This window comes from Rhinatrema bivittatum, chromosome 8, assembly GCF_901001135.1.
Source record: "Rhinatrema bivittatum chromosome 8, aRhiBiv1.1, whole genome shotgun sequence".
Taxonomy (NCBI): Eukaryota; Metazoa; Chordata; class Amphibia; order Gymnophiona; family Rhinatrematidae; genus Rhinatrema; species Rhinatrema bivittatum.
This window is the reverse complement of record NC_042622.1, coordinates 227,195,918-227,267,703: the sequence shown is the minus strand read 5'-3', so window position 1 is coordinate 227,267,703 and position 71,786 is coordinate 227,195,918. Positions and strand designations below refer to the sequence as shown.

Genomic DNA, 71,786 nt, shown 5'->3' with positions numbered 1-71,786 from the left:
GCCCAGCGCGCATTTGAATGCCTCTTCCGCCCCGGCCCTACTGTACGTGAACCTGTTTCATGCCCAGGACGTTGCCATAGCAAATGTAAATCCTACCCACTGAAAGAAACAAGCCTGATTAGCATATATTCAAATAAGGCAAGCCAGAATGCAAAAACCATACATCATGGCAGCCTTTTGTGAGCCAATCAGGGGCCCCCCCCTCCCCCTCCTTCTGAAGATCTCGGGGTTGGCTTCTTATCTTGCAAAGACGCGTGGTTGACTAGCGTCTGGATTCCTTTGCACTTCTCTAAGGCTCCAGCTCAGACCCAGACGCCTCTCTTGAAAAGCCAGGAATATCCGTCACTGCGGCCACAATAGAAATCTGAAGGGAGAAAGGATCTCTCTCACACCACCACCCCCCCCCCCCCCCAATCATTTTTTTTTCTGCTGGTGGCCTCCCTGCCTGAAGGGGGCTGGTGAGGGTTGGGGGCGGGGAGGAAGAGAGAGAGTTGAACATGGGATTTACAGGGTTTGTAAATCTAATGAGCCATAGGTAAATGTTTCTGGAAGGAGGTTCTTCTCTATGCAAACGAAGAATGAGAGTAATTGTCTAAAGAGCACAAGCTACAATTAAAAGAGAGGAATTGGGCACATGCAAAGTGAAAGGACACAATATTAAAACCATCTATTGCCCCCAGAAGCAGGGATGGCCCCTGGGCAGATCATTCAGTGCTGATCAGTGCTGGGGGCTGGAGGACAGTGGCCTTAGCTCGTTCTCTGCTCTCCCAGAGATTCTCCGCTGGGTTCCTTCACAGCTTCTGGGTGAAATAGGGGATGGGTTGGGGAATCGAGCCCTGAAAGTGCCAGGGATTCTGCAATTTCTGCTGGAGCTCTGGTAGGGTGTGAAACCAGAAACGTGAGGGCCAGGATCTCAGGCCCTCGGTGCTAGGTCTCAGTGAAGCTCCACTGGACATGTTTTCCTGGCTCTGGCGTGGTCCCTTTAATAGTTGTTTAATAAAAGCCCAGGAGGGTAGAGCTATGATCACTTTATGCCCAGAGAGCCAGGCACATAATTCAAACTACCTACACAGATCATTTTATAATCCTATAGAGAGTATAATCAAGAGTCTCTGAAGAGCTCTGGCTTGTTCGAACAAACACCACAGTAGACTGGAGAATATAGTTTGGCCAGGACCTGCTCCAGGCTGCTCTGTACAAAAAACTGAAATTGGTGCCCTTGGCAGCTCTGGCACGGCCCTCCCTCCTTTGATAGGGGCAGAGGCTCCAGTACAGTATACCTATCTCTCTCCCTCCACACTTCCCTCACCCTCTGCCCAACACTCATAGCCCCTCTGCTCTGCTCATTTATCCCTGCTCACAATGCCCATCCTCTTCTCTCTCTCTCTCTCCTTTCATGCTCAGCAGCATTCTCCTCTTTTTGTCATCTCTCCTCCTCCTCCCTGCAGGCTGATCCTTCACTCACTACCATAGACAGAAACCTCCTTCCTCCTGCAAGGTGCTGGAGTCCCCTGCTTACAGCTATCATATGGAAGGGTGTAGTGCAGTAATAATGGGAGACTTCAATTACCCCAATATTGACTGGGTAAATGTATCATCGGGACACGCTAGAGAGATAACGTTCCTGGATGGAATAAATGATAGCTTTATGGAGCAATTGGTTCAGGAACCACCGAGGGAGCAATTTTAGATCTAATTCTCAGTGGAGCACAGGACTTGGTGAGAGAGGTAACGGTGGTGGGGCCGCTTGGCAATAGTGATCATAATATGATCAAATTTGATTTAATGACTGGAAGGCTCCCATGCTAAACTTTCAAAAGGGAAACTTTGATAAAATGAGAAAAATTGTTAGAAAAAAACTGAAAGGAGCAGCTACAAAAGTAAAAAATGTCCAAGAGGCATGGTCATTGTTAAAAAATACCATTCTAGAAGCACAGACTAGATGTATTCCACACATTAAGAAAGGTGGAAAGAAGGCAAAACGATTACCAGCATGGTTAAAAGGGGAGGTGAAAGAAGCTATTTTAGCCAAAAGATCTTCATTAAAAAACTGGAAGAAGGATCTAACAGAAGAAAATAGGATAAAGCATAAACGTTGGCAAGTTAAATGTAAGACATTGCTAAGACAGGCCAAGAGAGAATTTGAAAAGAAGTTGGCTGTAGAGTCAAAAACTCACAGTAAAAACTTTTTTAAATATATCCGAAGCAGAAAGCCTGTGAGGGAGTCAGTTGGACCGTTAGATGATCGAGGGGTTAAAGGGGCACATAGGGAAGATAAGGCCATCACAGAAAGATTAAATGATTTCTTTGCTTCGGTGTTTACTGAAGAGGATGTTGGGGAGGTACCCGTAATGGAGGTTTTCATGGGTAATGATTCAGATGGACTGAATCAAATCATGGTGAACCTAGAAGATGTGGTAGGCCTGATTGACAAACTGAAGTGTAGTAAATCACCTGGACCGGATGGCATACACCCCAGAGTTCTGAAAGAACTAAAAAAATGAAATTTCAAACTTATTAGTAAAAATTTGTAACCTATCATTAAAATCATCCATTGTACCTGAAGACTGGAGGATAGCTAATGTAACCCCAATATTTAAAAAGGGCTCCAGGGGCGATCCGGGAAACTACAGACCGGTTAGCCTGACTTCAGTGCCAGGAAAAATAGTGGAAAGTGTTCTAAACATCAAAATCACAGAACATATAGAAAGACATGGTTTAATGGAACAAAGTCAGCACAGCTTTACCCAGGGCAAGTCTTGCCTCACAAATCTGCTTCACTTTTTTGAAGGAGTTAATAAACATATGGATAAAGGTGAACCGGTAGATGTAGTATTTTCAGAAGGCATTTGACAAAGTTCCTCATGAGAGGCTTCTAGGAAAAATAAGAAGTCATAGGATAGGTGGCGATGTCCTTTCATGGATTGCAAACTGGCTAAAAGACAGGAAACAGAGAGTAGGATTAAATGGACAATTTTCTCAGTGGAAGGGAGTGGACAGTGGAGTGCCTCAGGGATCTGTATTGGGGCCCTTACTTTTCAATATATTTATAAATGATATGGAAAGAAATACGACGAGTGAGATAATCAAATTTGTAGATGACACAAAATTGTTCAGAGTAGTTAAATCACAAGCAGATTATAATAAATTGAAGGAAGACCTTGTGAGACTAGAAAATTGGGCATCCAAATGGCAGATGAAATTTAATGTGGATAAGTGCAAGGTGATGCATATAGAGAAAAATATCCCATGCTATAATTACACAATGTTGGGTTCCATATTAGGTGCTACAACCCAAGAAAGAGATCTAGGCGTCATGGTGGATAATACATTGAAATCATCAGTTCAGTGTGCTGCAGCAGTCAAAAAAGCAAACAGAATGTTAGGAATTATTAGAAAGGGAATGGTGAATAAAACGGAAAATGTCATAATGCCCCTGTATCGCTCCATGGTGAGACCACACCTTGAATACTGTGTACAATTCTGGTCGTCACATCTCAAAAAAGATATAATTGCGATGGAGAAGGTACAGAGAAGGGCTACCAAAATGATAAGGGGAATGGAACAGCTCCCCTATGAGGAAAGACTAAAGAGGTTAGGACTTTTCAGCTTGGAGAAGAGATGACTGAGGGGGGATATGATAGAGGTGTTTAAAATCATGAGAGGTCTAGAACGGGTAGATGTGAATCGGTTATTTACTCTTTCGGATAGTAGAAAGACTAGGGGGCACTCCACGAAGTTAGCATGGGGCACATTTAAAACTAATCGGAGAAAGTTATTTTTTACTCAATGCACAATTAAACTCTGGAATTTGTTGCCAGAGGATGTGGTTAGGGCAGTTAGTATAGCTGTGTTTAAAAAAGGATTCCATAAGTTCTTGGAGGAGAAGTCCATTACCTGCTATTAAGTTCACTTAGAGAATAGCCACTGCCATTAGCAACAGTAACATGGAATAGACTTAGTTTTTGGGTACTTGCCAGGTTCTTATGGCCTGGATTGGCCACTGTTGGAAACAGGATGCTGGGCTTGATGGACCCTTGGTCTGACCCAGTATGGCATTTTCTTTTGTTCTTATGTTCTTAGTGCTTCCATTAGGCAAACTAGGGGGTTGCCTAGAGTGCTAATGTTTTGGGGGCAGCAAAATCCTGCCAGCACAAGGTCCAGAGGGGTGCTGTGCCAGCGCTAATGCTGCACATGAAGGGAGTATTGTTTTGGGGTCATTTCCACTGCTAGGAGGGAGCGCTGTGCTAGAGGGAAGTTGGAGGAAGGGGTGCATGTCCAAAGGTTCCCCTAGGATGCCAAATACTCTTGCACTGGGCCTGGGGGCAGGGACGCCCCCCTTCAGCATGGCGCCCTGTGTGGCTGCAAAGGTTGCACACCCCAAAAATCGGTCCTGAATTCCGTTTTTCCACAAACACTTCTATCTACTCGTATACACACACACACACACACGCGCGCACGAACATGAGAAATCCTCAAATATCATAAAGCTTTAACAGAAATTAACCAGCTTACTTTTATGATAGAAATTTTCATACAATTTAAATTGCAGATTGAACTTTATTCAGCGAGAGAGTCTGGCAGTCCATCCAAAAGTTTCAGATGTTAATCTTTCTTTTTACCATGCAGATCAAGATCCCGTCTCTGGTAGAATTAGACGATCTATCTATCTATCTATCTATCTATCTATCTATCTATCTATCTATCTATCTTTCTTACTTACTTACTTACTTATTTGGGGTTTTTATATACCAACATTCATCTGGGATATCATATCGGTTTACAGTAAACTTAAAACTGCACATGAAATGTGCTTGACAGATAACAAGAGAACAGATACATATAAAACAAGTTAACATGGTACATGCCTAAGGGTCTGAATGATAGATGCGGGAGACAGGGAGGTAGAACGTAATGTTAACTTAAATACAGGGTATTAGGGTTATTTACAATGAAAATACAATGCTATTTGGGATGTGGAATGACTTTATAAAGGGGAAGTCGAGGATGCATGCTGTGAGTGTATGGGATGTAGGATTAAGTGTATGCTTGTGTGAATAACCATGTTTTTATTTTTTATTTTTTTGAATGTTTTTAGGCAGTCCTCTTGGCGCAGGTCTACAGGCATTTTGTTCCATAGGGCAGGGCCAGCTAAGGAGAGAGCGAGCACGTGCGCTGGTAGAAGCCAGGTTGTTGTTTCTTGGGGAGGGGGTGCGAATGGAAGCAAGATATTGGCTCCTAGAGGGTTTAGTGGGTTGGTGGAATACTAGAGAGTCATGGAACCAGTTCATTTCAGGGTTGTGGAGTGCCTTGTGTATGATGGAAAGAGTTTTGTACTGGATTCGAGATGTTAATGGGAGCCAGTGCAGTTCCTTAAGCAAGGGTGAAATGTGTTCATTTCTGCGTGTGTTTGTAAGTATTCGGGCAACTGTGTTTTGCAGAATCTGCAGAGGGTGTGTGGCATTTTTGGGTAGGCCTAGGAGAAGTGAGTTACAATAATCAATTTTCGAAAATATAGTAGTTTGCAGTACTGTGCGAAAATCTGGTTGGTGGAGTAAAGGTTTCAATTTCTTTAGGGTGTGTAATTTAAAGAAGCATTCTTTCAGGGTGGTGTTGATGAATTTCTTGAAGTTGATTTGGCTGTCTAGCATGACCCCTAAATCTCGCACCTGTTGGGAGAACTGGACTGGTAGAGATTGTGGGTGATGTAAGAGGAGGTTAGTGGGCTGTTTTTGTGGGGAGATAAGCATTATCTCGGTTTTTGCCGTGTTAAGGGCAAGGTGAATGATGTAGAGGAGTTGGTTAATAGCTAGAAGGGTTGACTCCCAGATGTTCATAGCTTTAGTCAGGGTGCCTGATACTGGGATAAGAATCTGAACATCATCTGCATAGATATAGTGGGGGAGTTTGAGGTTGGATAGGAGATGATAGAGTGGTAGGAGATAAATGTTGAATAGGGTGGAGGATAGTGAGGAGCCTTGTGCGGCTCCTTGGACGAGGGGTATAGGTTTGGACTCATGGTTTCCAATTTTGACTTTGTAGTTTCGATTACTAAGGTATGATTTAAACCAATTATGAGCAGCTCCTGTGATACCAATTTCATGAAATCGTTGCAGGAGGATATCGTGGCTGATAGTGTCGAATGCAGATGATATGTCTAAGAAGGCTAGGATATATGTATGTCCTTTATCTAGGTCTTTAATGAGTCGGTCTGATAAGGATAGGAGGAGGGTTTCGGTACTATGGAATTTCCGGAATCCGTACTGAAATGGGGAGAGTAGGTGTGAGTCATCTAGATATTCTGTGAGTTGCTTGTTGATTGTTTTTTCAAGAATTTTTGAAATGAAGAGGAGGTTTGAGATGGGGCGATAGTTGGAGGGGTCGTTTGGGTTTCTTTAGTATTGGCTTGACTATTGCTTGTTTGAGGGGGTCAGGTACCAGGCCAGTGGAGATGGAGGCATTTATAATGCTGGCTATGGGCTGGGCTATTATGTTGGGTATGGAGAGTAGATGTTTAGTGGGGATTGTGTCGGACGGGTGAGAGGATGGTCTGGATTTCTTAAGGAATGATTCAATTTCCAGAGCAGTTGTGTATTCTAAGGTAGTCAAGCCTTTGGGGGGGAGGGCGTTGGGCTGGGCTGAGGGGGTTTCTTGTGATTTTTGCTTGGTGGTAGAGGAGGGGGGAAAACGTGTAAGCAGTTTGTTGACTTTGTCTTGGAAGAAAAGTGCAAGTTCCTCGCATTTGGTTTTGGCTATATCCTCGGGAATAGCTGCCATTGTAGATTTAGTTAATGAGGTAATGTAATCATAGAGGGCTCACGGGTTGTATTGGAATTGGTGCATTCTGGAGGAGTAGAAATCCCTTTTGGTTTTATTTAACTTATCCCTGTAGCAGTGTAGGGCGGATTTGAATCGGGCAAGGAGGGTGGGGGAGGGATCTTTGCGCCAGGACTTTTCAGTTTTTTTTGAGGTTACGTTTCATGTCTTTTAGTTCTTGTGTGTACCAGGGTTTCTTGTTATTTTGTGGGTTTATATGTCTAGATTGCAGTGGGCAGACCTTGTTGGCCACAGTGTTTGTAATATTGTGCCATGAAGCTAGCGCAGTGTCTGAATCTGACAGGTCGAGGTTGTTTAGCGTGTCCGAGAGGGCAAGGATGAGGTCGTTTTTGTTGCATGTTTAGTGTATAGTGTTGTTTGAGGTAAGGTGATTAGTATTCGGAGGGTTTTTTATAGAGCAAGATGTTTTTATGAGGTAATGGTCGGACCAGGGGACTAGCATGCATGTGGGAGGGTCTGTTTGTAACTGAGAGTTGGTGAAGATAAGGTCTAGGGAGTGACCTGCTTTGTGGGTAGGTGAGTTGATGTTCTGTTTGAGGCCTAGTGCGTTTAATGAATTGAGAATAATGCTGCATGAGGGGGTTTGGGGTGTACTGTCTACATGGAGGTTCATGTCACCGAGAATTATAGCTGGGGTGTCAATGGATATGTTTGTTGCGATATATTCAATAAAGGAGGATGGGTCCTTGTCAAGGGTTCCTGGGGGGGCATAGACTAGACAGATTTGTAGTGTAGGAGATTTAAAGAGGCCAATTTCAAGTTGTTTGGAGGCGTGATAGGTTGGTGTATCATGTTGAGCTCCTTTTTTTTGCAGATAGGAGGATACCTCCTCCTTTCTTTTTGGGCCTTGGGATTGAGAAAATATCATAAGAGTCGGTGGGGAGTTGGTTAAGTAGCACAGTGTCAGTATCCTTAAGCCAGGTTTCGGTAATGGCACATATGTCGGGGTTTTCATCAATGAAGAGGTCATTAAGAATGGGAGTTTTTTTACTTAGTGATTGTGCACTAAATAGGATGAGTGATAGGGCGGCCATGCCGAAGATTTGGGGGATTGGGGGGGAGATCATGGTAGGTAGGATGGGTTTAAGGAATGATCGGTGGCGAAAGTGGGGGGTTGGGGGTGGCCTGTGTTTGCTGCGTTTGATGGTTGTCAGGCTCCTAGACTTCAAGATCCTAATTCAGAAAGGCATGGGATAAATTCAAAGGATCTCTAGGATGGTAATAAAGAACTGGGGTAACCTGCCCAGTATGACATTTACAATCCTAAGAAAAAAACCTTGCTGGGTAGATTGGATAGGCTATTTGTGTCTTTTTATGCTGATATTTACTATATTGCTATGTTAAAATTAGATGAAGTATTCAAACCCATTAGTCACAAACGATGATGAGAAAGCAGGGAGGGGGTATGTAGAGAGGAAAAAAAAACCCATTTAGACATACATGAGACAAGAGTTTTTGTGGGGGAGGGGTCTGGGTAATGGTTTGAATGGAATCGGTGAGGCTGACAGTGACATCTAGTGGTTTGCTGTGGAAATTGCATCAGTTGGAACCGGGCTGATTTGCTGTAACCAGTCAGTGCCAAAGCTCAGGCTTTAAAATATAGCAGGCACACACATTAAACAGCGAGATCAGCTGAGTGCGCAGTTTAACCCGCGGTTGGATGCGGGTTTTGGACATGCGTCCACAACCCCTTGTACTATAAGAGGATTAGCGTGTTCAAAACACGCATCCACCCCCCCCCCCCCCCCCGCAAATCTAATAGCGATCATCACATGCAAATGCATGGTGATGGGGCTATTAGCTATTCTCTCCAGATCAAAAAAAAAAAAAGTTGCCACGGTCTGGTTAGGGAAACGAATGCTTAATTAGTGTCCATTTTCCTAACTCGAGGCTGTGCACAGGTTAGGAAAACGGACGCTCGTAAAATTGAGCGTCCGTTTTCCTAATCCGCTGACATCTACCTCTCCTGGGTGCCCGCTGCTGAGGAGGCGCTAGGGGTGCACATTTGTCCCTAGCACCTCCTTGGCAGCGCGACCCCCTCATTTAAATATTCTATCACGTGCCCAGGAAGAGGTGGCTGGGTGCGCGTTAGGAAAGTGGACGCTCAACACTGAGCACCCATTTTCCACACGGCTTTATTGTATCGTCCTACTTGTAGGAGAAATCTCCGTACCTGGGAACTGTCAGGAGTTCACCCTGAGACTCAGGTAATTTGCCTCAATTGCAGGGTATCAGGGGAGCACTGAAAATCTCAGGGCCTCTCTGTGTACGGCTCAGCCACTCCCCTTCCTCAGTAAGCCTGCCGAGAACAGGAGAAGAGGGGTGAGTCTGGAGCAGACACTGCAAGCAGCATGTGGGGAGAAACTGGAGAGAGGCTGCAGCACACACAAAACTCAGTCTGCAGCTCCCTCAGTTAAAGGTAGAGGGAGGGAGCTGTGACAATTAGGGGGTGGGAGCAAAGTGAGTGCTGGGGTCAGGGGGAGAAAGGGGAAGTTTGCTGGGGTCATCTCTGGAGGGGGGACAGGTGAGGGTAGTGGGCTGGAGAAAGAGAGAAAATGTGTGTGTGTGTAGGGGGGGGGGCATATTATTCCATTTCTCCCCCGCCGTCCCGCTCTCTGCTAATCAACAGCAATCTCAGGACGGCTGTAACTCAAAAGTTCCCAGGTAGGGAAATCTCACAAACGTCACACTTTACTGTGGATCAGAGGACTTGGGGCTTCTTTAACAAGAAGGAAAGACGACTTAAGCCATAGTCGGTTTTCTGTGAGTGGTTAGGTATTAGCTCTCTATGGAAAGCGAGAGGAAAGGCTTGGCGTATTTAATTAGTTCAGTAGTGGCCCGGCACCTTGCTAAGCACCTAACAGATCCGGGCACAGGCTCACAAGCTCTCTCCTCTTTCCCTGAGATTTTGATAATTAGCTCATCATGCTCAACAGCTTCCCCCCTTCCCCAGAACAATCCTGTAAAAACACATAATTGGACATCCCGCTTTGAAATATTCAGTTTTAAATGATCTCTGTTCTAGGTTCCCATGCAGCTACAATCGGGGAATCGTCCTGTGTGACCTGTGACAGGGAAACCACTTTGCTAGTTCAATCCTGGCAGGGGTCCTGTGGCTCTCTCCACACGCGCCTCTTACCTCTGTCCGTATGGAGACAGACAGACATCCTTGTCCATAAAGCAGGAGGCACCGCTGCAAACATTTTGCATTATTGCCACAAAGTGCTGGGCATGAATGTCAGTGGCATCTCTAGACAGAAGGGCCTTGCACGCAACAAAGAAACCCCTGGCCGGTTTCAACTGTCCAGTAACACGGCCGCTAAAATTATCCAAGAGCATCTCTTATGAGAGTGAAGTCTGGGTTCTACGCAGGATAGGACGGAATCCCAATCTAAACCCTGCACCTCCAGTTCTACAATACCCTGCATTCACAGAAGATGCAGGGCAGAACTAGATCACCACAGAAAAATACTATTCAGACTCTGGGGTCACCTCAGTCTAACAGTAATGGATTAGCACATGTCAGTAACATTGTGGAATAATTCAAAACCTGCCATACCCTAATACACTAACTGCCAGACTCAAACAGTAACCACCCTACCCATGAAAAGGCAACACTGCAAATATTACACCAATCCCTAAAACACCAATACACCTCCTGTTAGGAAACCAGGCTGCTATAGATCTCTACATAGAAACTACATGCTAGCAAAATCGTGGAAACTGTTATAAAGAATAAAATCACAAAACATTTAGATAGACAAGGTTTGATGGAACACAGTCAGCATGGATTTACCCAAGGGAAGTCTTGCCTCACAAGTCTGCTACATTTTTTTGAAGGGGTAAATAAACGTGGATAAAGGTGAACCGGTAGATGTGGTATATTTGCATTTCCAGAAGGCGTTCGACAAAGTCCCACATGAGAGGCTTCTAAGAAAACTAAAAAGTCATGGGATATGAGGCAATGTCCTTTTGTGGATTGCAAGCTGTTTAAAAGACAGGAAACAGAGAGTAGGATTAAATGGTCAATTTTTCACAGTGGAAAAAGGTAAACAGTGGAGTGCCTCAGGGATCTGTACTTGGACCGGTGCTTTTTAATATATATATAAATGATCTGGAAAGGGGGACGACAAGTGAGGGGGATCAAATTTGCGGATGACACAAAATTATGCAGAGTAGTTCAATCTCAAGCGGATTGTGATGAATTGTAGGAGGACCTTGCGAGACTTGAAGATTGGGCGTCCAAATGGCAGATGAAACTTAATGAGGACAAGTGCAAAGTGTTGCATATAGGGAAAAATAACCCTTGCTGTAGTTACACAATGTTACGTTCTGTCTTAGGAGCTACCACCCAGGAAAGAGATCTAGGAGTCATAGTGGATAATACATCAAAATCGTCGGCTCAGTGTGCTGTGGCGATCAAAAAAGCAAACAGAATGTTAGGAATTATTAGAAAAGGAATGGAAAATAAAATGGAGGATGTCATAATGCCTCTGTATCACTCCATGGTGATACAATTCTGGTCACCGCATCTCAAAAAGGATATAGCTGGCTGCACCGGAGAAAGTGCAGAGAAGGACGACCAAAATGATAAGGGGCATGGAACGGCTGCCCAAGAGGAAAGGCTAAAGAGGTTAGGGCTGTTCAGTTTGGAGAAGAGACGACTGAGGGGGGATATGAGAGAAGTCTACAAAATCATGAAAGGACTTGAACAAGTTAATATAAATCGGTTATTTACTCTCTCAGATAATAGAAGGACCAGGGAGCACTCCATGAAGTTAGCAAGTAGCTCATTTAAAACAAATTGAAGAAAATTCTTTTTCACTCAGTGCATAGGTAAACTCTGGAATTTATTGCCAGGGGATGGGTTTCAGCAGTTAGTGTTACTGGGTTTAAAAAAGGTTGGGTAAGTTCCTAGAGGTTAAATCCATAAACTGCTATTACAATAATTAATAAGCATAAGCAATAGTAGCTTGTGATCTATCTAATGTTTGGGTACTTGCCAGATACTTGTGACTTGGATTGGCCACTATTGGAAACAGGATACTGGGCTTGATGGACCCTTGCTTTGATCCAGTATGGCATTTTTTATGTTCTTAAAATAACTCACCTCTGTCACATGCAGAACATAGACAGACCCTTGTCAAATACAGAATAAAGACACCTTAAAATATAAATAGAAACGTGCAGAAAAAACTGAACTGGAATCTGCAACAAGCCAGACTCTGTATGCAATGCAACAATGGAAAAAAAGAAACATTACCATTCCTCAATAAACATCAAATACAATCAGAAATATAAAATGTCAACTATACCAATGTAAAGAATATGTCAAATCAGATGATGAACAGATCATCCAATAATTAAAAACACATACAAAAATGTTTACAAAATTACCAAACATCAATATAATATTTCAAAACAGCAGACATCACATCCAATAATTAAAACTAATAAGGATAAAAAATACTTGGGAACCTTAGATTTCTAGTCATCATGAGATTGTTATAGATTGGAGGGGATGCACAGACTTAGCCTCTCTCTCATATACATATTCTCTCACTCTCACAGGCTTTCTTTCTTTCTGACTCTCACACACAAGCAGTCTCTCATACATATAGTACACTCACCCAGACACGCTCCCTCATACACACAGGCACTTTCTCTCACTCTCTCATCACACATCAAATTCTTTCTCTCACTCACACACAGGCACTCTCTTTTACTCTCACAGACACAGAGGCACTTTCTCACATACATACACACAGAGGCATTCTCACTCTTTCGCATACACTCAGAGACTCACTCATACAGACACATCTCTCACTCATACACAGGCACAAACTCTCACTCTCACACACACAGAGGCACTTTCTCATACACATACACTCTCATATACAGACATAGAAGCATTCTCTCACACACAGAGGGATTTTCATTCTCTCTCTCTCACACACACACATACATACAGGCACACTCTCACATATGCAGAAGCACTTTCTGGACTTTTCCCTTGGCCATTGGTTGCAGTAAATGCTGGCAGCCCCGTAGAGACTCTTCTTTGGCCACTGGCTCCAGGAAACACCTGCATCCCACAGGGCCCTCAACCACTGGCTCCAGCATATGCTGGTGGCCCTATAGGGCCTTTTCTTCGGTCACCAACTGCAGGAAACGCCATCGGTTCTGCAGGGCCTCTTCCTCAGCTGCAGGAACTGCCAGTGGTCCCGCAGGTCCTCATATTTGGCTGCCAGCTCCAGGAAATGCCAACAGCCCCACAGAGCCCCTTCTGCTCTGCCTGTGGCTGGAGACTTGGGGCACCGAGGAAGAGACTTAGGGCACAGGCTCCATCTGCCCAGTGAAAACGCCACCCCTGGTGCAAAGACAGTTTTAGATATATTTGTGGGCTGGGGGCCATATATCGAAAAGTAAGCGGAACATGAGACTGATTTGGTATTTTAAAGAAAGTGGCTGAAAAGATAATAGAAAAAAGTGTTAACATTTATAAACTGTGAGAGATCGCAGAAACAGGAAAACAGGCGACAATATTTGGAAAAGCTAAGAGAAGCTGGGAGAGTAGTCAAGACAGCAAAGGCACAAATGGAAGAAAAAATAGCTCCTACAGTAAAAGAGGGGGAGAAGACTTTTTATAGACATGTTAATGACAGGTGGAAGTGCAAAGCTCAGGGAAGCAATTCTGACCAGGAGAAAACGGACTAGCTTAATAAATATTTCCGTTCAGTGTTCATGGAGGAAAGGATTAGAGTAGGATCACAGACGAGAGAGGGGTGTGGAGGTGATCTAAATGGGGGTAGCCTATATACTCATCTGCCTGAGCTGATAAGATGGAAATGAAGCAGACAATAAAAGCGGTCTTGGAAAAGGCGTGATATCCTGCAGAGGGTCATGTACTGTGGCTGGCATCTGGGAGGTGTCCTTAGCAGGCTGGACAGGAATAACAGGGCAGATTACATGGCCAATTGGTCTTTTTCTGCCCTCATCTACTATGTCACATGAAAAAGACCAATCCGCGCCTGCTTATATAACTAACTCTTTATTGGAGACTCACTGCAGGCAGAGTATCAGATAATAAATAGAAAACGAAAGTCCCTTGTGGTTATTTGACACCGCGATTTCCACAATAAGAACAAAAAACAAACATATAATGCATGGAAAAAAATAAAGGTGGATTCTTTCACCATATTTGCCACAGAGCTCATTCAGCAAATCTGTCGGTCCCTTATCCTGGCAAGCGACAACCCTCAGTGTTCATCTGTGTTATAAAAAGTTGAAGGTGAAGGTGTGGTGTCTGCAAAGCATAAAGTTAGCTGTGATACAAAAGCAGCTATTGTGGTACAGGAAGTTACATCAGCAGAGAAATCAAAACGAAACAGGAAATGACATCAGGGAAGGACATACTGCTCTTATTGGCTGTTTACAAGACATTCTAAGGCTTCTTGCCATAATTAGTTCACTTTTCAGACAAATATTACAGCAGGCCATAATACAGCTAGTACCAAGAAGAGTCCGAGCTGACACTTGTGCATCACCCACACAGACAAGTAGCAAACGTCCTACCAGCTCACAGGTCTATCCAGTGAGGAGCGGTAGGAAGAGCTGCGTTAGTGCCCGGCGCACCCGCGGTTGCCGCACGCACAGTGCAGCTCACCTACCGCTCCTGTATGTAAATAGCTTGCAAATGCAAGCTACGTCTAAGAAGCGACCATGAAGCGTTAGGCCCGCGCAACCCATTTTACTGTATAGAGCGCCTATACAGTATCCTGGGTGCGCGGGCCTAACGCTTCATGGCCACGCTGGTATCTGTCATTTCAAATGTCATTTGAATTGACAGATACCAGGAAGTTGGGATTGCCAGCTCCCCTCCGGACATCGTGGCTTCCCCCGTGCCAGTCTCCTCTCCCCTCCTCCCGAAGCAGGGCGCGAAAAGCAGCCTTGCTCCGGGAGGAGGGAAGAAGGGACTGGCAGTACGAAGCGGCGAAGCGACTTACTTTTTGCAGCCCCCTCCGGACATCGGATGACCTCTCCTGCCTCCAGCTGCTCGCGAAGATGGACGCCTGCACGGTCGCTGAAGACGTGGCGTCACATGCCGTGATGCCACGTCTTCAGCGGCCGTGCAGGCGTCCATCTTCGCGAGCAGCTGGAGGCAGGAGAGGTCGCTTTACACTGCCAGTCCCTTCTTCCCTCCTCCCGAAGCAGGGTGTGAAAAGCAGCCTTGCTCCGGGAGGAGGGAAGAAGGGACTGGCAGTGTAAAGCGGCGAAGCGACTTACTTTTTGCAGCCCCTCCGGACATCGGACGACCTCTCCTGACTCCAGCTGCTCGCGAAGATGGACGCCTGCACGGCCGCTGAAGACGTGACATCACATGCCGTGACGCCAAACTTAAAATATTTGGGTAACAGGCAAAACGGCAGGGTAAAATAGCGATAGTCAGGGTGCGGGTTACTGGATGCTAGGGAATAGCTAATTCGCTCGTTTGCATGCAATATACATGCCGCGTGCGGAAGGGGTTGCCCGGGGATTTTAGGACGCGGTAAGGGTAGGTTAAAGGGGGTTGTGGATCGCAGGAAGGGCTAACGCGGCCGGAAAGTGAGTAGAACGCGGGTTAGGAGCGGGGTAAACGCGGCCGCACTTTACTGGATAGACCTGTCAGTAACTACAAACAAATTAATCGTGGGTGACAAGAAGCTGTTAGCCCCTCCTGTCCCCTTCCTGCGGCATGGTCTAGCACTCATGCACGCCCTGCCACATGGCATTATGGGCCACATCAAACAGTCACCCTGGTATTTGTCTCTTGCTCGCCACCAATAAGAACAGTACGGTCCATCTGGTCTGTTCAGTTTCACTTCTGGTGTAATGCCATAGAAGCCACTCTGTATTTGGCTTTCTCCTCATTTCTTGACTACCAGGACATCTGTGCTTCTCTCAGCTTTTCCTGAATTCTGTCTGTGCCTCCACCCTCTTTCCCTGGGATGCATTCACCACCGGGGCCAAGTGTCAAACTTCACCAAAATGATTAGTGGGTTTTGGTACCCTTTGATGATGGGGTGAATAAGAAGCTCAAAATCTTGATTTTCCTCCTCAGAGACTGTTACTGGGTACGGCCACAATTTCTTCCAGCTCTGGATTTAGACTGAGCCAGCTGGAGGAGAAAAGGTGATGGGGTTCAGAGTGCACTTGAATGAGTGGCTTAGTCCATCTGGATCTAGCGGAACCTTCCACCCCCACAGGGTATGAGGGCATTTTGGATCCAGTCCTACTGCAGTAATGCATCCACAGGAATCCTCTCTCCCATCATCTCTGGCCACCCCCTCCTGTACCATGAGCTCACGCTATCTCTGCCAGCTGTCCGAGAGCTGCAGGCGCCGAGTTGGCAGGCTGGCCCTGTCATCTGCCAGGGGCCGTGACAGGAGCAAGGAGTAGGGGTAGCCTTTGGCATACTCTTCTCGTTGGATGAGGTCCATGGCGGCTCGGGGTGTGGGCCTGGTCATGGGATGCTGGGGCATGGTGGAGGCACAGCCGGTGACGGGGGAGGCGCGCTCCGACTTGATGCTGATGCCCTGCTGTTGGTGGGGAGGGGTGGCAGAAGCGGACGGAGGTTCTTCACCGGATGGGATTCTACCTGGCGTGCTGAGAGAGAGAGAGAGAGAGTCAGCAATGCTTTAGCTGAATGTATACACAAACACAGAATCTAATGTAACCAGATAATCAGCAGAAATTTAGAGAGCTGAAGATGATGGTCGTTGTGTTGCAGAGACAATCCTTATTCCTGTCTGAGTTTTTATGGAAATATTTTATCTCACTAATAGGTCACATTAATATTATTCTTTATTTCATAAATAGCAATCTTAAGGCACGCTTGGGGGATGAGAAAAAGAAACAAAATTCTCTTCTCTGGCACAGGATTTACCTAAAATACCCTCTAGCCGGGGCTAGTGCTTCCGGCTGCAGGAATTAATAATAGGATTTGTGACATCTCTGCCAAAGCTTGTCCCTGAGAGAATCCACTCCAGACAGAAGGAACAAGAAATACTGGGCTCCAGGGAGCTCCTTGGCTGATCAGTGCCACACCTATCAAAATATTTGTCCTGGCTGAAATCTGGACTCTGTGGTTTCAGTGTTTGGAAAAGCCTCACTAACTGGGAGCTCTCTACTTTTGCAGTATTTTGTCTTCACTGGCACGTTCCCTCTGAAAGAGGCCTGAAGTTTTAGGACCATAATAAAGCTTCTGCTCAATCAGGCCAATTCAATAAAACGTGCGGGAGAGCCGACGCTTCGAGCTGAGCGCCTGCTGTCCTGACGCACACCCAGGCACCTCTCCTGGGTGTGCAATCTCTATTCAAATGAGGCTGGGCGCTAATAAGGAGGCGCTAGGGACAATAGCACGTCGCGGCTATCAGCGGGTCTGACAACTGACACTTAATTTTACCGGCGTCAGTTTTCGAACCCGCTGACAGCCACAGGTTCAGAAAACGGACGCTGGCAAAATTGAGCGTCCGTTTTCGAACCTGCTGATCGGTGGGCAGATTTTTAAATAAACTTTTTGGTGCCTCCGACTTAATATCGCTATGATATTAAGTCGGAAGGTGTACAGAAAAGCAGTTTTTTCTACTTTTCTGTACACTTTACCCGGGGCTTTCTAAGTTAACGCCTGCCTTTGGGCAGGCGTTAATTTCTGAGAGTAAAATGTGTGGCTGGGTCGCACATTTTATTTTCAGTATTCCGGGCGAATAACTAATAGGCTCATGCATCTGCATGTGATGAACACTATTAGTTTCGAGGGGGTTGGCTACAGGTTTTCCTAAATGCGCATCCAAACGGGTGGGGGGGCTTTCATACAAAAATCCAAGGCGGCTTGTTGTCCAGCACAGTGAACACATCTGTCTGTCTGACTGTACAACATATTTTAGATCCAAGCAGGCCCTGTGCAAGCTTCCCTTGAAGGGGGCTGGCTGCTGGGAGAAGCCATATTGTATTTGTAGCAGTGGAGTGGCCAGTGATCTCATTTATTTATTTGGATATTTTATTTACTGTCATTCCATGTAATGATCACAATGGCTGACGTACGTAACACTCATAATTATTAATCATCAGCATTTCCCACCAACCCTGGAATTCTCACAAAGGAGGAAAATAGCTGTTGTTCCGTCAATTAAATGAGGGAAGCTTGCTGGGCAGACTGGATGGGCCATTTGGTCTTCTTCTGCCGTCATTTCTATGTTTCTATAATTGAATCGAAAGCTCAGCCTTCCAACTTTTCCAATAGGGAATCTACTGCAAATGTGTCTTGGAGCTCCAATAATGCCTCATATAGGCGAGAGATACTCATTCTCCTCCACACCCATATCTGAAAGAATTCCTCGATTTTTACCTTAAAATCTTCCATAAGATTATCCCTTGACAGTGATCACCAGTAGTGTCATAGTTGATTTATAAGCAAAGCGCTGACCTATAGTCATCCCAAACTGAATTTCCGTTTCCTGAGGCTTGATCATTTGCCTGTCTAAGTTCACCATTTGCGCCACATGACACAACCCCTTACGAGCCCAATCAATAAAAGACTTAGACTGTGACCCAAGTAAAAAAAAAAAGAAAATCCCCATTGCCTTGCAAAGGGAAAAAGATGGACTCCCGAAAGCTATGATGGAGGGGGCAGGACAGGTAGGCATCAGTGCTCCACTGCTACACAAAATGGATGCTCCCAGTGAGGAGCGTACGTTCATACGCTTTCGCTGACGGGCACCGGTCAATTTGGGTGCTCAAGCCAGCAAAAGCGTATGAACATATGTCGTGAAGTCACGCACGCCCGTTCATGCGCCTTTGCTGACAAGCGCCCGTGCACTACGGGCGTGCGTTCATCCATCTTCGCCGGCGGGGGCCGCTGGAAGCCACTTTCGCCGCCGGCTGCCCCCAGGAGGCAGGGGAGCCGCGGTGCGCGCCTCCGGAGGGCAGAGAGGGCTGAAAGAAAAAGTAAGTTAACTTTGGTTACACTTTATTCACAATACTTTACATGTCGAGTCGCTATTGGCCCCGAGCCTTGCTTCGGGAGGAGGGGATTTTAGGTTTTTAGGTTCTCTTTTGGTTAAAGTTGCTTCGGGAGGAGGGGAGAGAGGACTGGGGCTGCCCCGGAGACCGGCATCCATGGACGCGGCCAGGGCAGGTGAGCGGGGGTGGGGGAAAGTTTGCCGCCTACCCTTACCCCTGCCTCTAATGCAGGGGTAAGGGTAGGCGGTAATTTAGCAGGTTAAAGACGCGGCTAAACTGCAGGTTAAAAAGGCGATAGTCAGGGCACACGTTACTGAATGGGAGGGAATAGCTAATCCGATCGTTTACATCTCATATACATGCCGCGGGCGGAAAGGGTTACCCGTTGATTTAAGGAAGCGGTAAGGATGGGTTAAAAGGGATAGTGAATCGCAGGTTGGACTAATGCTGCCAAATTGTGAGTAGAAAGCGGGTTAGAAGCAGGGTAACCGCGGCTGCGCTTTACTGTATTGGCCTGAAAGGAAGCAACCCCCAAGACCATTCGCCTATCTGGTCTTTAAAACATCTTGAGAATCCAGCACAAGAACATATTTTTCATGATTAGGAAGGCGTATTTTTTTTTTAATTTATTTTTTAAATGTAAACATATTTTGAGGGAGGTGTCAGCTTTCCTGTTGAAGTGTCCTAGATGAGAGAATATAGGAAAATGGCTAAATCCTGGCTCAGACCGAAAAGTGCGCATCTCAAAGAGGAACAGGGAGCAAACGTAGCATGAATGCGTTCTCTCTTTTCGCTTCCTAGCAACGCCGTGTTGATGCAAAGCTAGAATTTTGCTAAAGCTGGCTCTGTAGGCCTTCATCATCTGTTTTGTTTCCAGAAATGTTTTAGAAAATTGTTTTTGAGGGTCGGGCCGGGAAAGGGGGGGGGGGGGGGGGGAGGTGGATTAGAACACTGGAAACACTGTTATAAGGAATACAGTGCTCCACCACAAGATGGCAGCAGAGCATCTCACAACCAAAACATTTCTTCTAAATAAGGCCTGATGGCGTTTCCCTCCCCCTCATGGATTCTCTTTTTAGTTGCATTTAACCAGAGTCTGGCCATGTGCACGCATAGATCAGCGGCCCTGATAGGCCGGAAATGTCAGAGAGGTGAAGATACTGCCAGCATTACAGGACACCTTAGGCAAGGGTTCATGATAGCTGTCCAGGAAATCTCTGAAAGGCTCCCTCCTTTGTGTTGTGCTAGAAGTGCACATTTCTCCCATTTACTCAATTGAAAATATACTCCTAAGTTCCTAGCAGCTCCCTTCTCGACCCGTGTCTGCTTTTGATAGTTCCCGGGGGCTGGCTCTGCTGACAGCTCTGGAAGAAGCAGCAGCACCAGCAGCAATCGGAGCCTGGGGATACCAACTTCCTTGATTTTTCAGAATCAAGTCCCTCAGCAGCTGTCTGACCAGCCAGCAAAGGAAAGGGAATGGCAATAAGGCAGGACAGGGTCTGGGTAGTTTTGGGTAAATCCCCGTTCCCTCTGAGAGGGAGTGATATGCAGAATAAGGCAGGAGCAGGAGGCCCTTCACTTACTGCCACTCAAAGCTAGATTCCATTTCCTGCTCTTAACCCACACAACCTGAGCCCTCTTTTCTATAACATTAGTAGATATTTCCTCACTGATATTTCGCGTTGCGCACTCACCTCTAGGGACATCTGTGCTGGCCCCGGCTCTCTCTTTTGCATGGGCTGTATCCACAAAGGGGTAAGTCTATTCTCTACAAACACTGCTGATGTCTGGTGTATTCCCAGAGAAACCTTTGACAGTCTTCTTTAGGGGCCAGAAATATCAAGAGACTTTGAGGTTTCCTCTGCCTGGGACATCTAGGACAGCCGGAGCATGTGGGTAATTTGGGGACAATTTTGAGTAGCCCATTTTATTGCATAGCACCCATTGACCTTGTAGGTAAGTTTTCAATGAGAAACAGTGTGGGTACGTTTCCCTTTCAAAACTGGCTACAAGGACCGTGGGTACAAGAATGCCTGCACACTTTCTGCGTCTGTTGAGTCTGTTGGGGGGGGGGGGGGGGGGGGCGGAAAAGAGAAAAACCACAGGGTGTACCTATGAAAATCCAAATGCGCATGCGTTGTTTACTGCCCTCACCTAAACACCGTGCCGACTCCCAGCAGCGACGCTCGCCCACTGTAAAAGCTCACATTCGGGTTTAGTGACGGTGAGGGTGAGGGTGAATATCCTCAAGCCAAGGCCAATCGAACTGGGCTTCCCAACTCCAGCTCTCAAAATGTCTTTCTTTCAGGGTGCAGCATGCTCCGAGTCATGAAACTCCTAGGTCTGATTTAAAAGCTTCCTTTTAAACGGTGCTGACCTTAGGAGGGCGAGGGGCCTAGGGCAAATCAACCAGAGCAGGACCTTGGAAAACTGAAACTAGAGGGCCGTTTGGAGGGTCCCCCCTGTTTGCTGCCCTTATCCCCCCCACTTTCCTCAGGACGGCCTCTCAGCGTATAGACAGCATACGATTGTCTGTCCCTGTCGGAAGATTTCTGTGGGCCAAGCAGATAGAGCCTCACGTATCAGGATGGTGGATCATCAGGAGCTGCCGTAAAAAAATCCAAAACAAAAAAAAAACCACCCAGAAGAACTGAAGTTCCTTTCTTTTAACCGTGGTGTAGGACACACACTTACTTCTGAACAGCTCAGGTTCGATTTGGTTGATCTGAGGTGGAGAGGTGGGAATCGCATAGTAAGTCTTGCGAGTCTGGTGGTTTTTTGTTTTGTTTTTTTTGTTTAAAGGTTTTTATTGACGGATAAGGCATCCACAATGCAATAGTACATAAACTGAAACAATACACCGAAAGCAGATATACTGAAAAAAGTGGATAACATGAGGAAAGGATGACCGTCCAGTCAAATATTTACAATAAACCCCAATTTCCCCCCCCCCCCCACCCCGGCAACGAGGATAAGAAACAATATAAAACAAGAAAAACAATTAAATTTAGTAAGAGAGCAAGCTGAAACAGCATATTATGCTGAAACGGATAACATCTATCCCAAAAGTAAGGGAACGCAGACAATAACTATTAACCATGTTGTTCTTTCGGGCAACCACGTTGAGATCAGGTGTTGCGGGGAGGCTCATACCCAAAATTGGCATCACTGAAGTGTCTCAAGCCACCGGCTATAAGGACCCCGTGTATTATGGAAAGCACCCAGACGATTATGGTGCACAGCAGTGAGTCTGCCCAATTGATAATAGTTATGTAGAGTCTGGTGGTTTTTCACATTAAATTGGGCTGAACCTGTTGGGACTGAGTGTAGAAATGTAGGGGAGAATATTTAAAGGGATTCTCTCTGCAGGTAAATAAAGCAGTTTACCTGCGGAGAAGACCCCTTTTTAAAATTGCCGCCCTTTCCCGTGCATGCTGCATGGGAAAGCACCGGGCCCAGCACCAGGCCCAGCCGGGCAAAGTGCGCATGGGGAGTTTTGTGTGCACTTCCTGGCAGGGAGTGGGCACCTGCAAACCCCGAGGGGACTTCTGTACCCATAGTCACCGCTGGGGAAGGGATCTTCAAAAGGGAAACTCTGCCGGCAGTTTCATTTTGCAAAATGCATTTGCAGAATTGCTGGAACTTGGGCGTGCAACCTCCCTGTGAGCTCTGAAAGCTTTTGTAAGCAAGGGAGTGATGGTTTATGGGTGCTGTTTTATGCCAAGATGTTTTGCACTCATTTTTGTAGAAAAAAAAAGTCTTCAAAAGTTTTTTTTCTAGCAGATATTTTAGCTTGGTGACAGTCATAAGTACTTATCTGAAAAACATTATTCCTTTTAGATTGCTTTGACAATGAGCTTCATCTACAGCTAAGATAAGCAGTTGTTTCATTTTCTGGACTGATCTTTTCCTCCGGCTGCTATCTAACTGCTCAGACCAGCTGTGTGCCAGGAGGGAGAGAAGGAGAGCATGGGACACCTCCAGGCAGCGAAGCCTCCACTTACCTCAGTGTAGTGTGCGGTGGGGGTGCATCCTCCTGCCCAGGTGGCCACGAGGTCAGGGCGCTGGGGAGAGAAAGTCCGGGGTGATGGTAGGAATCCGCCGGAGGATACTCTGCAGATCAGAAGAAGGATTACTGTAAAACTCAGGGGTTGGAGGGATGCGAGGACAGGCCAGGCCAGCAGCTGCCGAAGTGAGCAGGAGAGGCGGGCAGGAAATCCTTCTGTCTTGCTATGGCATAGTAACTGGCTTCTCAGCTGGGGCCTGACCATGTGCACCAGGCACTCTATGGCTAATCTACCCTCATCCAGCGCAGCACTGATATAGTGTCTCAGAAGAACGAACAATCATTCAGCTGGTAGGTGAAACAAACAAACTCACTTCTTTTTTTCTTCTGCTTTTTATTTCATTCTTGAGCAGGTATTAGTGTTTAAAGGTTTTTGAAAGCTCCTTTTTACTCAGTCGCTCTTGCTGTTATGAATCTAAATAAATCAGGGCGCTGCTGTACTGATTGTCATCAGGAATCCCCCTCCTCCCAGATATCATCAGCTGAAGCACATCCCCAGGGAAGGCAGGAACATGTGGCCATTATCATTTCCTGCCGCTGGTTTATTTTATTTTATTTTTTTTTCTTCAACACGTTTCCTTCTTTGGCAGGTTCCGAGTACGGGCCTGGGATCAGGCCGTGGGATCTGCAGGCAGCAGTCGGAGAGCCTGAAACCCTCCCAAAGCCCTGCACAATTTAACAAATGGTCTGTTGGTGCTGACAAGGGAGCTGCACTTACCAGCGTGGGCAGAAGAGAGATATGGGAAACCTGTCAGCCCGTGAGTGGGCACGCTGGCATTTCCTGTAGTCACAGCTGGGCTTCCTGTCTGCGGGCCAGAATAGACAGTCCTCTGCTATGGGAAAGCAAAGATTTTCTGGTCATTCTTCAGTCTCTCTCCACCCCCTCCCGCTGATTACGGAGGGGCAGTATGGTTGCCTCCGCCCTCCCCCCCCACCTCCCTCCTCTTCTCTTTCTGTAGCTCAGATGCCCGCGTAATCCTTGGACCGAGAAGAACAGACTAAGCCTCCTCTAACACCTGCTCCCCAAGCAACCTGGTCTGCTACAAAAACTGTTTCACAGGGAAGATGAAAAGAGAAAATGGAGGGGTTGCCAGGTTTAAAAAAAAAAACAAAAAACAACAGACCTGGCAGAGCTAAAAAGATCATTTGGAAAGGCACAGCCCAGAAGTGGGGGAGGCTGGGAGAAGGGGGGGGGGGGGGATAGCTGGAGCTCCTTGGTCCACGCGCTGGAAGAAAAACCCCAGCAGTCAGGACGGGCTGGCAACAGTCTCGGGTTTGCCTGTGGCAGGTTCCCGAGTGGTGGCGGAGCAGTGATTCTTTTATCTCTTGCACCTCTAGGTGGTCACAAAGCAGCAAACAGGAGACAGGAGGATTATTAGCTGGGTAGTCATGGGAAAGTCATTGCTGTCCCTGGGAGTGAGCAACAAGAAACAGATCACTTTTTTTTTTGGGGGGGGGGGGGGGGGATCTGCCGGGGTACTTGGGACCTGGACTGGCCACGAGCAGAGAAAGGATGCTGGGCTCGATGGACCTTGGGCTGAGGCAGCAGGGCACTTCTTACGCTTCACTAAGATGCCCAGCCCTACCTCTAAATAAAACCTAATCTACCTTGGCCCTCCAACCCTACGCATCCCACCCTGCCCTTACCTCCAAAATCTTAAGTCTACCTCGACCCACCCTTAACTTTACCCAAACTACCCTTAATCTTTACCCAATTTACCCCTAGCACCTCAAACTCAATTCAGATGTTGGTAGCTCCGAGGCAGGGTCAGCAGGGTATAAAGTTGAGGAGTTTAGGTAAGACTCACCATTAAGGTCAGTAGGAATTAACATTATGGATGCTGGGTCAGACTCACCGCTGAGGTCAACAGGGGTTAACGTCAGGATTCTGGACAAGACTCAAACCACCGCTGAGGTCAGCCGGGGTTAAAACCAGGGATCCGGGGTACTATTCACCACTGAACGCCTGGGACTGTCGGGAATACTCACGGTTGAGCTCAGGCCGCCCCTGGTGTTTGACAGGCTGCTGTGTAAGTCTGACCGGCGACTCTCTGCTCCAAGGTAAAGCGGGGGAGGGGTCTTGGTGGCCATGCTGAGGTTGAGATTGCCGTGAGAGAGCAGCGGGTAACTAACTCCTGAGCAAACAAACAGGGGCGGAGGAAAGATGGAGCCGGAAAGGGAAAAGTCAGGAGGTGAACTGTCGTGAGAAGAAAAAAACAAAACACATAGCAACTCTCTGCCCAACTCCCTGTACCGACTCCTCCAAGACCCCTGGAGGCTCAGACCCTTACATGTGGAATAAACAGAGATGGCCCCCTAGTAGCAGGAGGATGGAAAGCAAGAACAGGGGGAAGCTGTTATTTTTTTTTTTGCATGGGGGGTAGCCCGCATGGAGCGGCAGTCACAACCCTACGTGCCTTGCTACGCAGACCAGGCCAGCCATTCCGGTTCCTCTTTGCAACCACTTACTGGGCTACTTAGTTAATGTGATGAATACAGGATGGAAGAGTTTGGCTGAATGTTGTTGGAGGCCTTTTCATGGTAAGGCCTACTGTGTCCTAATATTACCTCACCACTGGCAGCAGGGGCGGTGCTATCATGAGGCAGGGGGAGGCGGCGGCCTCAGGTGGCAGAATTTTGGAGCAGCATCCCCTGCTGCACTGTGCTCGCAGCAGCAACAGGAGATGCCGCCGGGGAAAACGTGACTCCTGCTGCCCGGGGTTGCCGCTCAGTAGCCGCCCCCCCCTCCCCTCCCTTGTGCTGCAAACCACGGCGAACGTTTCCAAGAAGGTGATCTGGAGGGATGAGGAGGAGGAGCCTCGGAAGCGGCAGCAGGAGCCCAGGGAAAGCAACCCCGTGACGGAATGGGAGCACTTTGCGGCCCGAGGGCCGGTACGGCCGCCAGACGAGAGGGAGGCGAGGAAGCTGAGGAGTGAGGTGATCCCGCTGGAGAGACATAACGAGTTTAATTTAGTCCTCCGCCGTTCCTTTGGTAAAATAGGTTTCCTTTAAATTTGGGACAGATATAGCTTAATGCTTTCTGGAGGCAGCCCCGCCCTTGTATTGTGTCATTTTAGCAGCATTTCAGCACTGCTGACAAAATGCTATCCGTGTGGAAATGTAGAGTGGTGTAAAAATATGTTTCTCTGCATTCGGGACTTATTTGAGATGTAGCAGTGCTGGCTGCGTGCCACCAGGGGTAACTAACTTTGTATAGAAATTACATTTCAAAAGACGCAGACTGGAGCCAACGGATGGAGCTGGGGCACTTTTTCTGGCCGCTCAGAATTATTCTGGCACCTGCTGCTGCTGCTTTTGCAGTTGAAGTAGCACAGCTTAGTGTGCACGTGACTAGGCCGGGGACCGCCAAATTCAGCAGCCGGCTGCGCCTACCACATTTCTAATAGCAGGCAAGGAAAAAAAACAACCCAAAAACCAGCTTTTAAAAGAAGGGCGTTCAAGGAGGGCTTTTTGTGAGACTGCAGAAAAGCTTTCTCCCGCCCCCACAGATTTTCTTCCATCGCAGAATAGCCTGTCAGAGGCGGGGCTTTTGTTAATGCTCAGGGCTCCTTTGGAGTTGAATTCTTCAGCCCTGTTGACTGTTTTGATTATCATCAGGTGTCTTGGCTATCCAATGTGCTAGAAAGTGGCAACCCTGGGCAGCAGAAGTCGTGGTTTTCCCCGACGTCATCTCCTGCTGCCCAGAGATTGGCGACCTAACAGGCCGATACAGTACAGTGCGCTGTTAGCCTGCTCTTGGACGTGCGGTTTCCCTTACCCCTTATTCAGTAAGGGGAGGAAAACACGCGTCCAACCCGCGGCACCTAATAGCGCCCGCAACGTGCAAATGTATGTTGATGGCCCTATTAGGTATTCGCGCGGGATACAGAAAGTAAAATGTGCAGCCAAGCTGCACATTTTACTTTCGGAAATTAGCGCCGACCCAAAGGTCGGCGCTAATTTCTTCTGGTGCCAGGAAAGTGCACAGAAAAGCAGTAAAAACTGCTTTTCTGTGCACCCTCCGACTTAATATCATAGCGATATTAAGTCGGAGGTCCCGAAAAGTAAAAAAAGTAAAAAAAAAAAAAAAAATTTTGAATTCGGCCCGCGGCTGTTGGGCCGAAAACCGGACGTTCAATTTTGCCGGCGTCAGGTTTCCGAGCCCGTGGCTGTCAGCGGGGTCAAGAACAGACGCCGGTAAAATTGAGCATCTGCTGTCAAACCCGCTGACAGCCGCCGCTCCTGTCAAAAAGGAGGGGCTAGGGACACTAGCACGTCCCTAGCGCCTCCTTTTACCCGGATCTACCGCGTCACCTAATTTAAATAGAGAATCGCGTGCGCCGGGAGAGCGGGCGTTCATCCGCTCTCCCGCGGACTTTACTGTATCGGCCCGTAAGAGAGGAGGAGGATGCGGTGGCTGAAACAAAGGCCTAGGCCCTATTGGTGTATGTGGGCGACTGCCTGTCTGGGTAATTGGGTGACTGCTTATGTGTGTGTTGGAGGGGGGCGAGAGCCTGTGTGTGTAGGTGAGAGGCTATGTGAGTGTGGGAGACCTTGTGTGTATGTCGGTGGGAGGGTGAGAGACTGTGTGTGGGTGTGTATGAGGTAACTGCTTAGTTGTGGGTGGGTGAATGAATGGGTGCCTTCCTGGGTCTGTCTGAGTGAGAATGGGTGCCTGCAAAGGTGTGTGTATGTATGTGTGAGAATTAATGTGTGCATGCCTGGGGGGGGAGCAGCGTGAGAATAAATGGGAGCTTGCCTGGGGGTGTATGTGTGTGTATGTGAGGCAGCCAGTGAGAGTGAAGCGTGAGTGTATAAGAGAGAATCCGGGGGAGTTAAGAGCTTGGGTGTGGGGGGAGAGAGAGGGTCTGTGAGAGAGAGAGGCTGTGGGTGTGAATAAGAGTATGTATGTGTGTGTATGTGACAGTATATGTGTGAGAGAGAATGGATATGCAAGTATGTGTGTGAGAGAGAGAGGATAAATGTTGTGCACCCCCCCAATCCACAACAATTTTAGGGTGACTGGAAATCAAAAGATTTCAGGTATGAAGAGTAGGGAAGTTTTGTATTCTTACTAGATTTAACTGATGAATGTTATTTGATGTGTCTTGTTTTGAAATTTTATTGTTTTTTTTTTTGAGAACATTAAAAAAAAATGTTGATGCCCTGTTCATCAGCCATTTTGAAATATTTATTTGTTCTTTTAGTATAATTTTACTAAAATGGTTAATGTTATATTTCTTGATTTTATTATTGTTTTATGAGGAATGATGGTGTTTCTATTTTTCCATTGTTGCACTATATACAGGGCTGGCTTCATGCAATTTCCAGTTCAGTTTTTGTCTGCACATTTCTGTTTATATTCGGTATCGATCTGTCTCTGTTCTACACGTGTGACCTAAGGGAGGTATTCTGCTGGCATGTAGTTTCTGTGTAGGGATACAGCAGCCTGGCTTCTTTTGTTTTCCTAATAGGAGGTGTATTGGGGTTTTAGAACCTGGTGTCATATTTGTAGCATTGTCTTTTCATAGGCAGAGTTGTTACTGCTTGAGTGCTGGCATTTACTGCTCTTTTGGTATGGGAGGTTTATTTATTTATTTACAATATTTCTAGGCTGCTTATAGCAAACATATTGTACTAAGCAGATTACACTGTAAACATAAAATTCATCACGATAGGTTTACTATATTATCATTGTTATTCAGTTCACTCGTGGCTTTCTGAGGGCCAAGCCCACATCAAATGTACTTTACAATAGGCCTAATAAGAAATGTCTTTTTTGCAGAGTTTTCTGGTTTGGCACCAATGCAGTGCATGTAATAATAATAATATACAGGTCGCAGTGATATTTTTACCTTGGAACACTATGAATATCTTTTTTTCATGTACAATCTGTTATTATAAATGCAGAGTTTTTAATTGTGTGTGGTGAGGGCTAGTGTGTAAAGTTCACCTAGTGCGTCTGATATCCTTGCACCGACCTGGAGAGAGTGTGCAAACACACTGACCCCGCACTATTCACCCAATTTCCCACTTCTCCAGGGGGCAAATGCTGCGGAAATGTGGGAGGCAGGTTGTAGTGTTCCTGGGAGTGTGGCAGGGCTGCCGGCTGTCTCTACCCTTCCTTTCCCCCTGCTGTATCATTTCCAAACACCGGAAGGGCCAGACTCCAAGGGGACTCTCTGCCGCCCCCCTCCCCCCCCCATGACCCTCTCGATGATTTGACCTGTGCTGAGCCTTTTGGGGGGGGGGGCAGTGCCATCTCATCCCTTGCCTCAGGCAGCAGGTTGCCTTGAGCCGCCCCTGACTGGCAGAGCTCAGCCTGCGGGCAGTCACCGTTCCCCAGAGTAATCTGAGACCTCCCCTCCTGCTCGTCACACCGTCCCCCTGCATTGGCTGCAGAGTTCACGGAGAGGCCCCCCCCGACCGCTGTGGGGGCAGGGCGGGCTCTACGTGGAATCAGAGTGAAACTACAGCCCCTGCAAAGGCAGCAGAGTTACGTTCTAGGGGGGGTGGCAATTTTCCGTTCCTGGGTGGGAACCCCTCTGACTATAAGGCCTGCCATGGAGGGAGGGGGGAGGGATTTGTACAGGAAGTGGGTTTTGCAGCCTCAGATCAAGCGGTGCAGAGGAGGGGGGCATGCCAGAGTCTCTGGTCAGACTGCTCTGCATGCACGTAGGTGTCAGACAGACACGGGGACAGTCAGGGCTTCCCCCTCCCCCCCTCCGTGGAACCGTAGTGCCCCGTTCCTGAGGGCAGAGTCTCAGTGGCGTTTGCTCTTAAGCCCGTACTTGTTTTATTTTAGGAAGTGCCCGCACACATTCCAGGAAGAAGGTAGGGGTACAAGTGGCAGGTGCCAGGTCCGTGTGGGTTCTTTCTAGTCATATTCCGCCTCTTTTCCAGACCCAGTTTTCAAAGGCTTCTTTCTCCCTTTCCAAACCTCTGCTGGTAAAAAAAAAAAAGCACCTGCAAACTCGCCACACCTGGCCCACTTTGAAAATTGCTCTCATATAGAGTGGGGGATGCACTTTTGTTTCATTCATTTTGATTAGTGGGCACTCAATGAAGCCAAAAGCACGAGAGCACGTTGTGCCTGCAGACTCCTAAGGCAGGTGCACACAAAGATAGACCCAGAAACCCTGTAGGGCCAATTAGCAAAGGGTTTAGGCCCCTAACATTTGAAGTTAGGCTCCTAAATTGGCCCTTTGGAAAATGTACTAGCGCTGAGTGCCAAACTTGTGGATCCTAGTTTCATGAGGCTCCCGAATTTAGGTTCCTAACAGTGGGTGGCTGGGTGAGTTAGGGCGGAGAAACAAAGTTTGGAGATTAGCACTGATTTGCAGAACTAGGGATCTTAAATCTAGGCCCCTAAGTTTGAGGATGCTAAATCTACGTGAATTTTCAGCTGAAAACTGGCACCTAACTTATAGGGTCATTTTCCAACTGCCTTATGGCGTTTTCGCATGCGTTAAGGCATTTTCGCATGTGAAGAACGCCTTAATGCACGTGAAAAGCACCATAACGCATGGTGAGATGCTAATTTTTAAAAGGGGAGGGATTGGGGCGGAGTCGAGGGTGGGAATTTTGTAAAAGTGGCCTGGCTTTGCAAAGTGCGACTAACTGCCGAAAATAATAGACTGGGGAAGGGCCTGAGATGTGTGAGGGTGGGAGAGAGAGAGAAAGAGAGACTCTAGGGGTGGCACCATAGTAAGCAGCTATTTATGCTACTATAGGAGGCCCACCTAGTAACTCGAGGTGAGGTTTAGGTAGTAGTGTAGGGGTTAGGGGCCACTTTGACATGCAGAGTGAGACGTACGAACAGAACAGTACTCTCTTGTGAAGATTTGATGACCTTCGGAGTGAGGAAACTCACCCAAAGATGAGATTTGTGCAATGTTCTCTCAACCTAGCTGATGTTATCCAGGTAGAGAGTCCATCAAGCTAGGTTGAGAGAATATTGTACAAATCTCATCTTTGGGTGAGTTTCCTCACTCCGAAGGTCATCAAATCTTCACAAGAGAGCACTGTTCTGTTCGTACGTCTCACTCTGCATGTCAAAGTGGCCCCTAACCCCCTACACTATTACCTACACCTCACGTCGAGTTAATGGGTGGGCCTCCTATAGTAGCATAAATAGCTAACTATTAGACGGTTTTATCAATAGTCTTTCTCTCTCTCTCAAAATGGAATTATGCAGGTATTACTGCAAAGTGCAAAAAAGATAACAGTAAATAAAAACCATCCTGATCCATCCAGCCTGCCCATCTGATGCAGTCACAGGGCTCACTCAGAACCAAGGCTGAGAGCTTGTGATCTGAGCCTTCATTCACCACTACCTGGAGATGTTTTTCCCTTGCATTATACCCCTTCCAGCTCTCTTAGTCCAGCGGCGGCCATGTCCCGGGGCACCTTCCGGAACCCTGCAGTCATGGACCCTAAATCCATCCATTAGGTGTTGCCATTGCATGCTAAGTGACTGCGAAGGCTGCCTCCCCTGCATCTCCAGTCCCAGCTGAGATGGGAATGTAACCCCTACCCCCCCATGGCTGCACACAGCACTGCCACTGGGCCAGGCCCTTATGCTTGAATTCTGGCACTGTTTTGGCTCCCGCCACCTGTACTGGCAGCCCATTCCAGGTGTTCACCACTTTCTTTTCAGGCTTCCTTCCCTTCAGCTGCATAGGATGACCCCTTTTACCTTGAGGGTCATTCTATGGAAAATGCCCATTTGACTTACTTTGGGGTCTGTCAGAATATTCATGGAAGCGCAGTGAGAGAGAGAGAGAGTGAAGGGTCTGTACCTGGTGGTAAGGGGCCAGGCGGGCGGCCGGATGGAGGCCCATGTTTAGACACGGCGGCTTTGAAGGGCAGAGGCCGGCTCTGATTCTGGAGCGATCCATTGGACCCACTGACCACCGCATCAGAGGGCAGAGCGGTGGCGAATGTAACTTCGTGACCAGGCAGCGAGGTGGACTGCAGGGTAAGGGTTATGAAGTGAAGATTAACATGCACGGGACTGCCACAGACAGATATTTCATGCTCAGGCACCAGACGGGCATGACCTAAGGCACTCACGTAGAATCGCTGGCGGGCCACGCTCAGGTCAACGCCCTCGTTCAGCCTTCGGTATTTCTCAACGTGCTCCATTGCATCGTCAATCTCCAAGCCCGGGCCGTCCAGCCCTAGGCCTTTCTTCTTCAGGGTCTGCTGACGGGGGGGGGGGGGGAAACAGCAGCTGGCATCAGGTCATGCAAGCAACATCTGGACACAGCCCCCAGGAAAGAAACTGGTCTATGCCTCACCCATCCCCTGCTGCCTCGCCCTCCCCTCAACACTGTTTATAAGAGCGCATCAAAAACATGTTTCTCACTTCGCAGCTAATTTTGCAGCCAATGGCTGTGCTTGATTTTCCACAAAATCTTTTGCCAGAGGATTTAATGACAAAAACCTTTCATGCAGACGAACAAAATCGGGTCAGCTGTGATATCTGGGGAGAATGACGAAGCAGTGGCAGCCCATCCCCCCCAAAAAATATTTTAAGCATCCCCGAATTAGGCGTCCCCGAATATTTTTTTTGCCTGCGACAGCTTAGCCTGGTCTTTCGCTGGTGCCTGAGCGGTTTAACCGAGTTAAGGGCAGCGGGCACCAGTGGACTTACCTCCAAGATGTCGGAGTTGGTGCGGCTCTCGTGGGGCTCGCTGTACTCCGTGTACTTGAGCAGAACCTTGTCCATGTCGGTGCTGGCGTACTGGAATAGGCGGTTGGTGCTGTTAAAGATGATGAGGGCGATCTCACAGTCACAGAGGACGCTCAGCTCATAAGCTTTCTTCATCAGGCCAAACTTCCTCTTGGTAAAGGTGACCTAACAGGAAAAGTGGTTGAATCAGCACAAGCAGCTTCACCGCCAAAATGACCTTGAAAGTAAACATGCGTCCTCTGGGACTTTTGGCATGTGAAATGCACTTTTACTAGTGAGCAAGTTATTAGTCATTTGCTAATATCGTCCGCTCAGCCACAGTGATCTGACCAGCATCTCCTCCCCGTTTCTGCAGGATCAGTGGGGCATAAGAGTGAATATTTGGAGCCATGGCTCCAGCGCAGCAGATTTTAAACAACTGCGTTACGGTAGTGCAATTTATTGAGACTCCACTTTCTTGAAATCGGTTTTCAAGATGTTATTATTGTTGCCATTTTTACTGTATTTGGGGTCCCCCAGCCATTTTTAGAACCCCCTTCTCTCTTTAGCCCAATCACTTCATGGAAGGTCCGGGGTCAGAGGTCATGGTCATGGAAACTCTACAAACTCACTTCCACGAGAGCCCGTGCGATATCGATCGCCGGGCCAACCCTCTGGAACACAATGCCAGTAGAACTACGGCAAGAAGAATGCCCAAAAACCTTCAAGCGCAAGCTTAAGACCTGGCTTTTCACTAAAGCATACACATAAATTAGCCTCGCCCACACCTATGTTCCTATTTATTTCCCCCTCAAGATCCCGGATTTTCTCTAAAGCATGCTCCTAATCTCCCCTCTCTCTCTAACGTGTTACCTACCCCTCTGCCTATTCCATTTCCCCCCTCCCCTCTCTTCCCCGTCACCCGTTTTCGGCACAATTGCTATATCTTATGTTATTCCATTTATTGTACATATTGTATATTCTTACACTTCTTATTACTATAATAACAATAATTTAACTTATTTCTCATCTCTTACCTCCCCCTCCTTTTCATTTTATCGCATGTTAATATGTTATTTTATTCCATGTTTAACTTTATATCTCCCCCCTCTTTCAATTTCCCCTCTTGTTAACATGTTATATTTGTATTATGTTAAACTTGTTCTTTATAAACTTGTTCTATGTAAAGCGCCACTCCAGGCACTAGTTTATGTTACGCTGTGAACCGATGTGATATCATTGATGAATGTCGGTATATAAAATCTTTAAATAAATAAATAAATAAAATAAAATGGTTCCCTCTGGAACCCTGAGCCTGGCCAGTGGGTGCCACTATAATGCAATGTCTGGGACTTCCTCTCTTCCAGGGGTTGTGATCACTCAGGTTCCCAAACATGGGCGCCCATCCAGAAGGAGAAGGCTTAATTTTTTTCATTTTACCCACGGAACCTAAGCAGCTGGATGGATTTTTATTTTCTCTGCCTTCTTCCAAACTGGATGCCAGAAATGTGCTGTTTAGCCATTCACCCCAGAGGTAGCTGTGTGCAAGCCATGCTTCTGAAGTGTCCTAAAACATGTGGGGATCCCAATGGAATGACTCTGTTGAAATCCAAATATTAATTAGAATTAATTGGAAGACTGAAACTCATGAGCTTATCTGCTCTCCACCAAACCATGTGCCACTACTTTTGAAAAGGATTGTTTCATTCGAGAAAACTCAGCACAGGGTTCAGATGTAGAGCGTTTGTCTGAGTCTGATGGACACACACTTTGATATTTTTATAACATTTCTACAGTGTTTATTGCTACCATGGATGGTTGCCCAGTGGTTAGACAAAAAGGACCCTCACTGTCACCTTGGGGTGGTCACTCTCCCCCGTTGCGTTAGGTACCTCCTTAGATAGTAAGTGTGACAAGTCATTAGATTTGGAACTAAATGCATGGCACCAATGCATTATGGTATAAACCTTTGTGTGAGCTACACTCCAGACGGGAAGCACTATTGGAGATTCTATTAAGGAAAGAAGATCTAGGCTTAGATCTAGATCTTTTTTGATCGTGACTCCAGCCTTGTGGACCAAAACTCCCTACCAAGGTCCAGTTAGAGATGACTTGCATGACATTTTGTAAGAGGGTCAAGTCTCAGCTTTTCCCTTGATTTTTGTGGTATGGATCAAGCTAGAGCTGACTTTTTCTTGTTACTTGGATCTTAAGTGGCTTTGAGGCATATTGACTTTCAGATTAGTCTAATGTTCTATTATGTTCTTTTGGTTTTAATTTTCCTTCATGTTTGTTTTGTGTAATGGTTTTGATTTTAGTTTATTGTTAGGACTACATTTTTATGATTGTATTTCATATATATATTGTTGTCCACAGCTTTGGGCAATCCCTTGCAGAAAATTTCACCTGACGGTTGCGCTGGTCCAAAATTCGGGATATCTGTATCTTCTTTCGACCCATTTCCGCAGTTTACTGATTTCTATGAGGAAGGAAGAGAAAAAGAAAAAGCCTCGATATGAAACGAAAGATAACCAAAAATATTACAAAAAAGATCCATCTATCTAAGGGGCCAAATGTGTTTTGTAATTTTTTTGTTAAGTACTATTTTGGTACTGGATACTTTGGAGAGGATAAACATGGGCTATTTTTGGGCTGCATGGTCTTAGTTTATTGCTTTCCCGTGGCTTTCAGTGCACTTCCTTTCCCTTCAGGTTTTATGGCTCTCCCAGCTCTTTCTGTCCAATTCAAAGATGACCACCGAGTGCATCAGAGGAGTCACATGATTAGCATGCCAGCGGCCTTTTCTATCTCAAACACCAGCACGGCATCTGAGAGGTCATCAGGCTGCTTTAACATGGTGACCTCAAAGACTTAGATATACCCAGGAGAGCATGGGATAAAAACATATTCTCTCCTAGCCCCTTCGTGATTCAACTAACTATTTTACTGGTAAGTCATTTCTTTTGAAATTCCTCAAGCTGTCACTCTCTCCCTTACCTTTTCAATTCATCCTGAGCATCACCTTTCCCCTGAGAACCGTGATGTCACAGATAAGCTTACCCAGAATGGGGTCTATTGGTTCCTACTAGATGCACAATATCATTTATGATGTCACGGCCGATATGGGCCAATTGCATCTATTGAATGTGCTTAAGTTGTGACTGGCTTGGTAACATGGGCAGATTTGGGAGATTTAGGGAAAATTGTGTGAAAACTACTTAAAGAATTAAAGAAAAAAAAAAAGGATTCTGGATTGGGTTGAGTAATACTTCTTGCTATGTGCTCAGTGTGCAGATGGTACAACTTGTGGATCCATTAAGCCCATCGTGTTGCCGCCGACAGTGGCGGTAGCAGTACCCAGCACATCATGATGGGAAGGAAGTGGTGCCTACCTGGACAATAACAGTTAACGGCCCCCTCCTCCAAACCCCTTTTAAATCCAGCTATACTACTGGACCTGACCACTTCCTCCGGCAACAAATTCCACAGCTTAATTGTGCATCAACCGAAAAAATATTTTCTTAAATTTAGTTTTAAATCTGCTACCAGTGTCCTCTAGTCCTAGTAATATTTGTATGGGTAAATTACTATTCTGCACGCCACTCATAATCTTACAGACCTCTATCATATCCTCCCCCCCCCCCCCCCCCCAGCCGTCTCTTCTCCAAGCTGAACAGCCCTAACCTCTTCAGCCTTTCCTCACAGGGGAGCCGTTCCATGCCCCTTTATCGTGTGGTTAGTCCTTCTCTGTACCTTTTCTAGTTCCGCTATATTGTTTTTAGAGATGGGGTGACCAGAACTGCACACAATACTCAAGGTGCAGTTACACCACGGATTTATACAGAGACCTTATGATATTCTTCGTTCCTTTCTGAATACATCTTTGCTTTTTTTTTTTTTTTTAACCGATGCTACACTGTGCGCTAAGGACTTCAATGTATTGTCCATGATGACTCCACGTTCCTTCTCCTGGGTGGTGATTCCTAATACCAACCCCCCCCCACCTGATGTGCATCACTCTGCACTCGGGCCACATTACATTTCATTCACCCTGTAGATGCTCCTGTCCCCAGGCTATTACAGAGGGCTAGTATTAAACAGGTTCTCTATACTCAATAAGTGACAACACTACTAGAGAGCACAACACATCATATCACCTCACACTGATATTCAATAACACACAAATGCTTATTTAAACATGAGCACCTATCTAGACAAAATAAATACTAACTGACCCATCCACACTATCAGGGCTGGCAGAGTCCTTCTGCTGTTCCGCACGTTCTGCCTTTGTTTTATTTACTTGGAATAATTTTGTGTCATCGGCAGAGCCGCTCGCCTCCTTCATTGCTCCCCTCTTCCAGATCATTGCTCCCCTCTTCCAGATCATTTGATCTGGAAGAGGGGAGCAATGAAGGAGGAGACGTGGAGAGCGCTCCTTGGCGCTCTCCACGTCTCTGCAGTCTTTTTCAGGTTGCTGTATCGGTCACTGGAGTAGCACGAGGATTACACAGGCAGGATGCTTCAGTGGTGCTTTCCAGACCATGCACGTCCGTTCTTTAGATGGGTCAAGACACTTTGCAGTGAGACAGGTTTCTAGCAGCTATTTTTAGCCAGGCTGCTTGACCTCAGCGTTACAGAACGAAGGAACTGACCGTTGTTTTGCTCGTTGTGGTGGAGAAATACTTTCAGCTTTAATTTTGCCAATTATTTTTGTTGCTGTATTTCTTTTTTTGTTTTTATAATGTTTTATTCCAGAGACAACAACCTCAGAACGTGTCCAGTTCAGGAAATGTCTTTAAAAAAAAGCTAAATAAAAACATTCTGTCCTTTATGTGGCCAGAGGTTATAATGCAAGCACTATTTGGTTGGCAATCAAGTCTGATCTTTCAGTGGCCTGGTCTAAAAGGCTCCCAATTAGAATCTTGCCAGGTTTTGAAAGAAAGGCTGATCCATTAGGTACTCTTCAATGCAGTATCCAGAATACCCTTTCTCTATTAAAAATGTAAACCTTGACAGCGTTACTCAGGATGTTTTGAATTGTTGTCGCTGTGACAACAAATCCCTTTGACGTTTGACCCAATCAGATATGGCAAGTTGCTGGTGAGTTACAACTCTTGATTAGCAATACGGCAGCTCCAGCAAGAAGACTGTCAGGGGGGAAATTGTGAGACTGTCTGCTTTTGGGGAAAAAAAGTCCACATTTCCACCAATTTCGAAGAGAGAGTGCATGCATACTTTTGCTTTGGAATTTGCCACGGATAAAAAAAAAAAGACGTACACAGACACGAAAATATCATCTAAGCATATTATTTTCTGACACCCCCCCCCCCCAAAACATGACCCTGGGACCACCTCCTCCTAAAGTGACTACAAAAACGCCTGTTTGTTTTTTGCAGCACGTGCACGTTTACCTGTATAGAAGGAGGCCAATTTTCAGAGTCAATTTACACACACAATAGGATGACTTCCCGGGAAAACATTTTTTTTTTAATGCAATTTGAGCGCTCCTCTTTACAATGTACTTTCCAAACCCTGCACATGCAGAGTGCGGCCTTTCCTTTCAAACTCCGCTGCAGCCAGGGTCCCGTCATCCTGGCGTTCAGTCTCTAGCCAGGCTCCTTTAAGTCTGCAAATGAAGGTTTTGACCTTACCCGTTGAACCTCTAGACTAAAACACTATATCTAAAAATGCACAACAAGTTTTATTGTACATGCACGGTGGCTCTATGGCATCCTTTCATTATTTGCATAAATCTGTACCATTTACTGGTCTCTGCTATATTTAGCTGATCCTCCTAATTTTAATACAGGGACGGAAATTAATCTGTCATTCCCATGACCTCGGCTGCCTCTGTATTTCACCGGCCCACGCACGACACCAAGGTACCACTGCACTCTGGCAGGGAGGGCAGTGCAAGAGCGGGCCAGAAGACCATGGATGCCTCTCTCCGATGGGAACAGAGCGTGCAGGACTCGTATGCATTCCCAGGGGAACACACCAGCTGAAACTGCGGCAAACTCAGGCCTGGCTTTCTCGACTTACAAACCCGGCCCCGGCCCCGGCTGCCGTGGGTCCCGTTTTTGGCAACTGCACCATCTATTTACTGCCCCTGACAGAAATCTAAATTCTGCTGTTGGGTCCCGGCTCTGTCTCTGTACTGGGCTTTGCAGGTGGTGAATAGCCAAGTAGTCCCAGTTTGGGAACTGCTAGCTCTCTCCTCGCTGCCCGCCTCCAGTTCTGTTGCTAAAGCATCAATCATCAGCGGGTATCTACCAGCAGCACGGGAGAGAATCCCTCTGCAGGCCTCAGACAGACAGACTGCAGGTCGGGATATGTGACTGATAACTTTCCTCGGCTTTAGCAGCTCTTGCGCCATCCACCTGACGATTGCCCCAATTCCCCCCATTCCACACAGTCCTGGTCCACCGTCGGCACTACCGCTCCAGGGCAACCGTACCCGTTGACAAACGTCAGCGTAACTCCAGATAAATCATGGGTATTGACCTCTCGACGAGGTAAAGGGCCCCAGGGCATCAGACTGCGCTGACGGAGGACGGATGCAGCGGTCGCCAGCTGTGCAAGGATCTGGTCACTGCTTGCTGCCGCGCGGGCAAAATCAGGCCATGCTCTGCCTCCAACCAGAGCCTGCACTGCAGCGATGCGGTGTCACCTCCTCTGACACGGAGAAGAAAGATTAGGAAGGACGCAGAGGCCTCGTCGGAAGTGTCCATCCTGGGTCAAATATTTTTTACTGTGCTCCCACTGTCCTCCCTGCCCGGGCATTTTTATGGGAGGGTAAAAATCCTCTTTCCTGTTCCCGGGAGAAGCCTGGTCTGCACTAACAGATGCTTGCAGCGGTGGGAACATTGGGATCCGTTCAGTCGGGTAACTAAAATCAGACAAGAAATCCAGTGGCACCAAGTCAGGGAAAAAACAAGGTACTCCAGACCATATGATGGGACTTGAAGTAGAAACATGTACTTCCAAATGTTTTAACGTCCCGTATAACTTGCATTAGACTCCCCAGAGGAGTGAATCAAGGGCAGAGCTGGGATTAGATCTGAGATACAGGGAGGTAAAGTGACACAGTCAGGGGCAGAGCTGGGATTAGATCTGAGATACAGGGAGGTAAAGTGACACAGAGTCAGAGACAGAGCTGGGATTAGATCCGAGATACAGGGAGGTAAAGTGACACAGAGGCAGAGCTGGGATTAGATCTGAGATACAGGGAGGTAAAGTGACTCAGAGGCAGAGCTGGGATTAGATCTGAGATACAGGGAGGTAAAGTGACTCAGAGGCAGAGCTGGGATTAGATCTGAGATACAGGGAGGTAAAGTGACACAGAGTCAGAGGCAGAGCTGGGATTAGATCTGAGATACAGGGAGGTAAAGTGACTCAGAGGCAGAGCTGGGATTAGATCTGAGATACAGGGAGGTAAAGTGACTCAGAGTCAGGGGCAGAGCTGGGATTAGATCTGAGATACTGGGAGGTAAAGTGACACAGAGTCAGGGGCAGAGCTGGGATTAGATATGAGATACAGGGAGGTAAAGTGACACAGAGTCAGGGGCAGAGCTGGGATTAGATCGGAGATACAGGGAGATAAAGTGACACAGAGTCAGGGGCAGAGCTGGGATTAGATCTGAGATACAGGGAGATAAAGTGACAGAGTCAGAGGCAGAAGTGAGGTTAAAACCTTGATACAGAGAAATAAAATGACTTACTTCAGGTTCACGCTGAAAGTCAGTGGCAGAGTTGTGAGTGAAAGCAACTCTAAGAATTAACCATTTCATGCCCTTCCTTTCGCTGTGCAATTAGGGAGCTCACAAGTATCTTTTCACTGTGATTAGCCATATCCTCATTTTACAAATTTTTATGCTAAAAGCCCCGAGGAATTTCTAGCATGAAAACAAGGAAAAAACATTGTCCCAGGCAGCTGCTTGTACCACGCCTCTCTAGGGCAGCACCCTGGGGGCAGGAGCGGGGGTGGGGGGTATCTCTCACTCCTCACAGTCTCTGTGTCACAGACTATGACAGTGGCACCCACAGGTACAGCCGCACGCCCCCCTCCTCTCCACCTCCAGCCTACGCAACCTGTGCGTGGCTTGCATCATCCTTCAGACACAGGGCTCCCAGGACAGCTCATTAGAGGACATGGAGAAGAAGGGAAGGTGAAGAAGGTGCAGAAGGGTCCCAGGCTCGGAACCCCCCCCCCGGGAGCCGTACGTAGCCGTCACCGTGAGAAAACCTGCGCTGCTTTCCTGCACGTTTCCGGGACCCTCACCGGCAAACAATGAACAGCAGAATTCAGCAGGGCAAGACTCAATTAACCCCCTCCCCCCACCCCACACACTGCTGCCTCTCTCAAGATTAGAATCGAGTCATCTGATTTTTGGAAAGAATTTTTCTCAAAACTTGATACAAAAATACAGTAGGCATATTCAGGCTTTTTTGGGTTATGTTTTTGTAGAAATGTTTTGTATGGAGAAATTGTTGGGATGAATTCTGTGTTGGGGACTCAGTATATGTAAATGTGTCTCGTGCATATTCGTCGTGGATATCCCGAAGCCCTGACTGGCTGAGGAGTCACCAGGACAAGTCTGGGAAGCCCTAGCTGACAGGTTGACATCGCACCGAGGGGCAGATGCAATACAGTGCGTTTAGCAGTTGGTCGCGGGTTGTATAGGCGCTAATTAATCCCCTTATGCAATAAGGGGATTAGCGCCTCTACCAATGCACATCCAACACTCAGGCTGATACAGTAAAACCGGCGGGAGAGGCGGCGCTCCGAGGCGAGCGCCCGCTCTCCTGACGTGCGCACAGGCCACTCTCCTGTGCGCGCCATTTAGTATGCAAATGAGGGCCCACGGTAAAAAAAGGTGATAGGGACACTAGTGCGTACCTAGCACCTCTTTTTTTGACAGGAGCGGCGGCTGTCAGCGGGTTTGACAGCCGACGCTCAATTTTGCCGGCGTCGGTTCTCGGACCCGCTGACAGCTACGGGCTCGGAAAACGGACGCTGGCATAATTGAGCGTCTGTCTTCTGACCCGCGGGCTGCGGGCTGATTTTAAATTTTTTTTAAATTTTGGGACCTCCGACTTAATATCGCCACGATATTAAGTCGGAAGGTGCACAGAAAAGCAGTTTTTTCTGCTTTTCTGTGCACTTCCCCGGCACCGGCAGAAATGAACGCCTACCTTTGGGCAGGCGTTCATTTTTTAAAGTAAAATGTGCGGCTTGGCTGCACATTTTGCTTTCTGGATCACACGGGAATAACTAATAGGACCATTAACATGCATTTGCATGCTGCGGGTGCTATTAGTTTTGGGGGGGGGTTGGCCACGCATTTTCGACACGCTAGCGTGTCGAAAACGTGCGGCCAAACCCGGGCTAGCAGTGCGCTCCACCAGAGTGCACTGTACTGTATCGGCCCGACTGAGTGAATCTAATAGCCTCAATCACATGCAAATGCATGTGATTGAAGCTATTAGGTAGGCATTCACTCATGATGCAAAAAAAAAAAAGTGTGTCTAGGATGTACGTTTAGGGGTAGATTTTATAAATCTATGTGCGCACGTACTTTTGTTCGCGCACCAGGCGCAAACAAAAATCCAGGGTCGGCATGCGCAAGGGGGTACACATTTTGTGCAACTTGCGCGCGCCAAGCCCTGCGCGCGTTGCCCGTTCCTTCCACCTCCCCCCACCTTCCCCTCCCTTCCCCTACCTAACCCACCCTCCCCCGGCCCTATCTAAACCCCCCCTACCTCTGTCGCAAAAGTTATGCCTGCTCAAGGCAGGCATAACTTTGCGCGCGCCAGGCCGGCTGCCGCGCGCCATGTTCCGGTCCGGGGGCTGGTCCGGAGGCTGCGACCACGCCCCCGGAATGCCCCCGGGCCGAAACCACACCCGCGGTGCCGCCCCCCGATGACGCGCCGGCCATGTCACGCACCCCGACACGCCCTCGATGACGCGCGTATTTCTCCGCCAAAATCTTGCATTGGCCCCTGAGATGGGCATTAGAAAACCAGGAGTGGATTCCTATTCCATGAGGACACGCAGCTGGGGTGTCAACACTCCTGGTGACCCAGAGCATTGCCCCTCCCCCCAGAAAGCAATATGCACAATATGCATGTAACACTTTTTTTTATAATGGGCATTAGGTGCTCTAAAGGGATCCTGATAAGGTGCCTGACCGTGCCCTGCGCTACTGGGTCTTAGACGGTGCTGTGGCAAAAGAGTCATTCTTGCTCCTGTGTTTTATGAGAGGCACAATCAGATCTGAAGCAGCTCTACAGTGGGAGAACAGGGAGGTGGTAAGGAAGACCCGGCGAATGTGCATCAGATCTGCAGACACAACTCATAGCACTCGGCTACTGTCTGAGCCCGGGTGCCCATCTGTTCATGCCCAACCCCATTACCTCATTTCCATAGGGCTACCCAGCAGGTTTTGCTTTAAAAATGCTTTTTGGCAGTTCTAACATCCTGACCTAATTACACAATCCGCTTTTTTCTTTTACAAGATTTCATCTGTTTGTATTTCCCTGCATTTTCATTTTCTACCTACACTCTCTGGGGCCCCAGCTATGGTGGACTTTCTGGGATGTGTGTGAAGGGCTAAGAGACACACGCTTAACATGCATTGCCTCGGATTGCCCTCTGTTTCATTTTTTGTGTGTGTGTGTGTTGTGAGAGCAGAAAAATAAACGTGAAATTTTGACATGGGTCCTTCCAGGGAAGAGGGGTGCCTGCTGTGCCTCTGGCCTTAGGTTCCCAGCACTTCTCCAGCTGGCTGTAGGTCTCCTAGCCTGGCTGAGCTAGCCCTGCTTTTCTTCCCATTTATCTACAGTCTTGTAGCTCTGTTTTCTTACAGAAACGGGCATGTTAGAAAGATGTACAATGGGAGTACAAACCAGGACACACTCAGCCTGTGCAGATAGCAATAAGCACATTAGAAGCACAGAGCCTAAGTAAAGGCGTCATGATGGGCACCGTGCTGTGCAGGAAGTGACAACGTGCTCGTGATAAGTGGAAAGCCGGCTGCTGCGGTAAAGTGGGGAAAATAAGGGTCAGTGGAAGGATATTGCCAGCTATCTGCTGATTTTGCAAATTTCTAAATTCTTTATATTATCCGAAGAGAGAGAAATGTTAATATCCATTTGATTGCGTGAAAATGCGGTACTGTGCTATTGGCTCATTACTTTACTGCACTTTGCCATGGATTATGAATGTTATGCTGATACAAGCTGTCATCAGTTATTTCGATTTTTTTTTTTTTTTTTAAATCGTGCACTCACATTTTTGTTTTTTTTTACTGTGTGAATGTGTCGCCTGATGAAGCCGGCATTGTCCACAAAACTGTGGCCTATAGTTGGGCATATTTATATTTATATATATTATATATAAATATATTTTACTGGTGATGTTGGTGATTGTTGGTAGGTGCACGTACTAAGACATTTTAGTGAAGATGTCGTAAAAATTGATAATAAAATATTTTGTGGAATTTACTTAGGCACCATATCGATGATATTTGTAATATTTCTAATGGTGCCTGGTTCTATGTAAACCTTCCAATTTTGCTATCCCTTGGTGGTTTCCTAGCAGTTGGCAATAGAGCCAGCTGGTGACCCTCGGTACCTGTGACGCAGAGGTGAGAAACTCTCAGAAAGCAGCTTAAGGACCGCTGGGTAAACTGCGAAGGGAGGAAGGATTCGTCCTGGCTTCCTTTTACCATCACCGAGTCTGATCCTTATTTACTCAAGGTATAATTGCTACAGTTCGCTTTTCGCTTGATAAAGGAGGAAGAGGCATCAATGTTACATGCAATTACCTAAGCCTTGAAATAGCCGAGCCGTGTCCCTGCCTCACAGCCATGCTGGACGGATTGCTATCCTTAATTACCATTATGGCTGTTACTACTGAGCAGGGTACAGCCAGGTTCCAGCAACCATATCGCTCTTTCTCCCACTTTTTATGGCTTTTCCGTGCTCCCGTTTACCATTGAATTAACTGGGTTAAATCTTTATTCCAGCTTTCCCGCTTTATGAAATCAGCCCCCAGGAAGCAGTTAAGTGGTGGAGCAAGCGCCGGACAAAGCGGCACCCCAGCACCCTCATTCCCTTTTAGGCTCTCCTGCTCCCAGCCTGACGCAAAGGAGTGACGTGCCCCCGCCCCCGCCCCAGCCTTCTCAGGCTCAGCACCTAGGATGATCGCCCCTGGCCTACAGCCGGAGGGGCCTTGGGGCAGGCTTCATGCCTACCAGCAGGCTGACCCCACTTCCCTTTTCACTCCTTAGGCTAGCCCATGGTGACCCTACACCTCCATGGGGCAGGCTGAGTGAGTGCTGGTTTTACCCCGCTGAATGTAGGGAACTGTAGTTTCTGTTTTATTTACAGAGTGGGAAGGGGTAGGAGAAGCTCAACACCCTGGCCCCTGCCACATATGTCTCCAAAGTGTGAGCATGTCTGACCCTCCCTTCACTATAAAGGCATGGAGCGAATTTTGCCCACTTAGTTAAATTACTTCACGCTGATACCTGGTTTGGGGACCGAAACAAACACCTTCCTCATTATGAATCTAGGAATGATATCTCCCAGAGGAGGGCATTTCTACCAGTGTCATTTAGCACCATAACTCAAAATGTAGCGGGGGGGGGGAGGGGAAGGGGGCACTTCTAAGGCAGCACAGAATTAAAAACACAAATCTTGGAAATATTGTACCCACAACAGCACTCTTTCCCCACTAGATTTAGCAGGCAACCTCATTTGGAATTAATGTGTATGCATGGGTGGGCAATTTATTAATATGTATGTATGGGTGGGTGTGTATTTTATTCTTTTATGCATCGGTGGGTATTTTATCTTTATGATCTTCTTAGTGTTTGGGTATTTGCCAGGTTCTTGTGGCCTGGTTTGGTCTCTGCTGGAAACAGGATGCTGGGCTTGATGGACTCTTGGTCTGACCCAGCATGGCAATTTCTTATGTTCTTATGTGCATGGGTGGGTGTGTATTTTATTCTGTTAGGCATGGGTGGGTATTTTATTAATGTGCATGGGTGGGTGTGTATTTTATTCTGTTATGCATGGGTGTGTATTTTATTAATGTGTATGGTGGGTGGGTGGGTGTGTATTTTATTCTTTTATGCATGGGTGGATATTCTATTAATGTGCATGCATGGGTAGGTGTATATTTTATTCTTTCAGCTGCCCTGGGCTGTGGAAGTTCCAAAACTTCAGCATGAACAAGGTGAAAACAGTTCAACAAAGAAGCATCAAGGAAATCTTTCTTCCTAGGAGACAAAAAGAGTAACAGACTTCATGAAAGCCTGGGATAAGCACAGAGGATCCCTAGTTCCAAAGAAATGAAGGGAAAGCCAGCTTTCAGCTGGGGGTCTGTGGTATTGCATCAGGAAGTACAATGGGCAAATGAGAAAGAAAAATGTAAATGTCCAAACAGCACTCATTTTTCCAACATTCACAATCAAGGAGTTTGTCTTCATTTAGCTTTCCTAGGACAGCAAGATAGAAAAAAAAAAAAGTCAGATCAGTCTGTGACGATTCCTTGTCACTGAAACAGTGGGGTTGTATGAGTGTGAAACTTTGCCTTATAGCATGGAAAGCAAAAAAAACCCAAACAAATCCTATACAAAATCTCTCAGCTACTTAGGGGCACTGATCTTCCATATACATGAAACCAACACCACCATCGATGTGGGCACACTACAGAAACCCTTAACCTCATTCTCACCACCTCCTGCTTAGACTACTGCAAGCGAACCCTCTCCCTCCCCTACAAACTATCCAAAATTCAGGGGCTCACCTTCTCCCCCTTCTCAAGTCACTCCATTGGCTTCCCTTCCTGTTTCCGCATACAGTTCAAGCTCCTCTTACTCACCGACAAGAGCCTTCATCCTGCGGCTCCTCGCTACCTCCCTCCCCGTGAAGTCACTCTAATCCTCGCCAGCTCCGGATTCCATGCTTTCCACCTGCACTGCCATACGCCTGGAACTGAATTACCGAGCCATGCGCATCATTGCCCCTCCTCTGGCATTATTCAAATACAACCTAAAACTCCACCTTTTGGAGGCTGCTTTTAAACCTTAACCCCTTGGCTCTCCTGATCATATCCTTGTTGGTGTTAACCATTTTTCATAATAAAGGAAAGTCCCTTCTTCTCTTATTTGTGCTGTTTATCTGTCTTGAATAGGCTGTGAGTTCTGTGGAGAAAGGACTGCCTCTTTTTGAGACTGTAGGCCCTCTGGAGATAGGGAAATACCTACAGTAGCTGAATGTATTCCACTCTGAAGGGTCAAAAAGTGGAATATAAATAGGGCCGGTAACTTTTAAACTGGCGCACGGATGCACATTTGCACGCGGGCATCGGCCTGCGCCAAAGGATGCTGCCATTTTATAACATACGAACTCGTACACGATCATGTAATAAAGTAATCTGCCTGCGTGCACCAAACTTTAAGTGGGAGCGCGCTTCTGCGTGCAAATCCCGCTTCTGCCACATAAGGGGGGGGGGATTTTAAAGGGGGCGCGCTGACGCCATTGCCGGTTAAACCAGTTCATCCCCAGTTCAGGGGTAGGTCCTCCAAACTGCCCTAGTTTAATAGCCTTCACTCCCCCAGTTAGCCCCGACCCTTAAAAGCCCGCAGGTCTGCCTATTTTTTCTTTATTTTCTCACGTACGCCTCCTCCACAGCAGAAATGAACCTATGCAGCAGGGGATCTGGGCACGCGCACATCTCTGGTTCCCGTTCTGAAATGTCCAAGTCCCACCCAGCCCCGCCCCCTTTCGAAGAGGGGCGCGCTGCAGTTTATGTGTGCACATCCCAGGTGGCTTTTTAAATCCGCTCGTCATTCGCAAGCCCGACTTATTCGCGCAGCCCCTAATTAATGTGCGCTCCGGACTTTTCAAATTCACCTTGATGCACATTTAATAGCGCTCTAGAAATGATAAGCAGTAAGATCAAGAGTGCTTTATAACTTCACCTTTCCTTTTCACACTGTTGACAATAAAAGGACTTATTAAATCTCTCCTCTCCCTGCCTAACCCTACACAGCAGCCAGCTTCATGCGCCCCTTCTGAAAACAAACTATGTCAAGCACTGGCACAGGCATTGGAACATGATAGCCACAGGGGCCATGGCCCCACCAACTTTAGGCAAATGGGATGGGCAAATTAACAACACTTATCCTTCCATACATGGGGGCCCGATGCAATACACTGTGCTCAGCAGAGCGCACTGTTTAACCTGCTGTCGGACGCAGGTTAAATAGGTGCTAATCCACCCCCTAAGGCGATAGGAGGCTTAGCGCCTATTTAACGCGCATCCGACGCGGAGTGAATGAGTTAGCGCTCATCACATGCAAATGCACATGAAGGAGGCTATTACTCATTCACTCCGCATTCAAAAAAATAAATGCTTATCGGTACTTCAATTAAAAAAAATACCTTGGCAGACCGCCGAGTTATGAAGACCGACGCCGGTAAATTCGGTATCTGTTTTCATAACTGGCAGCTGCCGCAGGGTTGCTAGCGCGTCCCCCCCTAATTTGCATATTGCATGGCATTCCCCATGTGGACACCATGCGTGCACTAAGAAAGCGGGCGCTGAAAAGTCAGCGCCCGCTTTCCACAAAATGTATTGCATCGGCCCCATGGTGACTTCTCTCTGCTCCTCTATCCCCATGCAGCTACCTGATGAAGAAAGCTGCAGTCCTCCCCTTTCTGTGCAGCTTATTCATGGTGGAAATTATAAGTAACTTCTGCCATTAGCAAGCTGCACAAAAAAAAGGAACATTAACATATGCAGGGCCTCTTTGCTGCAAATCTCTTCAGCACCAGACCTGGACTCTCTCTCTCTCTTGTCCTGCCATGACCTGCTTTGCCTCGGACATCGCTGGACCTGGACTCTCTCTTGCCCTAAAAAACAACAGGGTAGGCGATCCAGTGAAACCGTAGGTAAGCAACAAACGAAAGGATGCCACAAGAGCGTCTTTTTCAAATTTTAATCAAGGAGACGTAAAGAATCAGATAGTACCTGTTTTCTGATTATTCAGGTACTATCTGCTGATGTTGTGTTTTATTTCATTTTATATTTCATTTATTGTTGATTTTATTGTCTCAGTTTATTTATTTCATTGGTCCCATTGTCATTATAAATTTATCTATTTATGTATTTATTTAAGTATTGGTTTTTATGTTTTCTGATGATTTGATTTAGATGTGTTTTTAATTATTTATGTTTTTACTATTTATGTTATTAAACATTTTATATGTTTGTTTGTAGCCCCTGAGGCAGCCACCATATGTGGCGAAACTCGGCCAGAGTCGGGCAATTTCACTTGATTCTTTACGTCTCCTTGATTAAAATTTGAAAAAGACGCTCTTGTGGCATCCTTTCGTTTGTTGCTTACCTACACTCTCTCTTGCCCTGCCATGACCTGCTTTGCCTTGGACTTCGCTGGACCTGGACTCTCTCTCTCTTGCCCTGCCATGACCTGCTTTGCCGTGGACTTCGCTGGACCTGGACTTTCACTCTTGTTGGTGCTGGAGTGTTTTTTCCACTGCTACCTCTGCCATACCTGTCTTGTTTCTAGGAGGCCGGGAGAGGAGCAGTTATCACTATCCACCAGCAGTTGGAGAGACAGAAAGTGACTAAATTGGCCTTATAATCTCTTTCTGCCACCATGGGCAGACTAGATAGGTCAGACAGTCTTTTTTGCCATCATCTTTCTGGGGGGGGGGGGGCAGGAGGTGGGGTGGGAGAGAGAAAGAGCAAGACGGGGAGGAGTGGCAGCAGAGGGGAGAGAAAGCAAGAGGAGGGGGTGGGAGCAGGGAAAAGGAGAAGGGGCTGAGGGTGAGGGTGAGTTTAGGATAGAGGGAGGGGGCTGGGGCAGGAGTGAGAGGCAGAGGGGATGGTGTATAGGGAGGAAAGAGGCTGAATGGAGAAGAGGAAGGGAAGAGAGATGGGGTGCTAAAAGGGGAGACGAGAGACCTGGGAACAGGAGGAAGGAGCTGGTGGTAGGGGAGAGAGGAGGGGGACTGGGGGCAGGAAGAAAGAGAATGGGGCTGAGGAAAGAGGAGAACCTTTGAGTTCTTTTGGTTGGGATTATTGGCTGCCGAATTTTGTGGGTGTATGTATGTGTTTGTGTGTGTGTGTGAGTTATGTGTGGGTGTGTATGTATAGGTGTATGTGTGTGTGGATGTACGTGTGTGTAGGTGTATGTGTTAGGGGGTGTGTGTAGGTTTGTGTGTGTGTGGATGTGTGTGTGTGGATGTACGTGTGTGTAGGTTTGTGTGTGTGTGTCCATATCTTAAAATCCCTCTTTTCCCCATTCCTGAATGATGGTACAGTGCCACACTGTGATGGCACATTATTGTGATTACAGACATTCTCATTAAAATAAACCCAAGCACCCAGGATGCATTCTTATGATTCCTGCCTTACCTCATTGTCGAGTTAAAAAAAATAAAACCCTTCAAAACCCCACATTTTTCTTTGATTAATGCTTTTATGTATTTAAGGATTGCAGCTTTTCTTTTTTTAATGGCCCTCCCTTTATGCAAGCGTGATCTGCTTGGCCAGTGCATGGAACAGGGTTGGGGTCTCTCTCTTGCGCGTCGGTGCGGCGCTGCGTACACTTGGCAGCACTACAGAAATGACCCTAGTTGGGGCTCTGCATACCACGCTGTCGGCTGCCCCTGCGTAGGGACCTGTGGCAGGAGGCCCGTGAGCACGCGCTGTCTCGTTCACCCTCGTGCACATGCACAGCGACCGTCACACACTCTCGGTTGGAGTGAAAAAGTGACGGTGTCTATTCAGCGCTGCGTTTACTGGGTAATTTTATCAGAAAATATTTATTAGTGTATATTTATGGGTCATTTACATCACAGCAAAAGCGTCTAAACTTCCTATTTGCGGCTCTAATTACACGGTGCCCTGGGAGGCCGTGAAATCCCGCCGAGGCATGTAATGTTTCCATGCTTGGATTTTTTTTTCTCTCTCTCTCTGGCTGGTACCCTGCAGCGAGCGGCGGTGCTGCTGAACGATTAAATCTTTTGGAAATAAAAACACCCTCTCCTTAAAGTGGCAGCAGGGAGCGAGTCCTTCGGCAGAAGAGGTGGCCTGGCCCGCCGAGTCCTGTAGAGAGGAGGGGGGCCAGGGCAGGACGGCAGATTTCATCGCCCACAGGCAGAGAGTGTGCCGGGGCAGTGCCCCCCTTTTGAAGCTGTGCCAGCACATGGGCCCTTGGAGAAAGCCGAGGCCGGCCTCCTCTTTAGTCTGCAGATTTGGTGCCCCTAGGCCTAAACCTGGGCTTCAGCGAGACACAGGCAGGTGTAAAAGGCAGCAGAAAATAACAGCCCCGAGGTACGGCCGGGCCATGAGTTGGAGCCGAGCTTCTGTTACATTCACTAGCATTAATTCTGCAGATATATCAGTGTGACGTTAGCAGAAACATCTGGGAGGGAGGCAAACGGTGTTGGGCAGGAAGGGGGGGGGGGGGGGGGATGATTTCCCGAAGTAACTTTTTAGTGATCTCGCGGGGCCAAACTGACACCTGTCCCTATGGCAGGAAGTATTTCTGTAGCATACCCTACTGAAATCCCGCACAGTACACCAATAAAATCCAGCAAGCATCGCACACCCTAAGCCAGGGCTTCCCATACGTTAGCCAATGGGACCCCAATTTAGCACCAGAAAAGTCACATGGCCCAGAAGATGACTAAAATAAATTAGCAAGGGATGCAGTCCCGTCCAACAATCACTCCACTCTCACTCTCTCTCTCTTAACCTCCTCCCAGTGAGCCCCCTCTCTCCTCCGCCCCTCAGCTGATTCCCTCTTAAATCTCCCAGCTCCTCTCACCTCCCCAACCCAACTCCTCTGCCCTTTTCACATCCCCCAGCCTTTCCTAAAACCCCAGCTGATCCTCTGTCATCCCCTCCCTCCCTCCCCTATTTCCTCCTCACTCTCATCCTCCATCCCCTATCATCTTCCAGCCTCACCTCCTCATTTCCAACCCTTCTCTCATATCTCCTCAGCTGATGCCCTCTTAATACCCCCAGCTCTTCTCTTACATCCTCCAATCTTCTTTCAGTCATCGTCTCACCCTCCACGGCCAATACCTGTCAGCCGATCCAACCCTCAAACCCCTCCTGCATCTGATCCCTCCCTTCAAACCGCCCCTCCTCTAAACAACCCCCTGGGGCCTGGGCCAGCGGCAATATTTTCCTCAGGGCCTCAGGGCAAAGGTGAACGACAGCTGGTGGGAAGAGAAGGCAGGCTGATGTCAGGGGCAACATTTTTCTCTTGGGTATATTATTCAGTGGTGGGTGAGGAGAGCAGAGAGTTGGCAATCTCCACAGGCCTATGTACACTCAGCCCTCCCTCCCCCTCCCCTCCTGGCTGATCCCAAACTCAATGGTGATCAACAGGCAGCAGCAGCAGCAGCATTAGTAATGGAAGACAGTATAGTGCACTCAAAGGCCCCTGCATGGCCCAGCCCTCACATCTGTTTCTGTGTTAACAGGAAGCCCAGCACGAGGAGGAACTGGAGCCACTGCAGGGCCTTTGAGTGCATGTTGGTGGCTCACTGGCCCCTCTTCCAACACTAATGCTATGGGCTTCTGGAGCCCAAAGAGCACTGCCATCTGTGGCACTTGTGACCCCCAACTGAACCCATCTCATAGTTTGGGAAGCTCTGCCGTAAGGTACTCGTACAAACATTTCACTTAGGGTGACTGTGGCAGTACATTCCTATTAGTGCGACCAATCCAGGCTTCTCCCAGGGCCACGTCAAAGGTTTGTGGCAGGTGCAAAGAATTTTTCCTGAGAGTATAATGTGGAACTTTGGAAAATGGAGTCCTGCAATGTTCCTCACGTGGCACTGTGCCATGGTACAGTCTGGAGAGGAATGTAGATTTAAGGGGGCACTAGAAGGAATGCCCAACCCCCCCCCCCCCGACTGATTCCAGCTGGGGGGGGGGGGGGTGCTCTGTTGAGAATTTGTGGCTTCACTAAATCAGCAAAGGTTTCTTCAGCACAGCAGCTTCTAAGAACCAGCCCAGCTTAAACATCTGCAGAGATGACTGAAGATCTTGGGGCTTTGTGAGGCGAGCAATCCAGGATCTGCCACGACTACTATTACTACTACACATTTCTATAGCACTATACGACCTGTGCAGCGCTGTGCAAACACACCAAGAAGGACAGTTCCTGTTCAATGCAGCTTACAATCTGCTCTGGGCAAATCCACTGGCGGTGGGTTGGGTTCCCTTCAGCCCCAGGGTCCTCACCCATGTCACACTGACACCCACCTTTCCAATTCTGCACATAACCTAATATTCATATCCTGCCTCCCCCCACAAAGGACCCCAAGTCCACCTCTAATTCTCAACAGCCACTCCAGCTCTCATCAGAGAGCCATCATGCATAGCTTCTCTCCTACCCCCCTTTATAGACTTCGAAGATTGGCATGCTCCTTTTTTTTTTTTTTTAAGAACTTCAAAAAACAAGAAGGTAGAAAAGAGCAAATGATTTTCAGAAGCAGTTTCTTTTTTATTTTGAGGGAGGGCTGAAGTCCACATGTAGAACATACCTGCAGATTTCGGCCTGAATTTTCACAGTGGATTTATATGTGTGTGTATGTCCACTTTGAAAATTATGTGCACATACTTTCAAAAATCAAAAAAGAATGCACGTAAATGGTCTCCCCACCCCCGTATACCAATATTCGTAAAAGTACATACAACTCCACCCCTGCATACTAGTACTCGTAAAGGTACATACAACTCCATCCCTGCATACTAGTACTCGTAAACGTACATACAACTCCATCCCTGCATACTAGTATTCGTAAAAGTACATACAACTCCACCCCTGCATACTAGTACTCGTAAAAGTACATACAACTCCACCCCTGCATACTAGTACTCGTAAAAGTACATACAACTCCACCCCTGCATACTAGTACTCGTAAAAGTACATACAACTCCATCCCTGCATACTAGTACTCGTAAAGGTACATACAGCTCCACCCCATTTACTAGTACTCGTAAAAGTACATACAACTCCATCCCTGCTTACTAGTACTCGTAAAAGTATATACAACTCCACCCCACTTACTAGTATTCATAAGACTACATACAACTCCACCCCTGCATACTAGTACTCATAAAAGTACATTCAACTCCACCCCTGATTATTAGTACTCGTAAAAGCACATACAAAGCCACCCCATGTACTAGTACTCATAAAAACACATTCAACTGCACCTCGCATACTAGTACTCGCAAAAGTATATAAAACACTATACCTGATGCTGTATGTAATTATGTTCATAAGGGATGATTTAATCAGCTCATATGTTGCTGTTATTCTTTTTCTTTGTTATTCTCTTTGCTTTATGGTTGAACTTTGGAATGAGTCTGTTAGAGGGTGGGCTTTGAAGGATGTGTGGGGCGGGGAGGGGATGGGGGGGGGGGTACATAATGTAAATGAAAGCTGTCATTGATGTTTATGATTGACCTGGTGTACATTAGAACTCCATGTCCATCAGTGTGTCCTAGTTTCTTTATTCTTGCTTGCAATAAAATGTTTCAAAATAAAAGTGCATACAATTCTACCCTGCCTACTAGTACTCGTAAAAGTACATACAACTCCACCCCGCGTACTAGTACTCGTAAAAGCACATACAACTCCACCCCGCGTACTAGTACTCGTAAAAGCACATACAACTCCACCTCCTACATACTGGCACTCGTAAAAGTACATTCAAACTCTACCCTGCAGTGACATAAGTTGGAAAAAATGACAGCAACATTTGACAAATTTACATTGATTGCTAGGAACTGCGTGCAGAGTTCTCTCTGCCACATGCATTCTCTCTCTTTACTTTCTCCTTCCTCTCCTCTCCTTACAAAGAAGCAGTAGAAATAAAACTAAGATGTTTGACTTAAATATGTATTTTTTTTTAATAGAGATTCCGCTCAGCATTGTGGTGCACTGGCAGAGCTGCCCGAGGAGGTAAGTACTGGAACAGCAGGGGAGCTGCAGGGCGTTAGTAGATCTGGGTATATTGGGGTGCCTCGGTACTGGACTAGAAGGGAGGGCTGCAGGGAGAAAGAGAGATGCATTGCTAGAGCTGTCTGTAGTTGCCACGGTATTAGAATAGCTGGGCATGCTATAAGGCAGGAATGAGGTGTTTTGGCAGAGCTCTGTATGAGGTCTCAGTACTGGAATAACAGGGGGTACTGTGGAACAATGCTGAATTATAGTTTGAATGTAAACCGAGGTGATGTTACTTACGTACCCCGGTATATAAAAATCTGCAAATAAATAAAATAAATAAATAAATGAGGTGTGCCATGAGGAAGCCAGCACATGAGTTTCATGGACATGCAGCCACTATTTTAAATAAAAAAAAAAAAGACAACACAAAATTATTTATCCATTTACCTTTTGAATTAAGGTGCTCTCCTTTTTTACACTTCAGAACATATCATATCTTCAGTGGCATCACACACCATGTACCTGGGTTACAGGAATACCTGAGATAGAGGTACAGAAGATAGCTCTCATTTAATAACTTTGGCTTTGAAAAGCACTGCAGCGAGAAAACATGAAAATGATTAATCTTTAAAATCTGACGAGTCAGACTAAAGCCAGCAATCAGCTGGGGTCTGTGGCATCATACCAGGAGTAAGACTGGGACTAAAGGGCCTTACCTACTGTCGTGCAATGTTTCAATATGTGCCCTGTCCTGCTCCAACGCAGCCGGTTTTGAAAGGCTCCTCTCATAAAGGGAGACCTGCCTTGTCCTCAGACTGTAATTGTGCAGGTAGGGTTAAGGGAGACCTGCCTTGTCCTCAGACTGTAATTGTGCAGGTAGGGCTAAGGGAGACCTGCCTTGTCCTCAGGCTGTAATTGTGCAGGTAGGGTTAAGGGAGACCTGCCTTGTCCTCAGGCTGTAATTGTGCAGGTAGGGTTAAGGGAGACCTGCCTTGTCCTCAGGCTGTAATTGTGCAGGTAGGGTTAAGGGAGACCTGCCTTGTCCTCAGGCTGTAATTGTGCAGGTAGGGTTAAGGGAGACCTGCCTTGTCCTCAGACTGTAATTGTGCAGGTAGGGTTAAGGGAGACCTGCCTTGTCCTCAGACTGTAATTGTGCAGGTAGGGTTAAGGGAGACCTGCCTTGTCCTCAGGCTGTAATTGTGCAGGTAGGGTTAAGGGAGACCTGCCTTGTCCTCAGGCTGTAATTGTGCAGGTAGGGTTAAGGGAGACCTGCCTTGTCCTCAGACTGTAATTGTGCAGGTAGGGTTAAGGGAGACCTGCCTTGTCCTCAGGCTGTAATTGTGCAGGTAGGGTTAAGGGAGACCTGCCTTGTCCTCAGGCTGTAATTGTGCAGGTAGGGTTAAGGGAGACCTGCCTTGTCCTCAGGCTGTAATTGTGCAGGTAGGGTTAAGGGAGACCTGCCTTGTCCTCAGGCTGTAATTGTGCAGGTAGGGTTAAGGGAGACCTGCCTTGTCCTCAGACTGTAATTGTGCAGGTAGGGTTAAGGGAGACCTGCCTTGTCCTCAGACTGTAATTGTGCAGGTAGGGTTAAGGGAGACCTGCCTTGTCCTCAGGCTGTAATTGTGCAGGTAGGGTTAAGGGAGACCTGCCTTGTCCTCAGACTGTAATTGTGCAGGTAGGGTTAAGGGAGACCTGCCTTGTCCTCAGACTGTAATTGTGCAGGTAGGGTTAAGGGAGACCTGCCTTGTCCTCAGACTGTAATTGTGCAGGTAGGGCTAAGGGAGACCTGCCTTGTCCTCAGGCTGTAATTGTGCAGGTAGGGTTAAGGGAGACCTGCCTTGTCCTCAGGCTGTAATTGTGCAGGTAGGGTTAAGGGAGACCTGCCTTGTCCTCAGGCTGTAATTGTGCAGGTAGGGTTAAGGGAGACCTGCCTTGTCCTCAGACTGTAATTGTGCAGGTAGGGTTAAGGGAGACCTGCCTTGTCCTCAGACTGTAATTGTGCAGGTAGGGTTAAGGGAGACCTGCCTTGTCCTCAGACTGTAATTGTGCAGGTAGGGTTAAGGGAGACCTGCCTTTCCTCAGGCTGTAATTGTGCAGGTAGGGTTAAGGGAGACCTGCCTTGTCCTCAGACTGTAATTGTGCAGGTAGGGTTAAGGGAGACCTGCCTTGCCTCAGGCTGTAATTGTGCAGGTAGGGTTAAGGGAGACCTGCCTTGTCCTCAGACTGTAATTGTGCAGGTAGGGTTAAGGGAGACCTGCCTTGTCCTCAGGCTGTAATTGTGCAGGTAGGGTTAAGGGAGACCTGCCTTGTCCTCAGACTGTAATTGTGCAGGTAGGGCTAAGGGAGACCTGCCTTGTCCTCAGACTGTAATTGTGCAGGTAGGGTTAAGGGAGACCTGCCTTGTCCTCAGACTGTAATTGTGCAGGTAGGGTTAAGGGAGACCTGCCTTGTCCTCAGACTGTAATTGTGCAGGTAGGGCTAAGGGAGACCTGCCTTGTCCTCAGGCTGTAATTGTGCAGGTAGGGTTAAGGGAGACCTGCCTTGTCCTCAGACTGTAATTGTGCAGGTAGGGCTAAGGGAGACCTGCCTTGTTCCCCTACAATGAGCTCCACTGCTCCACTTTGAATATGAGAACAGCACCACAAAGCAGGAACTGTCAAACACTCTTTAGACACTCAGTTCCCTTCTTGGCTGAAACACAAATCCAAAAAAGCACAGGGGGGATGCTGATTTAGTAGAGGTTTCCCCTGCCTGTTTTTGTTTACAGCAACATGAATAGAAGTGAAAGAGTCATGTCCCCAGCTGAATGATCCCTCACCCTGCTCGTACAGTGTCAGTGGCCTGGCAGAATTTCTTTCACTGTCTCCAATAAGCCCTTGGGTGTTCTGCACTGGATTACGATTGGGAAAAGATAGTGTGCGATACTCAAAAGGACAAAAAGGGACTGAAGGCCAGCAAATAAATAAAACGCCATCTAGAGTCTGCAGCAGGGTCCATTATTTCAAGGCAGGCTGACCCAGTTTTACCCCATGGCTTGCGCTTGCAGTCCTGGTTTCCTAAGGAAACCACAGGTTCAGGCACGACACGGGGCGAAACCAGTACTGAATCAGCCTGTCCCGAGAAAAAAAACCCCAAAACAGCACCGCAGGTAACCTACAAACGTTAGACAAAGGTTGAATGGCCTGGCACTGCTTAAAAGGAGGGGAGCTCTCAGAGAACACCATATTGGTGACTTTACAGCTTGCCATCATGAGAACGTAGTGCAGTCTGGGGTTTTTTTTAACTTTTACTCATGGTCTAAGCATTGCCATAGAGCAGGGATGGCCATCTCTGGCCCTTGAGAGCCTTAAACAGGCCAGGATTTCAGGATATTCACAATGAATATGCATGAGATGGCTGGGCATACAATGAAGACAGTGTATGCAAATCTATGTCATGCATATTCATTGTGGATATCCTGAAAATCAGACTGGTGTATGGCCCTCGAGGACCCCTGCTATAGTCAATTAGCCCCATTGGGAGCAGAATGTGGTGCAATGGGTCTGAAGTCCTGGACTGAACTGCACCTTGACATGAAGTAAGCTTGTGAGCACTGCTTGACAAGCATCTGTCAGCACCAAATTATGTTCACAAATTTTTGCTAATTTTTTGAAAACTTTCACTGCTTTTAATTGTGAGCCTGAGAGCATGAACATAAGAAATTGCCATGCTGGGTCAGACCAAGGGTCCATCAAGCCCAGCATCCTGTTTCCAACAGTGGCCAATCCAGGCAATAAGAACCTGGCAAGTACCCAAACACTAAGAAGATCCCATGCTACTCATGCCAGTAATAACAGTGGTTATTATCTAAGTCAACTTGATTAATAGCAGTTAATGGACTTCTCCTCCGTGAACTTATCCAATCCTTTTTTAAACCCAGCTACACTAACTGCTCTAACCACATCCCCTGGCAACAAATTCCAGAGCTTAATTGTGCGTTGAGTGAAAAATAATTTTCTCCAATTAGTTTTAAATGTGCTACTTGCTAACTTCATAGAGTGCCCCCTAGTCCTTCTTTCTCTTGCTGGACCAGCACTCTGGAACACCATGCCAACTGACTTAAGAAAAGAACTCTGCCCCCAAAAATTTAGACAAAAACTCAAGACATGGTTATTCAAGCAAGCCTATAATTAAAACTCTACAATAGATTTTCCACTCCTGCCCCCTCAATCCCCCCCTTACCTCTCCCAACCTCCTCCCTCATTCATATACATCCTCCACCTATCCCTGTGAACCCCCCTCCCCGCAATTCAATTAACGTTCAACTATTAAACCACTCTCCCACAACTTAACTATAACCTAATTTCTTTGTTATATAATTTTACTGTTATTTTGTTGCATTTAAACTTAAGCATTGTTATCTTACCCTACTGTTCCAAATTTTATTTGTTTTAACCTATGTTCCTTGTAAAGCCACATTATGCTACATTAATGTTCTATGTTAACCAATCTGATGTTACCAACGAATGTCGGTCTATAAAAATGTTAAATAAATAAATAAATACATACATATCTGAAAGAGTACATAATCGATCCACATCTACCTGTTCTAGACCTCACATGATCTTAAAGACCTCTATCATATCCCCCCTCAGCCGTCTCTTCTCCAAGCTGAACAGCCCTAACCTCTTTAGCCTTTCCTCATAGGGGAGCTGTTCCATCCCCTTTATCATTTTGGTTGCCCTTCTCTGTACCTTCTCCATCACAACTATATCTTTTTTGAGATGTGGCGACCAGAATTGTACACAGTATTCCAGGTGCGGTCTCACCATGGAGCGATACAGAGGCATTATGACATTTTCCATTCTATTAACCATTCCCTTCCTAATAATTCCTGACATTCTGTTTGCTTTTTTGACTGCTGCAGCACACCGAGCCGATGATTTCAAAGTATTATCCACTATGACGCCTAGATCTCTTTCTTGGGTGTTAACTCCTAATATGGAACCTAACATCGTGTAACTACAGCAAGGGTTATTTTTCCCTATATGCATCATCTTGCACTTGTTCACATTAAATTTCATCTGCCATATGGACACCCAATCTTCCAGTCTCGCAAGGTCCTCCTGCAATTTATCACAATCCGTGTGTGATTTAACTTCTCTGAATAATTTTGTATTATCTGCAGATCTGATTACCTCACCCGTCGTATTCCTTTCCAGATCATTTATACATATATTAAAAAGCACCTGTCCGGGGGGCGCTGTTGAGCTGCGCTACGAGATGGTCGCGTGCTAGCCGTGCTCCTTCCCTAAGCCCTCAATAAGCTTACTTTTGCAAGGCATCTGGATCTGTTTTTTGCACGAAACGATAAAAATCTGGCGGGGATTGCGATACCAATGGCCGCGAAGAAAAAAGCCGCTGATCTTAAACGGTTTTCTTTTAGCAAACTCCCTGATGATTTTCCCCTGGATGATGGCGGCGAGCAGGCCCTACAGCAGCGGGATGAATTGGAGGAGACGCCCGCGACGGACTCCGGAGCTGATACTACAGCAGACCGGGTGACTAGCGGCCTGCACCCAGACATTCCCACGAGGTCGGAGATCAGGTCCTGGTTCTGCGAGATCCGCATGGACCTTAGGAATCATAAAACGGATCTCCTAGCCAGCATGGCAGAATTAAAGGAAGATTTTAATTCGCTGGGTCACCGCGTGGACGACATGGACGTCCGACTCGATAACCAGAGTACTCACCTGGCCTCCCTTGCTACCCAACAGACGCAAGCTTCATCTACTGTGGATTTGATGCAAGAAAAAATCGAGGACCTTGAGAACAGGGCTCGGAGGTCCAACCTCCGCATTCGCGGAGTGCCTGAGACTGATTTATTTCTCGACTGCATGCAAACGGCGGCGGCCATCTGCAGGGCTCTCCTCGTCGAACATAGCCTGGGAGCGAGTTACAGCCTGACCCAGTGATTGTGCTGGAGCGGGCACACCGGGCTCTGGGGCAGAGGAGGGACAACCAACCAAGGGATATTGTGTTTAAATTCCTAAATTATCAGCAAAAGGAGGAGGTGTTCGCTATGGCTAGGTCCCACCCTGGGTGGACCTGGCAAGACTGCCATCTTGCTTTTTACAACGACTTGGCGCCCTCCACCTTACAAAAGCGCTATCAGCTCAGGGAGGCCACAGCTGCACTACGCCAGGCGGAGGTTAAGTACCGCTGGTCTTTTCCTTTCGCTTTGATGTTTCAGCACAAGGGGATCTCTTATAGGATCAAAACTATGGCAGATGCTGCCTCTATTTTTCAAGAAGCAGGCCTCGCACATTCTTTCTCTACTGAGGCGCACGCTCCTAAGCAGATGCGCACGGACGCCACCCCACGTTGGCAGAGACCGGGAACTGGCAAGGGACGTTTGCGGCGGCAGGCCACCCCAGTCGTGCGAACCCCAGCGGATCAAGGATGACCGGTTTGCTGTAGACCGTAGCACTCAGGTTGGGAGCTAGTCCGGCGTACCGGCTGCTGTACTTGCCACTAGTTGGGACTGCCTAATTTTCTTGGCTGCGAGGTTTGGCTGGTTGCCACTTTTCTCACTCTTTGCAAATTTCGTGCCTTATTGCATTTTTGTGTCAACACACCCAGATGTTATGAGTTATCTGTTATATGCTGTTTCTACTACTATATATTGCCTAGTTCTGAGGGGCTTTGGGGGGGGGGCTGGTGGTCGGCTGCTGGTGCGGTTCATTTGTACCCCCCGGGGTTGGGGCCCGCGAGATTCGGTAGCGGACCCTTTTCATGTTCAACCCATCAGAGACAGAGTTTTATTTCATGTCACATTGGGCTTCCTGGCTTACCCTGCTTTTAGTCAGGGGTCCAGGACCCATCCTCAGCGGTTTTCTCCGTCAGGTTTCTATATTACCATGTGTGGTATTTCAGAGTATTACTGTTCGCTTAAGGGGTCTTTTATGTTTTTCATATGGTTAGAATAGTTTCCCTAAATGTTAAAGGGCTAAACACGTATAGAAAGCGTTTCCTTCTTAAACAGGAATTGCAGCGTCAAAAGGCTGACATAGTATATGTGCAAGAGACGCATCTTAAAACCAAGCATGGGCACCTATTGGGGACTAAATCTTTTCCTCATGTGTATCATGCGGGCTGTGGCGAGGGTGCCAAGTACACTGGGACGGGGATCTTACTTTCAGCCTCCCTGGTCTATGAATATATCTCCCATATTGTGGACCCCAAGGGGCGGTACTTGTTGTTGAAACTAAAGCTGGGTACACAGATATATACTTTGGTTGCGATATACGCACCTAACCAGGCTCGTAGTCCATTTTTGAGGGATATACAGAATCTGCTATTGAATCATGCGGAGGGCTTTATTATCCTGGGTGGCGATTTTAATATCACCTTGCAGCAGGGTTTAGATTCCTCAACGGTACAATCCCATACTCCTCAGTCATTACGCAAACAATTAAAGAATTTAATAACAGATTGGACCCTTATGGACATCTGGCGAGCTCGTCATCCTCACTCCCGGTCATATTCTTTTTATTCACACTCTCATGATAGCTATTCCCGAATAGATTATTTTTTGGTGGATAAGCAATTGGGCAACAAGGTGCGTACCGCTGACCTGGATGTCATATCCTGGTCTGACCATGCACCCATTATTTTGGATCTGGATGTGAGTGATGGTGATAGGGGGGATTGTTTTTGGAGGTTAAATGAGTCACTCCTCCAAGATGTTCCCTTTGTACAGAAACTAGAGTCCCAGCTTTCTGAATACTTTACTATTAATAGTACCCCAGATATCAATCCAGGCACTGTGTGGGATTGCTCTAAAGCGTTTGCTCGGGGTCTCTTAATTTCTAGAGCGGCAGCGTGCAAACGTAGTAAGGAGAAAGCCAGGGGGGCTTTATTACATGCCATTAAACTTCTCTCCCAGGAACATATGAATACCCTTTCCCCTCGATGCTATCAAAAATTATTAGCAGCAAAATCCGAACTCTATAAACTGGACAATGCTCAATTACTTTATGCTCTAGAACTCACCAAACAGGCCTATTAAGAGGGTGGGGATAAGGCGGGGAGATTGTTGGCGCGCAGTTTGAAAGCCAAGATGGCCCGTAATAATATTTCTAAAATTAAGAGCGCCCAGGGCACCATGCTGACAGCCTCCAAGGAGATACGGGAAGCGTTTTCTAGATTTTATGGTCACTTGTATCTAGCGGACGAGCAGATTTGTCAAGACCACATCCTACAGTATTTAAACGGGGTGTCCTTGCCAAGTCTCAACTCGGCCCAGCTCCAGGATTTAGACGCTCCCATTCTGGAAGCGGAAATCTTATCGGTTATAAAGACCCTCAAACCGGGTAAAGCCCCGGGCCTAGACGGCCTATCAGGTATCTACTACAAGAAGTGCGCTCATACGATAGCTGGCCCGTTGGCGCAATTCTTCAATAGCTTACGAGTAGAGGGTTCTATTGCTCCCCAGGCTAATGTGGCTGGTATCACAGTTTTACCTAAGCCAGGGAGGGATCCGACCCAATGTGCCTCCTACCGGCCCATCTCATTAATAAATGGTTGATCTCAAGATCTTAGCGCGAATCCTGGCCCCTCCGTCTCAATAAATATCTACCCTCCCTAATCCATAATGATCAAGTGGGGTTTGTTCCACATCGTATGGCCGCTGATAATATCCGTAAGGTCCTGGATCTCCTGTGGAGGGTCCATAAGACTAAGGAACCTGCAGTGCTGCTTTCCCTAGATGCTGAAAAAGCGTTCGATCTGGTGCACTGGCCCTTTTTATTCACTACCTTACAAACTATGGCATTTGGTCCACATTTTTTACAGTGGATCCAAAAGTTGTATGACCATCCGCAAGTGAGGGTTAAGGTAAATTCTGGGTATGGTCCCCCTTTAGCATTGGTAGGGGTACTAGGCAGGGATGCCCCCTGTCACCCCTATTATTTGCTTTGTATTTGGAGCCACTTACTTCCAGAATTCGCAATTCATCGGCAATTCGGGGAGTTGAAGTGGGGGGCGCTAGGTATAAATTGTCTTTATTCGCAGACGATGTTTTGTTGTTTTTGACAGACCCTCTGTCCTCCCTTCACGGGGTCAAGCAGGAGCTGGACGCCTTTAGTGCTGTGTCTGGCCTTAAGGTCAACCTTGACAAGTCCGAGTTGCTTAATATTAACCTGCCTGCGGAGACTGTGCAGCAGATCAAGGGCCGTTTTCCTTTTAAATGGGCCAAATCCCATATTAAATACTTAGGGGTGCGAATCTCATCTCATATACCGGACCTCTTCCAATTGAATTATTCACCTTTGGTGGATAAGATCACTATTGAAATGAGTCGCTGGAACCGCGGCTCTTATTCATGGCTCGGCAGAATTGCTATTGTTAAGATGACGGTCCTGCCGAAATTCTTATACATGTTTTCTTCCCTACCAGTGTACATCCCTTCGCCCACCCTTCGTCACTGGCAACGTAAGATTTTTGATTTTATATGGCGCCGACGCCCCCCCAGACTGCCCCGTACTCTTCTTCATATACCAAAACAGCAGGGAGGTATGGGAGTCCCACAATTACTGCGATATTACCAGGCGGCACAACTGCGGGCTCTTTTAGATGTTAATCGCACTACTTCCCCAAAGCAGTGGGCACGACTCGAGCAGGCTATGGTGGGCCCGATGGCGATCACTGCCATGCCGTGGCAGCCGCGCGATGTTTGGAGCCCTGTCCATTGCATTCCTTGGGCCTTGGAGACCACGTTGCGAGTCTGGGGGCAGACCCGCAAGTACCTTCTGGGGGATTTTACATATGCTTACCAAACGTCCCTGGCTTTCAATAAGGGTTTCCCCTCGGGAAGCACTTCCCCTCATTTTAGCTGTTGGCGGGAGAAAGGGATTTTTACTATTGGACATTTTCTCTCACAAGGATCCTTACTCCCAATGGATCAATTGGCGCTTAAATATAATTTACCCCCTCTAAATTTTTTAGCCCATGCTCAAATTGCTCACTATATTCGTTCCCTGCAACGGAAGGGCCTGCTTCGACCGGGCCGATCCATCATAGAGTCCTATTTTCTGTATAGTGATATTCTCAAGGGCGCTATTTCTAAACTCTACCAACTTTTTTTTCCTCAAGGCATTGAGCACTGCACCTTTGTCAAACAATGGGAGGTGGATTTACAAACGCAGTTGGGGGTTCCCACCTGGGGCGCCATTTTGAAGCTAGCTGGACAGTGCTCGATCTCTGCTAACCTCCAGGAAAACTGTTACAAAATGATCTACCGGTGGTATCTGACCCCAGACAAATTACATAAATTTTACCCTCATATCGAGGACAAATGTTGGCGTGATTGCGGTGCTGTGGGCACTTATTTGCATATTTGGTGGCACTGCCCTAAATTGGCTCCTTTATGGCGGGAACTTTTTGCCTGGTTGGGTGGTCTATTGGACATAGTCATGAGCCCTACTGTTACCACAGCACTGCTACAGGTTTTTCCTGACACTGTGCCCAAGAAGTATCATAGAGTCTGCGCTCAGGTGTTTGTAGCTGCCCGCAGCCTCATAGCGGCCAAATGGAAATCGGGGGACGTCCCCTCCCTTAAGGAGATCAAGGGGAAACTTCACCTGTATTATCGGTTGGCTTACTTGACAGCCTCCAGACACCACCGGCTTCCCTCCTTTACCGTTTCCTGGAAACCTTTGCGATTGCATTAGGCTTGACATAATCCTTTTTGACCTCTGGATTCGTTACTGGAAGGTGTTCATCCCAATCTCGGGCTGATTAGCTTCCTGTAGTATATACGTGTTCTGCCCTACTCCATTTTTCAGTGACTGATGCTCTGTACCACTTATGGTATTAATTCCATAACTCGTTTTATGTTTGCAGTCTACCTTTTGGTATACTCACCGACCTGTGTAAGGTGCTCTGACGGTCTCTATGTTGAACTTTGCTACTCTGTCAGGGGGGAAGGGGTGGGGGGAGGGGGATAACGCTCAGGGGATTTCGTAGGGGTCAATGTACTCCTACCCTTTTGAGTTGTTCTACTGTTTGCTTCTTATGTGGCTGTGTATTTTGTTATAAATTGAATAAAAATTGTCAAATTAAAAAAAAAAAAAAAAAAAAAAAAAGCACCTGTCCAAGTACAGATCCCTGAGGCACTCCACTGTTTACCCTTTTCCACTGAGAAAATTGACCATTTAATCCTACTCTCTGTTTCCTGTCTTTTAAGCAGTTTGTGCACAAGAAAACCGTCATAAAACACAGAGGAACCACCCAAGGCTACAATGGCATATTTATGTCCACAGATTTTCTACAACCGTATCCCTGAATCCCACAAAGACAGTGCTGCTGTCAGCGCTGGAAGACCAGAGTCAGCATGCTCTCAGAATTTCTGAGGCTGTCCCTGGCTGTAAAAGGAGGCTTTTATTCTCTCAGATCCTAGGGTGTAATATGTAGGGGGACCTCTGGCTGTATGAAAATCCAGAATAGCCAATCTAACAGCCTTACTCAGGAACCTGGGGGGGGAGGGGGAAGCTGGCCTGGTAAGAAAGGGACAGACTCCGAAACATCTCCAATGAACTGGCAGGGAGTGGAAGAAGAGACGTTGGTATGACATAGCACCAAAAGGAGCGACGAGCAGGCAGCCCGTGGGCAACAGCCCCCAGACCTGTGAGAAACTTAACTTTGATCTCTCTTCTCCTTCAGCAGATCCGCAGCCCCATATCTTGCTCTGACACACTCACGGCTTGGGGGGGGGGGGGGGTGTTTCTGCCTCTTTCAGCAGGCAAGGTTGAAGCAGCTTTTGTTAACTTTCTTTTCTTTTTTTTTTTTTTATTCTTAAAATGATGGCGAAAAACCAAGAATCTTTAGGGTTCCTCCCTGGTAGCAGGTTATACATGGCAGGTCTTGAGAGGTTCATATTCAGTGGTGCTGCGAGCAGCACGTTGTCTGAGTAACTTTAGCCAAGATATTCAGCGAGAAACGAGTCCCACTGAATAGTCCTGCTTAGATTTACAGTTATTTGGATAACTTTAAACCTGCCCTCCATCATGAGCCGGCCAGGCTGGCTAAACCTCGCCTGAATATCTGCGCTACCTGGCTAAGTTTTAAGGCCCCGTCCCCCGAACACCTCTTCTTTATTCCGGGTAAAAAAAAAAACTTACCCGCCCGCGAGGGCAGCAATTTCAGAAAACCTCAGGTTTGTCCGAATATTGACCCGCAGGGTACCCGAGGGCAGCACATTAACAAGGCTGCGCAAAATACGCTTCAAAGCAATGAACAAACGCGCACATCTAAATTCAAAGTTTGCACCCCCCCCCCCAAATGTTCTGCCGAGATTGGCGTCACCGCGAGGAAGAGAAAGTTAAACAGGGTCTGGCTATTTCAGAAAATCCTTCAGGAAGTTGGAGAACTCCATATCCACCAACCATGCTGGATTGACCAGACTGGCTGCTCTTGTGTCATCTATAAAGAGCTGCCATTTCTTGAGCAGCTTATCCCCTTTTGAGGATTCATCGATTTAATCTAATTCATGGTAACAGAGTAAATGTCGGCAGGTACAGAAGACCCTGCCTGCTTTGCACGGATACAATATATAAATTCCCCTCTGGAACTCGACAGCCCCTTCCCTTTCCCCCATATTCCTCACCCAACCTTTCAAAGTGCTATCTCTGCCCGACAGATCTGTAACTGCCACGTTGTGCAGGTTACCCCAGTGCTTTCTTGAGGACTGGATGAGTTCATACCACTGCTGTTTTGAGCTGAAGCTGCCACTCCGTGCAGGTTACCTCAGTCCATGCTTTTTTGCCTCCACCATCTCCTTCATCAGGGCTTATCGTTAATTTAGCAAGTTTTGTGAGCCACTCGGGGGGGGGGGGGGGGGGGGGGTGGGGGGGGGGGGGGGGGGGGGCTTAGGGAGCTTTGAGGCAGCTCTTTACTTCCCAATCATCTCAATAGTGAGGTGCTGGTCTTGCGTGACTGATCTAGTCACACTGAAGCCTTTCCTTACTAATACTGAGGTGTTCTCAATAGGTAAAACAATTGCTGGGGCCAATGGCAATGTCCTTAATACAGAGGCATTCCTAATAAGCAGAATCTGTCATAGAACTCTCCAACCCTTTTTTTTTCTTGCACATATACTGAAACCACATATCTACTGAGGAAACAGAGCATACGGCTATTTTCATATTTCTTCCATAAGTACATGGCAGAGAGATTTTGCCCTCACGATTATCTACTGTCCTTAGCACACAGACACTTGGCCTCTGTCCTAGAAGAGTCTGACATTCAGGGCTCTGCAAGACTTGTTTCAGCTATCTGCCAACTTAAGGGAGGTGCAGGCATTAGGAAGGTCCATGGCAAACCAGAGCCCAGCTGTGGGCAATTTGATGAGTACCAGTGTGATTACACTTTTTAAAAAAATGTTTCTTTCTCTCCTTCCTTCCTTCAGTGTTCCTCACCTCTAAGACTATCTGGCCCATTGGCTAGGAGTGGACTTTTGGATTCTGTGGGGTCCATGATTAGGGTTTTAGTTCTGGAGTGAGGTTTTAAGTTTGAAACTCAGAGACACCATGGGAAATTACCCCCTCAGAAAGACCATGAGCATAAGGGAGCAAGGTGAGGCAGCATAACAGGATTTAGGACCCATACAGCTAACCTAGTGATTCCTCAACCCTGGGCCAAAGCGGGATCAGTTTAGTGGATTCCAGAAGATTTGTGGGGCGAGTCATCGAATGACCCCAGGGACATTCAAAAGTACAGAGCAAGACAGTTGGACAGCAGAGGGGAATGGTTTTACGTTCATTGCACAAACATTGTTTAATGGAATTAAAATTCTGAAAGGCATCACATTCTGAGATAAGTTTTGAAGTGTTCTTGATTCCATGATTTTCTCATGGATCCCACTGTTAGATCTGTGTCCAACAGAAGTGATAGCGTACAAGTGGCCCATTGCAGCAGGGATATGTCCTTCCTGGGAAGACAGGAATAACTGAGAAAACTGGACAGGTCGATCGTCTTTTTCTGCCATCATCAACTGTGTCGCTGTGGCCTCTGGAAAAGTCATGTATTGTGTCACCTCTGGATAACTCTTAGGTGGAATCCAATAAAAGGTACCATGGCCTGCAGAAAGCCTAGGACCCAGCACTGCGACCAGCACAAAGTTTCATCACTCAGCTCAGCAGGTCTCAGTTAATTCCTAAAAACGGGAGTGGGGCAGTGCGGAAAGAGGCAGATTTTTGAATGGAAAGAAGAAACATTGTGGCAGCACCAGGCCATCCTATTTTTTTTTTCACTCCGTTTGTTGCAGTGGATTCCCAAACGTTTCCATCGCATCACATGTGAGACAATGTGGAAACAACCGTCACGGCTACCTCTGCTTTATGTAGCCAAATCAGCTGCACTTTCTTTCAGTAATTTATAGATCATTATGTGTAGAGAGCCGCAGTTTATAAACTGTACTGAAGTTTTGTTGGAAGGCTATGCGGCTTGAAAAGTGGCTTGTGGGACTATGCCCAGCCTTCTGGCTTTCCCCCCACCCCTTCTATTAATATAAAATGCAGATTAACGCTAAGGAGAAACAGCCTCAAAGGTTAGGAAAGCACTGGAAAAAAAAAAAAAAGGAAATCCGCTAACAAGTGTCAAAGAGACTTTATAACATGGTGCATCATGTTGGAGGTGCACAAGGAAAGGTTATAGAAGCCACATGAAAGAAGTTTGCCTCCTTAGTGTGAACTGTCGCCCCTAAAAAAAAATCTTCCTATTTTCAAATTGAGATGCACGTTGCATTAATGATTGAGGACATGTGAAATATTTTGAGTCACATTTGGACTGGGCAAATTTCACCCTATATGAAGCTTGACAATATCTGACAAAATTCCCTGGGTTTTTTTTTTTGTTTTTTTTTTTAAGCCATCAGCTATTTTCCAAAAGATCAGTTCTACGAGCCTGCAGATTGGTTTGTGAACCTCTTTTAGAGAAGTCGGCCTGTGTCCGTTGATAATGAGCAGCCTTAAAGTTGCTGAATGGTCCACACGAGATAAAAACCAAAAAATACAACCCTGTGGGCAAGGCAGGTGGGTCATGCACTGCCGGGACAGAGCAACACACTGAAAGTGACAACCACAAGCTGATGAAAACGCAACGCTACAACTTTGTCAGGAAACCATGACAGCACACTCACTTGCCAAAGTAAAACAGTCATCTGTTTGTTGTAACCCGTCCTGAACACAGTCTAGAAAGCGGACTATAAATGAGCTAAATTAATTAAAAAAAAAAAAAGCTATACCATTAAGTGTGGATTTTGTTTTGGCAGCAAATACCTAGCGTTATTTTGCATTTATGACATAAACTTACCCAGCAACGTTGAATAAGCAGCAGGCTCCAATGTGCATCAATAAAGAAAATGCTTTCTTTCTTGGAGAAGGTGGGGAAGGTAGCAGCACCTCCTGCGCCTGAAACTGGGGTTGGGATCCAGTGCCAGGAGCCCTGCATTCACAAGGACCTGTGGCAGCGCTGCCACCGATCCACCGGACTGGCCCACAGATAAACACCGAACGCTCCCGGGGAAGAGTTCCAGCAGAAAACTGCAGTCTTTGCAGGTTGGGAGAATTTTTTTTTTTTATTGGCTCAACAACAACAACAACAAAAAAAGATGTAGCCATACCTGTGTGTTGTTTTAAAGCCACACACAGGCCCTGTCTGAAGACGGGGCCTTGTGTGGTCTGGGAAGCTCAGGTTCCAGAGCATCTTTTCCTGCTGATCCAATAAAAGGGATGGTTCATAAACTACACAGATTCCAGTTTTATCCCCAGTGACTCTCTAAAGCAGAGGTTATGCTTTTTAGTTAGTGAAGTCTTTGCCGTACACTTATCTAAGCTCTGGGGCACTGAACACCATGTGAAGGATTAGCCTCAGCAAGCTATCTGACAAGAGGAAACATCTTTTGATAGCGGGGTGGATATCTGCCCGATGCCTGCAAGAACCCAGTGAGACAGGCTGAGAGAAAGTGTCAGAACAAATCCTAGTTCTGCTTCTTCATTCAATTATAATGTCACCAGCAGGACGGTGGAGCGCAGGACTATCCTCTAAAAAGCTTTCCTGCTCATTCAGCAGATTGCTACCCCATTTCCAGGGATCTTCATTTTCAGGTTTTATTTTATTTTTCCTGGGAATTTTGCAATGTTTATTACCAGAAAACATGAGAAATCAGTGGAAAAAGTGACCAAGTAATTATCCTTTTTGTTCTTGATGTAATAAACACTGATACATTTCCAGGAGAAAAAAAAAATTAAAAACTGAAAACCAAGATCCTTACCCCTTTTATGACAAAAGAAAGGGGGGCGGGAGGATGGATGTATTTTTACATGTTTACACCTACCTTCTGCATATACCGTCTCTTTCACTAAAAGAAAGTTATTTACCTTACTGACAGGAAAAACACGGATGCTGCCATTCATCCATCCAACCTGAAGCTTGACCTCTTCAGAAACAAATGAATTCCAAGGTAATAAACAACATACACCCATCTGCTGTCAAACTACTGCGGATAAGTTTCCGAATGCACACGGTTTCTGGTTTCGACTTTTAGTCTTTTGCACATGCAGGGATCTAAAGCAGTTATTTCAAAGGCAGCAATATAGCACTTCTCGCACAGTTTTAATTTGCCTCTGGCTTTTCCAGGACATGCCCAAAGTCAGGTACGACACCGCTTAAAAAATAACACAATCGGCTTTCACACGCAGACAAGGGCGGATCAGGAGAGAGATTTTTGCCCACCTGATCGATCGGCGGTCCCCAGGCACTTTGGGTGATGGAGACAGGTGCACCTCTGGCATCCTCTGACTCAGGAACGGAGGGCACCGATGGCAGCTTCGCGTCACACCCGGTCTATGGAAAGCCGAGAAACTCGCAAGTCAGAGGGGGAAAGAAGACAAATGTTTTTTTTAAGAGCTTTGTTTATAGACAACGAACCGCCGAGGAGCTTAATCAATGTTACGTTAAAAAAAAAAAAGAAAGAAATCCCCACATCAATGGCTGAAAGTTTGCTCGCAGCAGACCCAGAGCTAACAGCGATTGACGGAGCGCGGCTCCCGGCTCACTTCGGCTAATTCAAAGCAGGAAAAGATTTTTACATTGGCTCACCCCCACCGCTTCCCGGCGCCCGTTGATTGGCTCTTTAGTCGGGGTCTTT

At 47.0% G+C, this 71,786-nt stretch overlaps 1 protein-coding gene across 1 annotated transcript; it reads right to left on the bottom strand.

Annotated features, from left to right (window-relative positions):
* Positions 1 to 15,462: 15,462 nt before the first annotated feature.
* On the bottom strand, positions 15,463 to 71,507 carry MEF2B (myocyte enhancer factor 2B). The gene is made up of 10 exons (XM_029614442.1): positions 71,372 to 71,507; positions 55,046 to 55,137; positions 34,986 to 35,058; positions 32,562 to 32,765; positions 31,979 to 32,107; positions 31,705 to 31,876; positions 24,893 to 25,038; positions 23,622 to 23,736; positions 22,842 to 22,950; positions 15,463 to 16,482 (listed from the first exon to the last, which is right to left on the bottom strand). The coding sequence occupies exons 3-10, from the start codon at positions 35,037 to 35,039 to the stop codon at positions 16,185 to 16,187; spliced, it is 1,227 nt and encodes a 408-aa protein (XP_029470302.1). The 5' UTR covers positions 35,040 to 35,058; positions 55,046 to 55,137; positions 71,372 to 71,507; the 3' UTR covers positions 15,463 to 16,184.
* Between the last annotated feature and the right edge of the window lie 279 nt (positions 71,508 to 71,786).

Bases quoted from the DNA above. Each gene is read 5' to 3' on its own strand.
- MEF2B (XM_029614442.1), bottom strand. From the start codon at position 35,039: ATGGGTCGAAAGAAGATACAGATATCCCGAATTTTGGACCAGCGCAAC. The intron at 31,877-31,978 runs GTGAGTGCCTTA...CTTACCCTGCAG, and splicing joins TGGCCCGCCAGCGATTCTAC to TCCACCTCGCTGCCTGGTCA. The intron at 16,483-22,841 runs GTAAGTGGAGGC...TCTCTCTCTCAG, and splicing joins CCACCGCACACTACACTGAG to CACGCCAGGTAGAATCCCAT.